At 35.8% G+C, this 72,089-nt stretch overlaps 1 long non-coding RNA gene across 2 annotated transcripts; it reads left to right on the plus strand.

The window, feature by feature from the left end:
* Nucleotides 1–26,379: 26,379 nt before the first annotated feature.
* Nucleotides 26,380–35,748, plus strand: LOC108495969. Of its 2 annotated transcripts, XR_001874275.1 has the most exons (4): nucleotides 26,380–26,450; nucleotides 30,796–30,915; nucleotides 31,001–31,087; nucleotides 35,655–35,748. It is a non-coding gene; the product is annotated as an uncharacterized LOC108495969 (long non-coding RNA). The 2 variants fall into 2 exon arrangements; XR_001874276.1 differs by lacking the exon at nucleotides 31,001–31,087 and having other exon boundaries at nucleotides 35,655–35,719.
* The last annotated feature ends 36,341 nt before the right edge of the window (nucleotides 35,749–72,089 follow it).

Genomic DNA, 72,089 nt, shown 5'->3' on the forward strand with positions numbered 1-72,089 from the left:
TCAGAAATCTGTCTTTAAAATCTCTATAAAATGTACTAATTTTACACTTATCAATCTATAAAACAAAATACTTCTATGCTTTGTGATTATATAGTTTGTACAATCTGTATATGATTAATCATTAAATCTATAAGATACTGTGTGCACTTCTTTTACAAAGTACTACACAATATGGCTTTGAAAATGTGTGCTTAACAAAGGACTTAATATGAAAACTGTCAAAGGCAGTTTGTATAGAAGTACAAAGCTCTTGCATTTATTTTTGTATCAGTTTGTTTTTCCATAAGGATTGAATATCAGTATCATGTGGCTTCTCCATCCAATCTGACATGACAACACAGTAAACTGTATCTCACAGACTTCTCAAAATGTTGGGAATTTGATACTTTTACCATAGGTACCTAAATCGCATTAGACACTGCAGGTCTCTTACCTGACTCTCACCTGTAGAAGTGTAAGGGTATCTCTTAGTCCCATCACATCTGCTGGTCCTGTGTGAATATCTGACACTTCAAAGATTTGAAATTTTACATGCTTAGACAACTTGACTGCTCTTGGAGTGGGGTGAGATGAGCAGGGCAGCCCATTGATTTTACTGAAGTCTGGGTCAAGTGCCTTGGTTAATTAAAGGCTGATTAGTTTTTTAATGAAGCATTCATTAAAAATGAACAGACCCCTGAGGGACATCATTCATCACCAGCATCCACCATAAGGCTGTTAACACAGCCAGGTCCCCCTGGGCTTTGTCTTAGGACCAGTGTTCTTTAATACCTTTATCAATGACATAGACAGTGAGATCAAGTGCACTCTCAGCAGGTTTACAAATGATACCAAGCTGAGGTGCAGTTGAAACACCACAAGGATGGGATGCCATCCAGGGGGAGCTGTACAAGTTCAAGAAGTGGGTCCATGAGAACCTCATGAAGTTCAACAAGTCCAAGTGCAAGATGCTGCACCTGGGTCAGGGCAACCCCCAGTATCAGTACAGGCTAGGGGATGAACAGATCTCTTGTGCCAGTCTGAAAGACAGAATTATTTTGTCTTTGTAAGATGGTTCCTAGCCCTGTTTAAATTTGTCCTCAAAAAGCTGTAGGTCTGATTTTTTTGTGTTACTTTCCTTTCCTGTTAAGGAAGCAAGCAAACAGTTAGATTTTTTTGTTTCTTTGTTTTATCTTGAAGGTATAAGTTAATTTCTAAGAGAACCGTCCTGTCAGAGAGTTAAAAAGTGAGAAAGGTCATAGCAGCTGCTTTCTAACTGAAGATATGCAAGATTTTTTTAAAAAATGTTCTTACTAGCAGTACATTTGCTTAGTTCATTTGAGTATAAAAGTGTAAAATTCAGTATCTTAAGGAATTTCCTACTAGTACAAAAAACCCCCACCCTACAACACTGTAAATTACATCCTCTCCTCTTTCACCAGAATTGATGAAATATGAATCTTTATATAAATATTGGTGTGAAAATTAATAACTTCATAATTTAACATTATTTTTAGGACAGTTTTATTTGTGTGGAACCTCAGCACAGAACCTGTACAGTTATAGATATATTACACTAAAAATGTAATGTAGTCTCAAGAGTTTTCATGGAGGGATTAGTCTAGATTTACTGTAGCCGACAACCCAGTTTGCCACACAGTTTGCAGAATTAATTTTCTTTTTCAGCTATAAAGAATTTTGCTGATCAAGACTGTCTGTGTGGTTTATAGTAAAAACTTATAATAAATGTTTCCATGTTTCAGTATGTGACATGTAATAAAGACCTGAGATCACTCAACTTGTACACATAATTTTAGATCTTTTAATCCTATTCGTCTTTTTACAAGTGTCTCTCTTGAGCAAGAGAGATATTTTGACACTCAAGTCTTCTGACTTTTATTTTACTGAGAATTTAATGGATGTTTTTCCAAACTGAAATAACAAACAGTAAGTTTTTTATATTATTGCTTAAAATTTCTCTGGATTCATAAAATCTAGTGTTATAAAACTAGTGCCCATTTAAAAACAATATTTAAATTAAGTATTCCTCCTCAGTAGATAATCCCAAATGATAGGAAAGCAGTGCAGAAAACTCCTCCTTTTTCAAGATAAAATGGATTAGTGTTCGCTTTGCTGGAACACTGAAAGACACATATCTGCAGAAATATGAGGCTGCGTCTTGACTACAAGGCAACACTTGAGCACTCTGATAATTTGTATCAGATATGATCTCCTATCTAAATGTTATGTTCTATACATAAAATCGGGGCCTCCGGTGGTCTAGTGGTTAGGGTGCAGGACTCACCGCTGCGATCCAGGTTCGATTCCCAGCCCCCCGGGCAGATGGAGCTCGTTAGCCCTGTAAGGCAATCCATCTAAGAGAAGGTCACTCTAAACAAACCTACATCCTGGGGACCTCACTGCCACTGTCCAAGCTTGCTCGGCCCCAGCAGATGAACCTCAGGATTAAAGGGTGGGCTCAGTTCAGCGCACGCTGTGTCTCACCTAAAAAATCCACTGCGCAGGCTCGAAGGGTTAATGACCTTTCCCAAATCTTTGCTCGCGAAGACTGGCCATTATTATTATATACATAAAATGGTCACTTCATAGAAGAGGCAAAACTATGCATCTTTAGGCACTGCTTTTCAAATGCTCTTATTTTCCTCCATTACTAATAATCTTTAAACACAAAAAATGAAGCAGAATATTGCTCAGCCTTCCTGCCACCAAGTAATTTTTTTCTTTCCCTATCCCCAGCCTTCTCACCAAGCATTACCTGGTGAGCATTACCTTAAAAGAATAGATTAATGTTTTCACTCATTCATATGGCTTAAGGGGTTGGTTCAGGCAGCGCAAGAACCTGAATCCTGAGTTACTTCAACATGCTGCATTATTTGTGGGAATTCCTGGGCATCTCTTAGCTCCCTGTATATTGATTTCGTTTATCATCCTCCTCTCCGTGACCAACTACAAGTGTTCATGCCACCTCTATGCAAGCCTCTGAAAACACACTCATATTCTTATCTGTCATCACTTGGCCTTTTTGTCTGAGGAGTTGCAGATGTTTCTCCATGAAGAATTTCTGGAGAGGGTTCCACAGATCTAAAATACTCTTGCAGAAAACACCTCAAGATCTCTTGGTCTTCCTGTTTAAAATTTTAATTGCACTTTTGATTGTCTCAGATTCACTGGCCTTTCCACCCTGGAGAATAATTGGCCTTGTCTGTGACTGTGGGAAGCTGAGCTTGGTAGGGTTTCCCCAGACGTTCTTTAACTTGTGGCTATCAGTAAGCAAGTGTCTACATATCATTTAGTTTGAAGATTTGCAATGACCCTGCTTTGAGTTTAGTCTTAAAGTATACGCTAAGGGAGACTGACAGAGATCTCTTTTGTTCTGAACGAAGATTTTATTTAGCAGTTAATTGTTTTTTGGTCTCATATCTATTGGAGCACTGTAGTTACAAAAAGTATACAGTTTATGTGTATAGCTTATGTGTGCAGATGCCTTGTTTCAACAATCTTATGTTCTTATTGTATATGTTATAACATTACTATAAAAAATCATATAAAGGAAGGCTTTTATTGGTGGAAAGAAGAATAAAAAATTCTGTGGTTTTCATCTTTATGAGAATCCTGTTAATAAAATAAAAATACAGAAAGAGGAAAATGTTTCTGAAAATGTATAATGCAAACAGCTCTGTATTTCAGATTCAGAGCATAATATTTTACCTAAAAAGTTCTATTTCCCACACTTGCAGGATTTCAGCCTTAATGCATGTTTAGACATAATTACAGTGAAATACCCTTTTTTCAACAGTTAAAATTAAGCTTTATAAAATATCACAAGTGATTGAGGAGAATTTCCTTGGAATCTTAGATACAGCAGAGTATTAAAACTGTTTCCTTTTCAGTCTATTCATTTATCCAAGATATTATAAGTGAAATGCTTGACATTTTTCAAGTGAAGTCTGACCTTACTTTGGACAATCGAATTCATTGATTTCTGAAGGCAGAGAATCCATTAGGTAGGCAAATGACTGTTCTTTCTAAATGAAAAAGGATGGCCATTACAAAACACACTGCTTACCATAACATTGCCTTTTTTGTTGCATTGCACTGTTTAGCAAAGTCCAAACTGGGAATCCTCACTTTTAATAAAGACACATTTGAGAAGATGAATTAAGTCTCAGACCGAAGAGGTAGGTGAACTTGTCCTAACTGTGGGTGGTGCAGTAATTAAAAGTCAGGGAAACTGCACTTTCTGACAGTTCATTAGACAAAACAGTATGTGGAAAATGTTTTGTCATGTCTAATTGCTACAGCTGCTTGGATTTCTCTGTTATACTGGGATATCAGCTATTCATAAACCAGCAGGAGGAATTAATCTGCAGAAAAATATAGTTCCTATGTTACATCTGTCCTTCTACGGGATCAATGCCTCCAGTATTTAACTAAAAACTTAACTATGAGACACGGCAAATATAACAGTATAAAATCTGTATCTATTGATAGTGTTAGAATTAGCAAGTTGAGCTGGCAACATTACTTAGGAGTGTAATGTTGTCTGAGTGGGATTATATTGTGTTGTCTATCAAAATAATTTTTACATATACATTGCTAAGCAGTTCCAGATGTGGAATTTTAGCTAGAGCTACTGATGCCGGAGCCTTCTTGTTTCATCTCACAGTTTGTAGAGCGACTAGCTGCAGTATGGAGGTGAATGATCTTACAGTATAGTAGCAGAAATATATGACACTGATTTTATGTACTTTCATTCATATTTTCCATTATACAGACTGTTAGGATGCAATTTAGTTTTTCCATAACAAAATAAGAGGCAATTCACAGTAAGACAGCTTTTGGGCTTAAATTGACTTTAGTTCACACATTTTCAGCACTTCACATTGTGTCCTAGCTGAAAACTTCATGGGTTGTTTCAGACAGCTTTGGGATTTTAACAGAAGTGACTACATTGACATGAGACAAACTGAAATCACAGTCTAATTCATATCTCCTAAACTGATTTTTGCTTTCCAGTAGAGGCTACATAGTTTGATATAACCCTAATCTGTAAACCTTTGTCGCATATTTATCATTATCAGTATTAGTAGATTCACATCTTTTGGTGGAACTTCATATAAACCAGGTAATTATCAAATTCTCATTGAATACTGAATTCTTTACATCGATCAGTAGTTAAGGACTATTGGGAGATCCATACAGTGTCTTATCCGCATCAGTCTTTAGATTTCCTCATATTGTAAGCTTTTACTTCAGAGACTACTTCAGCATCAAGAGGCCTTTCCAGCCAGCGCATACTGTTGCATGCTCTGAGTCATCTACTCCATCAGGGTCGATTTTGTTTGACATTGACACTATCCATGAGAAAGAATTTTTCATAGGGGACTTATAAACATGCTTTTGGACATTTATAGAATATGGTGAAAGACTCCTACATGTTTCATTTTACTGATGGTGTTACACAAAGCCAAAAATAACGATGATTATAAGAATAATAAATAACAATAAACAAGATCCACAAAACTTCACTAATAGTCTTGAAATTGATCCTTTTGTATAAAACACAAATGTAGTAAATGAGATAGTTGACATGGTTGATGGCTTCAGTGTTTACAAATAGTTTTGTACAAAACTGATATAAATTTTCCATGTTTTATACTCAGAGTCAACCAACAGTGTTTTATGTAAACAGAATCTGACTGATCTGTAGAAGGCCTTTGCACTGTGACATATTGGATCAGTTGTGGTCTTGTGCCACTCCATGCCACTACTGCAAGTGGAATGGACTGCCCAGGGAAATGGTAGAGTCACCATCCCTAAGAGTGTTCAAGAAATGACTGGCCATGGCACTCAGTGCCATGGTCTACTTGAGAACATGGTGATCAGTCACAGGTTGGACTTGATGACCTCGGAGGTCTTTTCCAACCTTAATGATTCTATGATTCTGTGGATAAAAATCTTGCAGTACAGCTGCAAAACCAGAGACATTAAGGAAAATAAACAGGATGGGATGTTATTTCAAGAGATCCTGTGAATGCATTCAAAAGAAGTAGCTTGGATACAAAAAGTATAATTTTTAAAAATATTCAGCATTGGTGAAAAAATTCCATTGATTTTAATAGCAGCAATACTAGGGTGGAGCATTAGGAAAGACTGACTTGAAATAGAAGAAATCTAATCTATGGCTATCTAAAAATAGCCTCCACCAAAGGAATGGTTCAGAAGACCAAACTTAGGTACTCTGATTTATTCTCTTGAGAAGTTTTCTCTCTCCTTTGACTTTAGAAGAAAAAGAGAAATATATTCAGAGAATAATATTTATAAAAAAAAGAGTGGTGTGACTCACTTGAATGCTTTCTAAAATAATGCTTAAAAGGCTTTATTCATCATTGTATTGATCAGTATTTATGTTAAAAAACCCCCATCAACTTCAACTAAACTCTACAAACAAAGGACAGAGATATATTTATGAATCACATTGAAATTATTAAAAATATGTAGTCGGTTTTGTTTCTACAAAAGTACACAAAACAAGGATGAAATAAAACCTGACTGACTGTCTTCTTAGTTGTGTGTTAGAAAAAAACCTAAGTGGAAATGAATAGATGTGAATTATTCCATAAATTAGGAGTATGCTGAGTTGAGCATTTTGGGACCAGTGAGTTTAAATGTTGTGTGACTTCTGTCTCATACTGAAGATACTCCCATAAGGTCAACTCCATCTTATTAAGTCCAGTCTAGCTGTGCATGATGAACCTTGGGGCAGAGGAGATGACTTGGTACTCTATAGTAACCTATAAGCAAATTATACTTTAAAGAACTAGTAATCTACACTCAGCACTTGGCACTAATGACAAGGAACTGAAGAGGTGGCCTATACCTTGTCTCCCCCATTATTAGTTACTTGATTTTTAAGGCAGTTCTATGCTACTATTCTACCTTAACTTTGTCTCTAGTACCTCTATTTTGACTATTGCACCCTAACACAGAGAAATCCTCTGTCTCTTCGGATGTCAGAAAATAGTGCACAGGGGTGCAACTTATTAATTTCAGTGATTCTTCATTCTTCTGAGTTTATTTTAAAGTTTTGTCTACATCCTGTCAGCATCCAGAAGTGAAATCACATTTCTGAGTATTATTGATTCTTCATAAAAATCAACAGATTGTGCTAGTTGCTGCCACAAAGCTTAGATGAAGTGTTGCAACTTGTGAATTGCAAGTATGAGTTTAAAATTCTCAACAAGGTGGCAATTTAACCTTATTGTTTGCTCCTAATTTTACTGCAGAGGCACAGCTGGATTGGAAAAATACAGAATGCAAGTGCAAACACATGAATCCCATTTACATCAGCTGGAGTTGCATTTAGTTGTGGGTGTTCTAGGCAGAAAGTGCGCTACGTTTTGTAACTTAAAATACTCAGCCTTATACAGGCAACCTCAATTATGACACTTAGGTACTACTGTAGTAATAAATAGATAGGAATTGCAAAATATAATGCTGAAAATAATATGTGTACATGTTATAATTTCTTACAAACTTCCTTCTCTACTTATGCTTCTTTTATAGAATCAGAGAATCAGAGAATGGTTTGGGTTGGAAGGGACCTTAAAGATCATTTAGTTCCAACCCCCCTGCCATGGGCAGGGACACCTTCCACCAGACCAGGTTGCTCAGAGCTCCATCCAACCTGGCCTTGAGCACTTGCAGGGATGGGGCATCCACAGCTTCTCTGGCCAACCTGTTCCAGTGCCTTACCATCCTCAGAGTAAAGAATTTCTATTGATTAGAAAAAATTTCTTCTAATATTTTAAAGCCATTCTCCCCTGTTTTATCACTACATGACCTTGTAAAAATTTCCTCTCTGGCTCTGTTTTAGGTCCCCTATAGGTACTGAAAGGACCCAATAAGGCCTTGCAGGAGCCTTCTCTTCTCCAGGCTGAACAATCCCAACTTGCTCAACCTGTCTTCACAAGAGGTGCTCCATCCCTTTAACCATCTTCGTGGCCCTCCTTTGGACTGACTCCAACAGGTTGATGTCTTTCTTGTTCTGAGGACCTCAGAGATGGACACAGTTATTAAAATTGTGACATTAATAATTTATTATTAAAATAATTATTAAATTATTATTTTAAAAAAAAATCTACCATGACTGCCAATTTCTTTTCTAGAAAGACCAAAAATGGAGCAAAACTGACTTGCCTAGAACATTTAGCCAGGGCAGGGGGAACCAGTGAAACAATAGAGTATAATCCTGTGAAAATCTGATCTAGGGCATGTCCTTACACTTTAAAAGTAATAAATTATCTCAGATCTATTCAGGTCGAAATAAGCTGCTATCAGAAATGTACATTTTGCATTAGGCTGTAGATAAATTTTATACTTCATGTTAAATGTAAATAGCAGATGAGACTTACCTTAAAAAGATCAAAAGACTCAGAAGGTATCCTGAAATAGTTTCCTCTTTACATTTAGAGGGAGATATGTTCTCCATTTTTTCTTTCTCTTTAAAAGAATGAGATTTTTTTTTAAACCTGTCCATGTAATTATGAAATCTGTAGAAAAAAATACAGTCAATTTAGTGTATGAAATAAATAATCTTAATGGAAGAACACTGAGAAAATTGCTTCTCTTAAATTTTTAAAGTAGTTTAATTTCCTCTTTTATATACTGCATTTTCCTCAGTGTTCAATGTAGATGAGATATTTTATGACATAGTACTTCTAAAATAAGTGTTATTATTTTACTTCCTTTTTAATTTCTTTGGAAAATTTCCTTGGTTGCTCATGATTTTCATCCCTCTACCTTTGTTTGGAAGTCTGAGCTTTTTTTTTCTAACAGCTATTGATTTGAGCATGTCTATCTTAAGAACACTCGTTTTCCTAAGTGGGATGATAAGTGACTTTTCAAAAAGAGAATAAATAGAAGAGTATCGGAATTTCAGGTCATTTGTGAGAATAAAATCTTACAACAGTATTATCATGGCCAGGCTTCGCGAACGAAGATTTGGGAAGGGCTCTACCCACATTTGTTGCAAGCGCATTGGTGGATGAAAAGGCCAATATGAGACAGGCATGTCCGGTTGCAAAAGGCACAACAGAAAGACTCCTTAAATGGTATATTCTGCAAGGCACAATTCTTTCTGCGTTGCCTTTTCTCCTCAAGAGTGATCCTGCGTGCTTTCTCAAAAGCATCAGCAGCGTTATAGATGATGTGCCTCCTGGTCTCCTGATTGGAGACCAGAGTAGACCAGTTATGTTGATCAATATGGCCAAGGCTGAGATGTTGTTTCAGGGAGTCCTTGTATCTTTTCTTCGGGGCTCCTCTCTTGCGGCAACCAGTAGCAAGTTCACCATAAAGCAGGATCTTAGGTAGGCGGTGGTCCTTCATCCTGGAGACGTGCCCTGCCCAACACAGCTCTGTTCTCAGTAGCAACGGTATTAACTTGATAAATTATTTTGTGAACTGATGACTCCGACCAATATCACTTTGATGTGGGAACTGGTGATTTAAAGAAAGACATGTCTTGTCACAGGATCCAAAATTAAAACAGGAACAACTCCTGTGCCAAACGAGTTGAATCAAAACTTGTTCTTCAGAGGGGCTTGTATCAGGTCTGAATATCATTGTTTGGAGCTCTCTCTCTTTCTCTCCCTTTTTTAAATGTCACATTTGCTTAACCCAACAGCTCTCAAAGCAATAGTTTTTGGTGGTGGTTTTTTGTTTGTTTCTTTTGGTTGTGGCTTATTTTTTCCCCATGCCTTGCTTTACCTCTAAATTTATGAAACTGCCGATTCATAGAAACCCATGTTTAGTACAACATATTGACTGCTCAGATGAAGGTAAATCCTAACATATTACTACAAACATACAGATTAATTTAATGGGTTATAAAATAAACATATTCATAATGATATAGAATTTAGCTTTTCTGTAAAAATCTAATTGCAGTTGTTCCAGGGTTTCTAGGTGATAAACAGTCCTACCTACCATTCACACGATAAATTACGATTCATTCTGATAGGATTACAGGTCTAGAGCTCTAACTACCAAAAAAGCAGGTGTCCCTTCTTTTTCTTTCACACTGGAAAAAGTAGTGTTCATTTGTGCTTCAAGCAAGTAAAGAATAAAATAAACATTTCTTTTAAAAATAAATGTATTTGATTTTTCTTTTTATGAAAATATTATATCCTGCTTTAATATATACTTGTTTTTTGACCTGATTAGGTCTGTTTCAAGATGACTGCTTTATTATATTGTCCCATATAATTTTCCAACTAGTCAAGCACTTTGCTTTTCAAATGGGGTAAAATCTAGTTGGTAGACTGCCATACAGATGTCAACCAAAAATTTCAAACTGTGGAAGGAGATGACTGTTAGTGAACAGCATGTCTCAATCATGAAATTGTTTTAGGCAACAATTTTTAAAAACAGATGCCCAAAATTTTGTCTGAAGTCCATCTGCAGGTGCTTAAAGAAATACAAAGCAAAAAGCAACACTAAATGTCATCATCTAGTCCATTTTGGTGTTAGATTGTAACTGTTTTTCCATTATTCTATTGAAGACTCGTTGTAGACTGATCAAATGCCAGGTAGGCTTCAGTTTCCACTAATGAATATGAAAAAAAAATATTTTTTCAATGGTTTTGAATGCCACCATTCTGGGTGGCATCACGTGTAATGTGAATTACATGCAAGTGGAAAACACTGTTAATTGAAGGAAGGATGGAGAGCAGTGTTAAAGAAAAGAGTAGGGAAGTACTGCTGGGTGAGATGTAATTACAGTGAACATAGTAAGAGTTATTTAAGCAACTCAGTGCTTTCAGACTGTCTTTGCCCATTCTTTTTATTCTTGTTGGCTGCGTTGACTGAAAATGTTGGGGAAAGGCAACTTCAACAGTAAGTCAGTTACTTATTGAAAGAATGTAGAGCTGGAGATTTGCTATGCACAATTATGGAATGGCACTGTCTCCTGGAAGGGACTTTTTTTATCCTTGACTTCACGCAGAGCAGAATTAGAAGGAAAAATGGCATTAAAAAATTGTCAAGTTTAGAGACAGGGGTTTAGATATTATTTGACTCATTAGAGAAAATTCAGAAATGTATCAGCAAGGCACCACTAAAGAAACACTTTATTCTGCATTTAGCTGGTTGTAGACAATTTTATTAGTTTCCCAAAGCTTTGACAGAATTGTGTTTTGAATACACAAAAATAGATAAAGTAACTCCTAAGCTGGAAAGAAAAGTCAGGATATGGAGCAGAAAAAGCATGCAAATCAGTAAACAGGGTGAAGAGTTGGCAGAATTCTGTTAATTATATATGCATTATGTGAGCACAACCAAAACCAGCATTAAAATTTAATTGATTATAGAAAAAAAATTGTCAACAAACAACAAGTTCTTCACTATATCTTTCAAGAAGTTTTGTTTTTCTAAAAAACATTACCTTGACCTCTAAAAAATATAATTAATTTTTAGAGAAATATCATTATATTGTTTGTTGGAATAAGAATAAGAGTAAGAATAAGAATAAGAATGAGAATGATAATAAGGATAAATGTTCTCAGGAAATAATGACCTGCTTAATTTTATTCTTAACATTATATAGCACACTGCTTGAATTGGCATGAGTATACAGTAATAATAATGGTAACATAATAGCAATCAAATAATATCCTCTAATTAAAATAACATCCTAGTTAGTCTTTTTGTTATGCATGAGAAAGCAATGCCCTTGTAAACCAGATTGGTTTGGATTTGGAAAAATGATGGGAGATAATTTTGCAGATGCTTATGTAATGTATATTCTTCCTTTTCCCAAAGTTTTGGGATTTATTACCTCCCAATTTTCTTGTATTAGTAATTCTGCAAATTCCTTGTCTCCTGCTGAGCACTGAAACATTATAGTATCTGTGCAGCATTATAATTCACTGCATTTCTGAATCTTTTTTCTAAACTGTCTTTAAACATAAATCAAAATGTGGAAATGAGATTTATATACAAATTATAAGTTTTATTGGAATATGCTGGTTCCGTTTCTAAGCTTCCAAAGAGTCCACACGGACTTGATCAGTGTTTGGTTATTTCTGTATCTATGTCTAGTATTTAGTCTCTAGATACTCTTAAACAGTTTAACATAGTTGGGAAAATATTTTATTTTCCCTTCATAGCTTGGCTGGATAACCAAATTCCTAGCCAAGAACGATACAAAGAACGTCCAACTCTTTCTGTTCAAATTGACACTATTTAATTTGTTGCATTTTAAGAACACTGATTAGCAGCCCTTTGTTTTTCATTAGCCCCCAACCTAGATGGTTTAAACACAAGAATATTGATGCAAAACAGTGACACATCCCTGCAGTAGGAGAGTGGAAAACCAATTTCCTCTCCCGACTCAGCAGGGGTGCTTCAGCAGCCAACACTGTACATGTTGTAATGATGTGCTCTAAAAACAACTCCAGTTTTCAGAGCTCACCCACATACTTGGCTCTTCAGCTGCCTAGTTGGTTCAAGGGAAATCTTTTTTCTCTTGCCTTTGCTCGAACTGATCAGTGTTCTTATTCTCATAAAATGGAGCATAATATAAAAGCACAAGTTGTTTATCTTTCCATGGGGAGCAATCTAGAGCCCCTCTCTTCCTTCCCCTGACATTCTGGTTATTAAAGAAGCAACATGTTAAAGCAACAATTACCACATCAGATTAAAGGTCCATCTAGCTTAGTCTCTGATGATACCTGACATCAAATGCCTGAGCAAGGGTGAATGGGTTCAAGAATTATATAGGAGTATTTTCTCATGTTTCTCTCAGTCTGCAGCAACCTGACAGTCAAGATCTGTTTCTAAGACAGAAAGTGCATCTTTCCATTTAGTGGCCTTGTTAGAGATTTCTTTCTTATTTTCTTCCAATCATTTTTCTGAAGTGATATACAGTTAATATCCACAACACCATGAGGCAGAAAGCTTTAAGGCACAATGACATGTTGTGTGAAAAACTACTTAATTTTCTTTGTTTTAGACTAGGTTTATTTCATACCCTTAAGTGTTGAGAAGTTGTTAAAAATTCAATACCCTTCAGGAAGTCACAGGTGAAGGGCAGATACATATAGGCTACTAAGGTTACAGTGCTAACAGAAAAGAGGACAAGCTGCTGTCCAAAAGTCAAAGGCATAATTAATTTACAACCATAACACTGTGAGTTAGCTTGCTCTGGAGCACACCGTATTAATCCACAGAATTTCTCCTCTGGCTGAGTCTATTTGGTGGTTCTGTGGGCCTAAACATAAATTTCTGGTTTGTGTGGATTTTCATTTCTAAGTACCCCAAGTCATTTCAGGGTTTTACTACAGCCCCCTGGAGTGATGTTTTTATTACATAAAAACAGGGTGTATATACATGGTATGAAAAATGGTCTTTCATCTAGAACTTTTCTGCCACATGAATTAAAGTTCTTTCTAGTGGTTAGAGGTGAACAAAACAATTTTAGTCACAGTTTTTTACAGATGTGTATGAATGCATTGGCGTAACATGAAGTAATGGATACCTTACCCCTTGCTACCTATGAATCCATCAATTTTCTCAAGTAAATTGCTGTTTAGGTAATATTTTAGGGATTTAGAACATGCACTGTGAGTAATCATATTGTTGATAAGCATATTTCATCAAAACTATAAAAACTAACTTCAGTTTTGTTTGCTGTATTAATTGTCAACAAAAATTTTTAGCTAAATTACATCTCTTTCTTACGAAAAATTGGTTATTTCTCAGTCTTTGCTTAGGAATAAATTGAACTTCTATAATTGCCTCAGAGATCTTAGACAATGATTTTAGAATATAAATTAACAGATTTAATTTTATAATTTTCTTTTGATAAAATTCACTCTCATCGTAGCAGTGTATGCAATTTTGTATAAATGATCAAGTGTTGAAATCAATGGGAATAGAGATGCTTACAGTCCTACTGTTTGGCGGATTATCAGTCCAGTATGCATGTACTTTTAGGCTATACTCATTCCCCTTTTCAGTTTTGACATCTATGCACTCAGTGTTACTTTTCCAAGACGAAGAAGTCTGTTGGCTGTTTTTTTTTCATGCTGACCAGACTACTGTTCCTTGAACCTAGGGAAGCTAGGAGACCCTAGGAAGCTTGACCCTAGGAGAACTTATTGTTTGAGGGCTTCTTTTTCACGCTGACAATGTAGTTTCTATTCTATGCACTTTTGTTTTGTCCAATCTGCATTCTAACTTTGTAACATTTTGGAACTGAATTCACCAGGGTTAGGAGAGTCCAAGTTTACAATAATACAGTCACTTGGGAGAGTGGAATACTGCAAACACCTTTGCTCATCCCAGTGGTTTTACAGAGACTATTAATTAAAATTCAGAGCCTACTGCGCAGGTCTTCAAATGTCTTTACTTAATTTACTTTAAAAGGAGTGTAACACAGATACTCAAACTATACCTACAAATTCTAACACATTTTTTGTTTCAGCTACTTATTATTTTCAACATGTCTGTAGTTTTGACAACACTTGTCTGAATATTTACCCAGAAGCTGACTGTGTTCACTGTGCTGGAACAACTCCACTTCTCTATCATGCCAAAATTTTCTGTTGTAAAAACAATGATTACCTGCACATAAAAAAATTACTTGTGATTTTTTCTCAAAGGAATGAGATGGAATATGAAAGGAACATCTTAAACCAGACTATGTCTAGTCTTCGCTTTCTCTGTAGTAGACTTCTGTCAAGAAGTTTAAAAGTTTATCTTTGAGAGGCTGAGAGAATTGGGACTATTGATCCCGGAAAAAGAGGCTTTGGTGTGACCTATCTGGGACCTTTCAATGCTGAAGGGAGCCTACAAGAAAGATGGAGAGAGACTATTTACAAGAGTGACAGGACAAGAGGGAAATGACTTCAGACTGAAAGAGTGTAGGTTTAGATTAGATATTAGAAAGAAATTCTGTACTGTGTAGTTGGTGAGGCACTGGAGCAGGTTGCCCACAGAAGCTGTAAATATCCCATCCCACTCATCCAAGTGCTCAAGGCCAGGTTGGATGGGGCTCTGAGCAACCTAGTCTAGTGAAAGTTGTCCCTGTCTGTGACAGGGGGTTGGAACTAGATGATCTTTAAGGTCCCTTCCATCCCAAACCATTCTATGATTCTGTGATTCTGGGAAAACAAAATTCTTCACTTTGTGTAGAGGAGTAGAAAAAAGGGGGGCAAGAATAAAATTATATGGCAGATGTCAATAATTTTACCTCATTTCCTAGAGGAAGAAAATTAGATGTGATGATTATAAGTAGGCTGTAATTACTTTGCCTAAGATTAGGTATTATCTGATGCAGAATGCCACAAAATTCCATCAACATGGTTTTTGCTTTTCCATACTTTGTCACACATCTGAAAAAACATCTAACTGCAAATTGTCAAACAAAATGAAACCAGATACTCCATGTAGGCCAGATTTCTTCTCTTTTTCTGAAAGAATATATCAGTCTTAGAATTTAGTAATTTAATATTTTAACTTTGAATATTTAACTTTTTTACTTAATAAAAAGGATCTTATGATTTATTTGTAATTCTGATAGCAAATTGCTACTTGTCTTCATTGTTCTTTTAAAATTGATTTTAGTGTCAGTTCTGAGTTTGATTAAAAAAAGAAAAAGACTGGATTTCTAAAAGCAGACCTGTACCTCATTCCTAATCCATTTCAATGCACTCCATCCTATTAGAACAGGCAGTGAATTCTCAGTATTAGTTGAAGATTAAACAGCAGCAACTTCAGAATGTCATGGAATTCCATGCCTATTAAGGACTACATGTTTTCTTTAAACAGTTTGAAGTTACAGTTGCAAACCCATAAATCTTCAGGAAATACCAATAGTGTCAGAGACAACATAGTACACTGACATTTGTACTAATAAGACAGTGACTGGCAGCTGTTTAAAATCTTTGATCAGGTAGTCTGTTCATAAAATTATTTGTGGTCAGGACCTGGTGATGAGTCCCAGAATTCTTGAAAAAAAGACATTTCCTAGAATTTAGGCTTGAGATAAGCCAAGAGAACATTATATTTCAAATAAGGTCAAAAGTTTTTCAGGAGTACAGGCACATTTATTAAAAAAAAAAAAATATTCAAACCCACAATGTGCTGTTGCTCTTAGGGAATAACTATAAGAAAAAAAAGTCTTGGTAAATTTTAATGTTTGATGGAAAAATAAAAACAAAACACCCCACAAAAAAACCCTGTCAGAGGTATAAAGCTGTTGATGAAAATCAAGTACTATATTTTCATCTGATGTTCATCCTCTCCTGGATACAAAAACACATTTTCTATAAGCTAACTTCTATGGTGGTTAATTATATATTTAAAATTATATATTAAAAATTGCAACTTGACATACTTATTTGTGAGCGAAATTTGTACCTACTTTTTTAATTAATAAATAATAACACAGAAAATCTTGCAAATGAATGTTGTAAATTAAGAAAAAAAAATTTTATTTTTTGCTCACTGATGACTCACATTTACTTTTTTTCACTTGGGAATAAGACTTGAAATTTTGAAATGCAAAATAAGCCCCATGATTTTTACAAAGGATTTCACTTTATAAATATCTGCTTCTTTTCTTCTACTGTATGCAGTAAATATCAATTTTCTTCTCTTCAGTATGTCCTGGATATCTTTGGATATTATTATACCATGGATATTTTATAGGTAGTATTTTTGCCTGACATTGATTAGACAGTTTGAAATAGGGGGTAGTTCTGAGCTGACAGTAATTTTATTTCTGTCAGTACAAATTTTTGTTATGTATATGTTGCAAATTGATAAAAAATGTTTCCACTGAGATAATTCTTAATATTTTGGTTGTGATCTTCTTGCTCCTTGTGACCCTTCAGAGCCGCATAGAGATCCAAGAGAAGAGCAGAGAATACATTAATTTTAGCTGACCAAGTGACAGCAAGGAAACAAAAGGAAAAGACAGCCAGCCTGGGGCCACTAAGCCTCCAAAACCCATCTTCTTTAAGATAGCAGGGGAAAACATGTCAATCCATCACATCAGCCCAGCAGGAGAATTTTTCAATGGGGAAGAAGAGAACTATTCCACTAAGTTTTTGAAAATTTCGGTCAGGTACTGATTTTATTGATTGTTTGCCAGGTAACCGAGGATAAATAACAGTGTTGGTCATATACCCATGAAGTAACAGTAGTAGTTAACTAGAACTGTTAAATAACCAGTATTAATAGAATATTCTTAGTATTGGTTAGAAACAGATAATGATTCTTTTCCAGAATTTATGGTGTTGATTTTTTTTCTTCCATTGCCCCCAGGGAAATTTCTGACCTTCCTTTTTTTTTTTGGGTGTGTGGGGGGATTAATAATGGCCTAAAATGTAATTTCAAAACAGAAATCTTTCTCTTAATCTCCCTTGGATTCCTTGCTTGCACATCATGTTCTGAAGAGGCCCTTGCAGTTTGCAGTTGCCTTTTTAAACTCCTTCTCAAGAAATGCTTCCAAGAGGATAAAAAAGTTCAAAAGCTGCTACTGCAATAAGCTGTACTGAAAGCCAAAATGAGAGTACCAAGCAATGTGTTTAGGCCCCTGGAAAGGAAAGTAGAAGAAGCTTTAAAAGAAAATCACCAGTAGGGATTTGTACTGTGAATTATGGTGTCAATAGTGTTCTCAAGATATAAGTTCTAAATGCATTCTTCATTGCTCTCTAGTTCTCTGTTTCTTAACTTCAGAAAAAAGCCTATAAAGCTTAGAGACACCTAAAAAATCCAATTTAATTCAAATACCTAATCACAGGAAGGGAAAACTTTACACTGAAGTTAGCAGAAATCCATGGATTGTCATTTGACAAAATAAGAAAAGAAAGAGGAAATTTCAGAGCAGGAGACCTTGAGACCCTTATGTATTTTTTTACTACAAGAAGGGATAACATTCATCACTACTGTCACATAAATTCCATGATTCCTCGACATTCACAGTATAGATCAGACAAATCATAGTTTTAGCTGATTCTTTGCTTCCATTCACATGATGAACATTCAAGCACTTAAGACTGAATGATTTAACAAGGCACCCTGTAGCAAATCCTCTCCCTGAAACAGGAGTAGAATATCAAAAAATATGTTCTTGACATGGTAGTTATACAGAGAGATGTGAGAGCTAGAATTTCTCTTTTGCATGAGATGTCTAGGGCAATGACAAAAAGAAGTACACACAGTCAAACATTGCTATTTTTCAGAGTTTGTATTGGAAAGACCTGCCAATCACTGAAATGCATCTTATTGTCATCAGTTCAAAAAGAAACAATAACTTGCAACAAAATTCAGTGTGGTATAATTACAAGTCTAAACCTAAAGAAAAAATGATGGGTTTTTCTTTGCCATAAACCAGCCATACTGGTTTTACACTTTCATTTCATATAAGCAAAACAGTCAGAGCTCACAGCTATCGAAGTCCTTACACATAAAATGCACATCTGTCTCAGTCATTTACAGTGCATTTTGTTGCCTGTTTTATAGACCTTTGTTCCATAAATTAAAAAACATAATGTCAGGTTCACATTGAAATAAAACTCACATTCCTTAGTGACTAACAGGTTTAATTGCCTTCCAGAACAAACATGATGAATGTTTAAAAACATTCTTTCATTTTAAATGAAGAAGTGGATTAAGGCTAATTGAAGTCTTATCAACTAAATATTATCTATACATGAGGGACTGACTCTCTCTTCCTTCAACAGTTCTTGCTATAAGTTAGATAATCTCTAAAACTAGTCTTCCTTTCACCAAATCTCAAATCTCCCTGCCCTATTTTTCAGCCATTTCCAAAGACTTTAGCTCAGCTATTCTGAGCCCATACTTGCAAGTTAAAGAACAGCTGGCACCATAAAGTTCTATGAAAGCCATTTGCTAAATACATTTTAAATATGTACTTTCACTACAAAATTTAATTGCTGTTAATTCAAATGTTTGGATCTCAGTTCCAGAAATCAAATACAATTTATTAGAAACAATTATTGTATAATAAATAGATAAAATTCTATAGATAAACAATTTAAAATCTTAAATTACTATTTCTTTATATTAGTTCTCTTTTATTTTTAAATTAAAAATGTTTTCATCTTGGGAGTTCTCATCCTGTATTCTTCATTTTGAAAATTTCCTGATAGTTTTGAATTTATTTTTTTCATATTTGTCTTATTTACATTAAGACATGGGGTAAGTCTAATCCTTTCATACAAACTCTTACAGGTTCATTGATTACCCATTTTACAACTAGAAATGTTTTGTCAAAAGATCTTGTTCAGATACATTAATGGCAATGAACAAATTTTTACCTTCATCTTATAGTCCCAAGGACTTTAAAAATAATTTATATCCTAGTCAGACTTCGAAAATACATTTTTTATTAGCTCCTAACTTTTTTTTCAATGGCAGATGATCTTTTCCTTCTTGGTTTTCTCTCTCATATTTCTTTTTATTTTAAATTTTATTTGAAGCTAATGGTACCAGAAAGAAGCGAAAGTGTACATTTTATCCTAAGGTGTCATCTCGAGTCACAGCATTGTTGCCAAGTCTCACAGAACTCTGCAGATGTTTTAGATACAGATGAAACAATGCATTTAACTTTCTAATCATTTTCCAATGTGTTAGACTCATTCCAAGTCTTTGAGTTCATCGGATAGTTAACACTCTGAAGTATCCTGGAAAAAATAACTTCTGTTGTTAATGCTCTGTGCTTCAGCTACCAGGGTAAAACCCATCCCCAAATTGTTGCAGCAGCTACAGAGAGATGATTATGTATATTTTGCCTGAACAAAAACGCTGCTTAATGTTCCCTGACAAGCAGACATATAGAGTAAATGTAAATTCAGTCAGAAATTCTGTGAATCTTATTAGTTTTCTCTACTTCAGCCCGTGCACCATAATTAAGGAGATATATACAAGTGGAAAAGAACATCATGTTTGCTAAAAACACTCAATTGATCATTTCTTTAGAATTCAAGTTACCACCTTCAAAGATGATTATTTGACCAACAAGAATCATGGTTAAAGGCTCTGAAATAAGCACTCAATCACTGTCAGAAAGAACAGGCAGAACATCTAAATTTTTCAGAAGGAAATATTTGGTGGAAAATTCTTGTCTTCTAGCCTAGTTTGCTAGGCTATGCCCTCCGGTGTCCAGGATGCCCCTAAGAGATCTTCCAGGATTCTCAAAAGTGTTCTTTTAAATGTTTTTGCTTTTCTCACCAGCTGCTTAGGATATAGGTAAAGAAAGGGATAAAAAGAATGGAGTGATCTTAACTCTTCTCTAGACACCTCCAGATGACATAATAGAAGAAAGAAAAATATGGGAACATTAAAGTTGAAAGTGATGAAAGACTGGGAGCCTTTGAGGCTGGTCCAGGGAGCAGTGCTGTGGCCAGAAAGCTGCTTTCCTTGGAACAGTCTTGGCCGAGCATATCTGAAGACAGAGCTTCCTATGAAGTTTTGTTCTCTCTACTTCTGCATTTTGAAAATTACCTTTCGGAACACTCTGTAAATCACTCATGAGCAATCTTAAAGCCAAAACAGAGTTTTATGTGGAAGAAAAGAATAGTTAATCTCAGCCATCACTCATCTACAAACTTATCTCCTCTTATGTTATAAATCCTGCGCTAGAAGTGATCACTATTTGAACTTTTTTTACAGTGTTTTCCATTGAGAAACCCGTAACCTAAGAGAGGAGTTTATGGCGTTTATTTTTACCCCAATTCACAGCTTCTGGGTTTTGCATTCCTCTTCTTACATCTAATTTCTTAAGGAAAAAAAAATGATTTCAAGAAATTTCACTGGAAAATACAGAATCTAGTTTAGTCCCTGTTCTTTTGTTCTACACTTAACATTGGTTTGAGGGTTTTAATAGTATACTAATACCAATGCAGTATTCACTTTTCTGTCCATAAAACCAGAGAAAAAGCTATCTTTGTTCAATGTCTTTCCATACCAAACAGCAGTTTTATTTTTTTTAAATACAAAACCCATAAAAAATATATTTCATTACAAAACAAGTTAAGTGACACTAGAATTCCATACCAGAAAAAAGTTATATGCCATGTGTAATTAATTCAATAGAATTTTCCAAAAGAAATTTTGTTTTTCCCATGGTTATATGACATTTTCACAAATTAAATTAGGCACAAGCTTGTACTAAATTTGTCAGAAAATAGATTTAGGAAAAAGTTGTAAATTAAATTGTTGCTCTTAGCCTATTAGCTCATCTAGAAGTTGACAAAGATGTATTTCGTATTTTTGTGTAAATTAGTATAAATAAGGTGTGAAATTATAGCATTTCCAACAAAGAGAAGATTCTCTTACTTCCCTACAGCTGTTTGGTTTAAAGTTCAAACTATTGTATCTGCAAAAGCCAACATATCTTTATCTCGCACCTGCTATTTGGCATTAATAGGAACTGATTTCATGGTCTGAAGTTTACATTTTTCTGTAGCAATACAAGAACATGGAATTAAATGAGAAACAAAATGAGGGAGACTGTAGTAAGAAATATCTTTTTGCTATGGATGAGATCTAGCCCTAAAGAAGCAAATGCCAGAATTGCAGCTGGCTTCAGTGGTACCTGATTTTTATTCTGGAAGTAGTGTAACCAAAATTGCAACTTTCTAGATGCCTTTAGAAAATCTCCTGAACTGCCCATTACATTTTCCCAAGATCCACAGCTGACAATTCAGTCTTAAGTTGTTAATAATTTTAAATTATTTCTTAAGAAAAAAGTACATGAAGGTGGGAGATTATTTGTTTTACATGACTGGCTTGAGTTTCAAGTGTAGAGCTGCCTTCATCTAGTCTTTTTGAGTTAGTGGTATACTGTTCTCAAATCTTTCTGCTCTGTTGCCCACTCTGTACCGATGCTCCAAAGACAGCAGAAAAAACAACTCAACTAAGTGAAGATCTTCTCTGTGTTTCTTGTCACTCTGTTACTCATTTTAAGTTAGGGTTGATGTAGGTTTGGCTATATGTAATTCCTGTATCATACCTCGGTAAAATGACTCCTGGAGCTCAGCTCATTTCCTAGTAGACATGGTTTATATACAAAATCCACCACCTTAAAAGCCAGTAATTGTTCCTCTAAATGAAATTGGCGTTTAATGTAGAAAAGTCAATTACTAAATTGACTAAGCAATTTTCATTCTCATGTCATCTTTGCAGGTGGTCCTTCCAGGTCTTGCTTGAGGTACAGTGGAAAGGTAGCCAGAAATTTTTGCTCTTCATGTCCCTTTAGATAAATCAAAATTAAATGTCCTTGGCTGCCAGTCTTGACCTTTATCCACTAAACATGAAGGTAAATACTGCAGGAAAGACTCACGCGGGTACTAGCAAATAAATTTTACATTTCAGTATTTTAATTTGCTTTGGCTTGGCTTTTTGTTTGAATGTTTCTTTCTTAAGGACAGCAAATTGAGACACCCTCACTCAGTTAAGAAAAATGAACTAGAAATAATTAAGAGAAAGTAGGACAAGGTAGTAAAATAAGTTTAAAAATAAAGTCTGCACCTGAAGCTTTACCCAGATTTAGAGCTATGTGGGAATAGGAATAAATTTAAAAGGATTGAAACTCTCATTCAATCTGTACTGTGACAGTACAGAAATACTTGTAAAGAAGAGTGGTTTGTTTCTTTGCTTTTTAAGAAACTATTTTCACTAAAACTGGCCAGAGATCTTAGTTTAATATTGAAAAGGGTTTTTTTTCTTATGTTGTAGAGGAATAAAAGCAACCTTTTGGAAGTTTCCCCAGAGAATTTTGTCAGAATGTCCATTCTGAAAGACTCTGCATTTTACTTAACTTTTTTCTTCCTTCCTTAATTGTTTTCATCAAAATTTGTATCTAATGTGAAACATTTCAAAAACCACATTTTGACAGGCAAGAAAACCCCATGCAAATTGTTGAAAGAATTGTCATCCGTTTTGCTTTGGAGTACACTGTAACAAATTACTGTGATTCAGTGCACCAGTGAAGAAAGTATTCAAGTTAATATATTCCAAATGAACTACTTTTATTCCATGAAAGCAATATTTCCCAAATGAAAAAATTCCCATGGAAAATTTTCAAACACTTCCCACTTCAGGATTAGAAAAATGAAAATATAGACAAATGTCACTTTACTATCATAGGAAAATCACACCTAGATAATGGCAAAATGAAACTAAACTAAATTTTTTAATCAAATAAATATTTAATAAAAATAATATCATAGTAATTATAAATTGGTATTGTCTGTATTACTTGCTTATATTTCTTTTATATGACAGAACACAAGGAAGAAAAACTGGCTGTTTGAGAATGGAAGAAGCTCAGGCTATCATTTAAAATCAACAGAGATGCTATGAAGCAGAATTGCTTCTCAGATGTGGTCTGACTTGCCCATTTAAATATAGCAAAAATGCTTTTTTATTAAACCAGTGAAACTGTAACAGTGGACTAACACTGACTTACTAATATTCCCTTAACTAAGGAATTGACAATGAAGTACTTAATATTATATTTTTGATTATTTTTTCCATTAGTAAGAGTAGTTAATTAAAAAAGAAAGAAATTCAGTGAGCTTCTACAAAACTAACATTTATAATACTTTTTTGTTTGTTTCATGCCTCCATTGGTTTTGTGCATACTATTTTCTTGTGTCCTGAGGAGTTGGAGACCTTTTTACTGTTGTGGGTTTTTTTTCAGTAGAGAGCTTTTGCACACCAGACTGCATTTTTCCAGCCTGCTGCATCTGTAATTCATGTTCATTAAAAAAAACCCAAAAACAAAACAAAACACAAAAAAAACCCCAAAAGCCAAACAAAAAACCAAAGAATGAGCAAGAAAATGAGAGAAAAAGAACTTAAAGAAATTACACTTTTACTTCTTTGGAGAGCTTAATACTTTCCTATATAATTACCTTTGTTAATAAAACATTTATTTAGAAAATGAAATCCAGGGCTTAATTTTCCTGAAAACAATTATAAATGAACATGTTATGCAGCAATCACACCAATTATGCATGACCTACAGAAACAAACACACATGAAGGAACAAGCAATAACTAACAAATGCTTAGGAAATACAAAGGTGAGATACATCACGAATACCATTTTTCTACTTCAAGTAAAAAGAAATGGTATCTAATTTCTCTTAGTATCTTATGCAAACTCCCAAAGATGCCAACTGGATTTATTTGCTTATCCTGAACACAGCAAACACATCACTGTTTGGGTTTCATATGCCTTTTTTTTCAAATAAATGTCATGTGTATGAGAGTATAAAATTGTAGAGCTTATGCACTCTTTAACATTCCCTTTTAGTAATAGAAACATTTACTCGATTAAAAACAACAGATGATGCTTACATCTACATATTGACTAGAATTAGGAAAATATTTACACTTCTAGTTTAATAAATCATCTAATGGTAAGGGCCGACATACAGCAGTTCTTATAAAATCTTAATCTTAAATGAGAAAAAAATAGGACACAATCAGTTTATGTGTTGGAAAATTTAAAAATTCAACTGTCCTATTGAAATGGCATTGGTGTGAACTGCATGGAAAATGATCTCTTTTGGTTTTGCATTCTATTCAGAATAAACTTAAGGTCTGGAACACAAGCCTCCTGATGAACCATTTCTGAAATTCAGAAGGGATGAGGTATGAGGTTTCAGACAACAACGAAAGCTCATTTCTTTGAGTTGGGTTCCTCAGCTAATGTCTAGACACATAAAAGGAGACAGCTATTGAAATGCTGAGCACTGCACTGATTAACTTTTAAATGACTTGCTGCCTAGCTTGAGATGGATAAACAGGCTACAGTGAATGGAGAGAATAATGACCAAAACTGGAATCCATGGGAGCCAAATTGTTGTGCAGGGAGTTGTTTAAAAATACCTTGAAGTAAGTGGTGAGGATCAGTAACTGACTAAAGTCCCTTTCAGGGAGTGACATCAGGATCTGCAATTAAGAGTTATGCTTCAAGGATTTCAGCATTAGTATATGTAGGGAGGCAACAGTTGCCTAATAAAGAGGGACCCTCAGAGCTACAGGGGCTATGACTGAACACTTGTAGAGAAGGTGTTTATACAGGTCAGTCTTCTTGAAGTATTAGAGTGGCTAAGGACTACAGAGTACCTTGAGGAGTGTGTATGTCCTTTGACAATTATCCAGTGACACTTGGGTACCTGCAGGTTACCAGAATTACTTTGTGTAGACTCCTGTCTGTGAGAAAAGTGGATATGTCTTTCTCCAGTTTAGTACTCACAGCTCCAGGTTTGATCCCGAATTTGATGCAGCTGCATTAGACTTTGAGAAAATATCCCTACCCCAGTCTTTACTTCATGCTGTTGAAGTACAGGAGACCTGTGTCCTGTTTGTCATTGTCTCTTGAGGTGGCTCTACACTCACAGCTTTCACGTGTCAAAAAATTTCAACCTGGAAATTAGTTAGAATGGGTTTTCCAGAAAATCTCATTCTTGAACTTCTACATTTACAGATGATGAGACCAACATACCTTCTGATCTCACTGGGGCTAAAGTTTGCTTGACACAGCTTTTTGAGAAGTTCATTTTAGCATTTCAAATGCAATTCTTCCTAACCTAGAGGGTAGGGACTCTGCTGAAAAAGTCCAATGAAGCACTAGAGAGATTCTTCTAAATTTATTATCTCACAAACTTTGGTCTTCTATCTCAAGATAATAAATAAGCATGTTACTGAGAAGATTTACAGGCAAAATAATGTCAATGCTTCATAAAGCTTAACTGACAAAATCACTATCTTGTCCTCGTTAGCAGATTAATTTTTGCATCATCCTTGGAGCATGATAAGAATCATTATCTACATTTTTATGATTAAGAATGGTTATAGCTCACATTTTCCAGTATGATCCCTTATTTGCATGCTTCATTTTTTGACACATCAGATCCTGGTCTGTTTTAGAAGAGTTTATTTTCTACAGCTGTTTAAATCTTGAGAAACTTCTTTCTGTGTATCCAAAACTTTTTGCAAATTAAATTAGTTAATATATTTAAGAAATTTATTTAACACATCTTTTGGTATAGTAGTTAAAGAATTAACATAATAAAGATGCTTGAATTCAATATGGTATGAATTTTAGGCCTAGCTGCTACAAAATGACATTATCTTTTAGGTCTTTTGCAATGCAAAACATGAAAAAAAGAAACAGATTAAATTATTAAGGGAGAAAAAAATTTTAGAATTTTCTCATTGAAAAGGAGAAGAGCTGTTGACACTTCATAAGTCTTCTTGAAGTATGTCATAGAGCAGAATCTGCAATCTAAAAATTGCTGATATCATAAAGCAGGATCTACAGTCTTAAAATTGCTGTTATGGCCAGGCTGTCGAAGTGCTTGTATCACATCTTAATGAAGAGGAAAATGGTAACCACCACAGGTATACACACAAATTAAAAAGAACAGTAAAAAGTAATACTTCAGATAGCTTCAGAATTCACATCTTAATTTTTCCTGCATTTTCTGAAGTTTGATAACATCAAGATTTATATTTCTGAGAAGGCACTGTATCAAAAGATGTGACATTCTTTTGCAACAAAGAAAGTTGCTATCCCTTGTTTGTCCTGTGTCTTCACAGCCTCTAAATTTTGAGTAACAAGAAAGTAATTGTTATCATATGACACTGATGAAGCCAAAACATGTACTTTCTAAATTTGGGTTGGCTGGAGGATCCAGCTGGGAGCAATGATACACAATTCTGTTCATGCTGCTCTCACGTCTTCTTAGTGCTTTGATTAAACCCCCTGAGTACAGTACACAAGCCTTTGCACAGAAGCCTGTGCAAATTATTTGGAAGAATTTGCCTTTTTGGTTTTCCCTCACAGTATCTCAATAAAAGTTGCTTTTCTTCTTTTCAACCTCACATTTCTACCTTTGTACACAGGAAAGACTGGTGGCCTAGGAGATTTTGGGGGAGTTTTGGACAATGAGAAAAGGGAATCCTAAGAAAAAAAGAGAAGGGAAAACTCAGTAATAACATTTTTACTTTTCTGCTCCTTCAGATGAACAAAATAAAACTATGAAAATGTTCATTAAAAGGAATATTAAATGTGCAACCATATATACACGTGGGTCCTTGTGAAATCAATATTTTTTATTGCAATTGTAATACTTTATTATAATGGTGGGCTATTCTTCAAAAGTAATCATAGTCGGTTAAAAAATGCCATCCTTGTGAGAGATGTTTTCTCCTGCTCTGAGGGTGAAAGTCATCCTGCACAGTTGCAGAGCATTTTCTCAACACGTCAGCCTGGTGGTATAATTAAATCAACGTATGGGGTGACTGTAAGGGCCATATAGAGAGACAGAGGTCTCAGCTGTGCTCTCTAACTGAGAAGAGGTAAGTGTGGGTGACAGCTGTAGCAGCAGTAGGTTTTAGTAGGTTTCACAAATCCCTTAAGCAATCTGGAGGGAAATAAGGGCTCTTTCATAAACTACTCATTTTTAGTGTTAGGATTAGGGGGATGTTGTCTTTTTTGTCTTTCTTTTTTCTCTCAGGAAAGCTCTGTATAGTGTCTCACGAGCACCCCATGAAGAGACAGCTGCTGTTGCTGTTACAATTACATTTTGTTGTTGTTGTTGGTTCTTCATTTGATTCTTATTGAACAGAACTGACAGTTTGATTTCACTTGCTTTTTAAATGAAAAGCTTGTCCAGTGTATCCCACAGGAGATACAGTTTAATGAATCTGAAGAACAGAAATTCCCCAGTCTTTACTGTCCTGAGTATTTCTACATCTAATCTGCAGAAGTAGGCTGTAAAGAAAGGAGAAGAAACAAAGAGAATGGTTGTGAATTCAGAGACTCATCTGATTAATTTGCACTTTGAGGAAGACTGTGGCTGTGGAGACGTCTCAGCAATCACGTTAATGAAAACAAGCAACAGGGAAATACCATGTTCTTATGGGAACCAATCACGAAATTTTCACTGATTTGAGTTGCAGCATGATCTTCCTTTGGTAGCCAAGAGGAGTTTTTGTGGTCCAGGAATAAACTGAAGAGAGTTTTGAACAGAACAGAAAGAGAAAATTTTCCCATGAAGACAGTGAGGCAGCAGAGCAGGTTGCCCTGAAAGTCAGATATTCATAAGGACACAGAAACCATCTCACTAAAACAGTTTCTCAGCATGAATTGGAAATCTTAGTATTTCTTCTCTTTCACCATTTTTAATAATTAACAGTCATGTTGGTTCTATTAATTTGGAACCTAATGGATTCTTTATAAATCATGCTAGTCCTACCATAGGTCTTCAGACTGATAGCTGGGCAAGGTACATAATGGAGGGCATCCTAGATGTTTCATGTTGGTGGAAACTTGGCAGCCAAGAGAAATTGCATGAAATAGTTAAAAACTGATGAAGGAGAGAATGGTAATGAAATTACTTAGATTAATTTGATAAGATAGACTCAGACTGAAAACAGATTTTGAGATGTAAGTACAGAGTAGTTGAGAGGAAAAGTATTATAATAAAGTGTTTAAAAGTTTTATTGGCTAATATTAATTTATTATTTATACTTTAAACACTCTCAAACTACAACTGATTCCTCCATACCTACTCACATTTTCATGCAGCCTTTTTTTTCCTTGTTTTTACTGTATTTAGGATGACACATATATTGTGCTTTGCAGGTTGGTTACACAGAACACCAACAGAAGAGAGTACCTCTCTTTGCAGGTGATCCTAACTCCTAGCAGAGTCTGTAACTGGCTCTGCCTGTCAACAGTTCTTCATTCCCTCTTAGGAATTATTAGGTCTACTTTCTGTTGTGGGTCTCCCATCTACCACCTGTTGAAGGACATCTTTACCTTCCAAAGTGTAGTAGACACTGCAATCCTCTCTGTGCTCCTCAGGCATTAAGTTTTGTTGTTCCCTGTAAAATGCCTTAGCACATTATCTTTCTGGCTGAACCTTTCACCAATGATTCCACGTGAATCATGAATAGTTCTTACTGAACTTCATCAGAGGACCTATTCAATATGATGTTGGCTTACACTTATCGTTAGGAGCATTGCTTTTCTGAACACTGAGGTAGAAAATAGAGTAATTTTCCTCTGCATCATACTGCTTCGCTGTCTTGGATTGCCAATATGGTAGTTTCAGGCAGAGAGGCAAGGAATAGGAGAAAAAGAGGAAAGCCAAATATACAATTGTATTGTTCAGAAAATCGGTATTTTATGAGATAAAATGTGTTAAAAAAATTACTTCATTATTTCTAGATCAATGACAAGGCCTGCAATAAGAGCAGACGCTAGTTCAGCTCATGACAGAAATTACATACTAGCTTTGTTCCAAGAGATCATTCAGTGACTGATGTTCCTCAGAAGTCAAAAGTAATAAATATGCGGTTTCATGGCATGAAAGTTAGAAACAGATAATGCATTCCAGATCTACATCTTCTAGCCAATTTCATTAGAGTCAGCTGCTCTTGGCTTTTGCTTTGGTCTCAGTTGGAGTCAGATATACCATATCTCCTGATAAACTATAGCTCATTAAAATCTTTTTGTCCTTGATATAGACTCTATGTTGGTCTTGTTCAGTTTTGGTTGGGGGTTTTTGGGGCAGTTGGGGGTGACTGCAGGAGAAGGATTGTGGGTTTTTGTTGGGTTTGGGTTGTTGTTTTTTTTTCCCTGAGGTTACCACAATAGCACGCAGCAAACCAAAAGCTCTATGGAAAACAGCAAGAATATCCACTATTGTCCTTGGCATACCAATCTAGTATATCTTGTGCTCCAACAGATTTGACAGTCAGTTTCTTCAATAAGCACAATTTGTATAGATCTATATTTATGACTCTTGTCATTGATGAACGTTTCTTTCACTGGAGAGATGAAGCTTTGTATGTCAAACTTCTTGGGTCATTTGGCTCCAAAGAACATATTTATTGTGTCATTAGCACTGTGGGAAAAAAAAAAAAAAGAATAACCCCGAAAAAAACCCACGCTAAGTAAAAAAATAGCAACATGCTGAGAAATTCCAGAACACAGACAGGCCTTGAGTCAATGCAGCCGCTGGGTGTCATTGTTTACTCCACCATGTAATAGTCATCTCTCTAAATATGAAATGCAAATGCATATAGACAAGTCTATTCAGTCATTATCTGAAATTGATGATCTATTTATCAACTAACTAAGAGTAAAGACTTTTTTTCTTTAAAAAAATCACGTATATATTAAAAAGTCATCTGTCTTATTTTGTCTTGTCCAGTGTTTCTTAGACATTGAAGTTTGGTTTTATAAACATGTCCATTACTTCTTCTTTTTTTGTGGTTTTTTTTTTTTTTTTAAGAAAAGAGCTCTTTTTACAAATACATTTAAGTTATTGAGGAAAAGAATGACACTAGGTGAATGATACTGCAATTTATAGTTCAGAGATCAGACAGACTAAGATGCTGATGGCGGAAAAATTTATTCTCCTCATGACATTTATCCTATTTTTGGAAAACCCAACCAACAAAGGTTTGTTTCTATTCTGTGGTGTTACAGGTTATTTTGAAACAAGAGGAGTTACCATTGAATAGTCCAACTAGATTTCTAGGTCAGCAAAATGAACTGAATTGTGTTTATTTCCCATCAAGGAATCATGAATAAAATACAAACACAGCTAGACTTTCAATTTGTGGGTTTTGAATGTGATGTCAAGCATGATTTTACTAAATCTATGTAGAACTAAAAGTCCTGATGAGCATCATGTCAATTAAATCAGTTCCTTTCCACTGTGCTCAACAGCTTTAACATCAGATGGATAGGAAGACCAGTACATAAATAAAAAGGATAATTCAGGCTCCAGAGCCATTCCATCTCTGCTCAGACAGCCAGCCTGACTGCCAATAGTTTAATAGATCAAATGTGAGTAGATTGGCGTACCTAGATTCTTCTGCCTGCTGCATGATATATTTGTAGCACTAATTGTGTGCTGTTCTGCATTAAATAGCCAAGAGTTGTCAACATTCAGTACTTCATGACATCTGAAATACACCTCATACTTGCAAAAATACTTGCAAAAACTTCAGCACTTCAGGTAATTTGCTCAGCTTAAGTGGCAACTGTTGATTTTTGTATAGCTGTGAGAATATTTCATAGCTGTTTTATGTTGTTAGAGGATAAATTTTCACAAAAAAAAGCAAAAACGAAGACTTGAAATAGTTATGAGTAAGGAGAGCAAAGAAGAAATTAAAACAGAAAGGAAAAATATGAATTAAATAGAATGGATAATATTATTTCTATCTTTACTTGCTAAATTTATCACTGCTAAAATATTTTCTCATAATAAGTGAATGTCAGTCCTTTACCATACCTAAAGAAAAAAGGATGTCATAGCCTGAGATGTCTCAAGAAATAAAGAAAGGACAAAGTAGAGCCCTCTTCTGCCAGTTTCATGCTCCACCTCCAGGACTGTGGTGTCTCTGTTTGAAGGCCAATGGAAAGTTGGCTCACTTGATAGAAACACTGTGAAAGCCTCAGAAGCCAGAGAGAGATATTAATGAAATGGAGAGAATGTGAAGGGAAAGACCAAGACAAGGAGAAATGCAAGGCAGAAGTTCTGACCAAGGTATTAATTTAGCAAAGGTTTTGTGTCTGAGATGGTATTTTTGTCTACCCATTTTCCCATTAAATTATTGGTCAATCTGCATACATTAACCCAATTTTTAATCCATTTTTAATTATTCCCTCTGCAGAGATTTCCTTTTAATTTGAAAATACTCTTATTATTAAACATTCCATTTTTGTCTTTCTCACTTGAATTGAGAGGGTCCTTTTTTAACCTAATGTATGGTTTATCTTTTTTTTTCCTTTTTAATTTTTAAATTTATTTGCATGTCTAATTAAATATAAAAATTGGGTAGAGACATGGATATATTTTTTCATCTCTTTTAGTGATATACTCCATTAAAACATTTATGGTTTCCTTCACTTTAACTACTTCTTGATACTGTTCTTGCATCTTTGGTCATTCTTCTGGAAACAGTCCTTCAAAAGGATGGAAGCTCCTTAAAGCTTAGGAACATTATGGACCATTTAGTGTTATTATAATTTCATTGTCACTAGATATAAGAAGCCCTTTCATGTTTCCCTGGATCTGTTTTTCTCGACAACAAATTGCTACCAAAAGAGTAGTAGTGACACAAGTTTAAGATATGGAATGGACATGTATGTATGTACTGTGTGTATGTATTTTGGTGAGTCAATCTAGAATTCAAAAGTGCACTCTCAGGTTAAATAGAAGTATTGAATGAGCAGCTATATAGAAGTCAGTACTATGAATTATCTCATCTGAACAGTGCCTTGAATAACTATTTTTTTGCTAAAGGAAGACACTTGGAAAGTCAAAGACAGACATTCACACACACACATACCTCATAAAAATAAAATCAGAAAAATAGCTGTTACTGGAGTAACGCTGAAGATCAATGTAATGGAATAAGTTTGTGGTCACTATTTTCCAGATTACATTAATAAAAAAGAAAAATATTGTTTAGTGCAATTATTGTACTCTTCAGTCAGAAGGATTATCTCAGAGATAAGCAGAATATTTGATCTGTCCTCATTAGATAGACATGTTCAGTCATCTCTGATTTACTGTTTTATCAAATGAAAAGATATCAAGTGCTTTCAACAGCATCTGACCTGGAAACACTAGGCTGACAGTGCTGCACTTCACCTATTAGACAGAGCTTCCAAAGAGTTGTTAAGTTTCAGTATGGGTTAAGGATGCATATAAACATGTCTGTAAATTCCTCTGTGGAATTTTCATTTTACTCCCAGACATTAAAGTAACTGATGGTCAGCAAAGAACAACTGCCATTAATGTTGTGTGCCATCTATGTGCTACCTAACAGATACAGGTACAATATACCCTACAGCTTATGTAGAGCTTTGCACCATCTTCATACTCTGCCTCTGCACCCTGAACATAGCACAGGCAAACACTTAAATGTTGTTTTCTTTAATTTTTCACTCACCCGTTCATTTAAAAGCACACAGAACTCCCTCCCTCCCTCCTTTCCTTCCCCGTAATACACTTCTATTCTTTTTTTTTATACCATCTCTATGCTACTGTCTTCAATGGTAGCAAGATTAGGTATTATACGTTTGTTAGCATGGCAATAATAATTAAACTGCTGCAGATGTTGTAGTCATAACCCTTCTTTTTCTGCAAAAGGGAAGCTCTAGAATGTCCAAGTAAAATTAATTAAATCCTATTTTACCTTTTAAAACAGAAATACGGGACTTTAAAAACTAGCAATTTTAGGCAAGGTCACACTGGCCTACTTCTTTTGCTTTCTGTCCTGCAACAAGTTGAGGTTGCAATAATTGCATTACAGTTTGCTTCACAGAGTGCAAAAGGCATGCAATAAATACTAGAACTGAGAAAACATAAGAATAACTTATAATGACAATTTATGGTGAGGAAAACTGGTTGCACCACTTAAACTAAAGTGATCCAGAGAAAAATAGCTACTGTAAATGATTCTCCCAGTGTACTCTTGGAAAAATATATTTTGTAAATATTTCGGTTCTCTGAGTTTCTTAGTGTAAATAGATACTCTCTAGCACTGAGCAAAGAGAGGACCTGACAGACCTTCAAAACAATCGTCAGTGAGCTATGAAATTAATTTTTTATTAAAAAACAAAAAAGTAAAAATATCACAAAGTTACAGACTGGTGGCATAAGTTATCTGTAAACCCTTAAGCTTAATGGAAATGGTAGGTCTTAAACTTAAAAAAAATTTGCACTGATGACCACCAAAATGCTTGCATAATCTTCTCTAAAAACTCAACATATTTGGCATTTATGTACTTATTCAAGATCAATAAATGTTTATATTACAGATTTCCTGATTATATGCTGATTTCATTCTAAGATCCATAATGTTCTTATAAAATAAATCGCTAAAAGCCAACACTTATCATTCACATTATCTGATCAAAACAGATGCAAATGAAAAGCAAATTCTATTAGACTACTATAAGTGCTTTTCAAACAGCAAAAGTGCTTAGGGGTAGGACAGCAAAGGCATTTGGTGTGCATTAAGGGGTAGCTAGATGGCAAAATGCTGCTTGATCCCCATACAGAATACAATAGTAACTTGTGTTCTTAATTGCATTCTATTTTATTCAAATGCATGTGTTGTATTCATTTTATCTAAGCTTATGTGTTGTATGACTGTCTGTATACTAACAAACTAACAGTGCGATGCTTCTTCCACCAAAGACTTCGAAATGCAGAGCTTTATTTGATAGTGTAGTGGTTGAAGATTACGAAGGATGAAAGGATGATCTTTCATGTCAAGCTTTATGGCAATAAATTACATTGATTTAACCCATATTTTTACTTGTATAGGAACTATAAACTAAAATTAAAAAAGAAGTTGCCTTGTTTCATGTGACAGGAAAAGGAATTAATCACTTTTATTAGCAAGCACTTGACTCACTGGATAGCTAAATTTAAAAAATGTCTATATGATTTTATGACTATGGATAACATTTGCAATAACTAAGCTATGAGAATCCAGTCTTATGCTTTGTTATATACAATTGTCACTTCCTGGGGTCAGGGAAGAAATTTTTCTCTATGCAAAGTAATACACTTGCCATAGCTTGTCTAGAAGCTTGTCTTTTGTGTCACCAGAAACATTTACATCTTTCTAAAACAATAGGTTTGAGGCATTGCCATCAGTGAGTAATGACTCAGACTTGATGTTATGAGATACACTGGACATGATGGAACAGTGAACTGCATAGTACAACTTTTTAAAATTCTTTTTTTAACATTATTTTATAGCTTTTAAAATATGATAATTTTTCTTCTTAGTTATAGAGCACTAATTTTCACTCTTCTAATATGATTCCCACTGGCCACTTTAGTCCTTGGGTGAATGGAAATGAGATGAGTCTATCAGTCTATCAGATAAATGGGGGGTAGGTGGTAGTTAGACAAAGGATTGCCTGCTTCTGGCACATGACTCTTGTTCTCATGGGGATCTACTCCATGTGACAAGCAACCTGAGATAAAAAATTGAGTCCTTTCATATTCTAACATTTCACATAGCAGAGCTTGGAGAAAGTGTGGAACTGGAAACCCGCAGCAGAATTGTGCAGCTCAACTCTGAATTTTGGCACTCTTGCTTCTTTCAGTGTCAGTTGTATTGGGATATGGTACATTGTTTAAAAGCAATTCTACTATCAGAACAGTATGTTCTCTTTTAACTATTCCATGCAGAACATCTTTTATATTGAACTTAGTTTACTGAATTGAGTAACGAGTAATATATAGTTTAGTCACGATACATTTACTATAAGAAATCATTCAATATAAAAGGCTAAAATTAATTTATCTCAAATTAAATACGTGAATAAAACTACTACTGATAACAGACTTCTGATATTGTGTCGACACCCTATTTATTTTTCTGGCCCTATGTTGGCTCTACTCAAAAGAAAAGCAGTTAGTTACACAGGATTGCATCATCCTATGGGTGTGATTTTGGGGTGTCCTTAGTTTACACCACAGCCTTGCAAATCCAGAAAACATAGCAGCTGCTCCTGGGAAATACTGCTTTTTGTCTCTTCTTTCCTCTTGCTAGGAAAAAGAATGCCAGCCTGATTCTCCCAAGCCCTATCTCACCCTTCCTCCTTAGTGCAGACAAATGCAGAGTTGGAAGTGTTAGCAAGCTTTGAATAAGTTTTTCTTCCATTTTGACTATACATATGCTAAAGAAAAATGATCAGCACAGGGTTCATGAACACATAGCGTGCAGACCACAGTGTCAGGGAGATTCCTGCCTTTCCATGAAGTGAGCTTCGTAAAAAATCTGTCCTGTTGATGAAAGGAACCCAGACAATGGACCGATAGTATCCCACCTTTTCACCCAGGACTCAGGAGTCATCTAACCATCATCACCAGGAAATATTTCTCATCACCTGGAGTCTCTGAGACACTGCCAGAGGGAACATGAGATGAAATGACAGATTCTGTTCTGAAGTTGCAGCAGAAGACTACAAGTGATATTCTAAACCTCAATAAAGTCTATCTGGCTGTGTTAAAGCAATTGAATCTCAAACACAAAAAAGGTACCTATTGATTTCATTTGTGGTGTGTCACTGTCACTTGCAACATGTCTAAATAGAACTTAAGCTGACTGAGACAAATGTTTTAACACAGAGAATTTTCTGGGAAGCTTCAGCCCAATAATATAATAATGTTTTAGTACTTCATCTCACGGGAGGCAGTTTGCCTCACTTTAAGAGAGCCATTCATACAGTTTAAAATAAAGTGTTCCTTCTCACATTTTCCTTGTTACCAGGATAGTAGGCAAAAAAAGAGACTGCTCTCCTTGTTTCATGTCAATCTTTGGGTGTGCCTTCATCTTTTCACAGATAAAGTGGAATTCAAAGTAACTCCCACTGTGTTCTAACAGTGTCAAGGCCACTGTAAATTGAGCAGCAGTATGCAACAGAAATAGCAGAGTAAAATATGAGCTTTAAGCAATTTTACGAAGTATGACTTGAATCCAACTTATGTGTACTTTTCAGTAGTGTGATTGCTTGTTGCTATTAATATTGAAAATATTGTGCCAGTCATTTGCAACTGTAAAAGTCTTCTGTCCTTTACTGTTTAATTCTGAAAGGAAACTCAATCAACCAAGATGTTACACTAAAAAACAGGGAATGAGGAAAAGAAACAAGCCCAGAGCTGAACTGAAAACACCTGTTCTGATGCATTGCTTCAACATCACTGATTTCTACAGCAATCTCCTTTATGTTCTTGTACTTTAATTGTGCAGCTTATCTTTCAACATATGTTTAGTTTAGAAGGCGCTCAAGCGCTTTATAGAATTGTAAAATTACGTGATTTTCTTTGCTCTATTTTGTCCAAAGAAGAAAGAAGTTTTCTTCCTAAGTCGGTTAAAGAGAGTCATATTTGTTTCAGTTCCAGTTAAGAAACTGATGTATGAGTAAATCCAAATCATAAATCCTTTAGATAGAGTTAACTCTAACCTATGTACTTAACTGATGTCAGAGAGACTGCTGATATGAATAAAGAATACTGGAACAAAATGAATGTCAGAACTGTTTAGAAATAATTAAGAAATCACTTATGGAGGATGTTAAGTTTTATTTATATAAAATGAAATTTATAAATCTTCATATAAATGCAATTAATTATCATATAAATATTTGTTATACCATGTATATACACATAAAATACAGTATTTTTAAATTTTATATCTTGTCAATAAAAAGTTATACATGCACTTTCTTATCTCCGTGGCAACTATTGTACACCTCTGAAACAGGTAGATTTCTATGTAATATTACATTCTATTGGCTTACTATTATTTTTTTTTGTCTTTCTCTTCCTCCCTCTGGATGTCTAGCTAGAATAACTTTCATATTTCTTTTACTTTAGTATCTAAAAGCTTTACTTTGCTAGTTAACTTGAATCTTCCTTACCACAGTTTGTATATGGATATAAATATCACCAAAAAATTAGGAACTAAGATTTCAGATACCTAAATGTCATGGTGAGATACATAATCTAAATAATTTAGACTGAGGAAGTGAGATTATTTTAGTTTGAAGCTTTTTTTATCAGCTTTTGTGTTATGAAATTGTTATGTTCAGGGAGAAAGTAAAGGGTTACAATCCATTATTTGCAAATCATGCTCTACTCTTGGCAATTATATCCTGAGCTCTTACTTCAATCTTTCTATTTTTCAAATCCATAGGGGCAGCAGACAGGCCTATCTAAGAGAAAAAGACTTGGAGGAAGCGTTCAATCCTGTGAAAGAGACTAGGGAAAATCAGATCAGAGAAAAGGAGATCTCATTGACTGATGTATAAAGGATTTTTATTTTTAACATTGTCATATATAATAAATACGTATCTGTAAAGTGTATGGTTAATTTTAGCAGGTCTTAGTATGGCAAATTCCAAATTTATTTGTTGTTGACAGGATATTTTCACTGGGTAATTGATCGAAACCCATGAATTTCAGATTTAATAAAAAAGCAGTTTTATATTAGGGACACTGTTTGTTCAAGTGGAAAATATAATGGTATACACATCATATACCCAAAATGGCTATAAACCAGAAAACAAAGAGGCTAAAAGAACAATATTTCTGAAAGCCTTGGGGCAGAACTTAAAAACCTCGATATCAGTAATGCGTAACAGGGTCTTGCAGAGTCTGGCATGCTGGCCTAAATTTGTTTTGTATTCATTTAACAGGTATCAATGACAGTAACTGTTATATAAGTTAGTTTGTTTAATCAAAATCATACTCAATTATAAAATTAATTTAAAATAAATCAGTATTTTCCACCTTTTGTTAGATGTAACTTTGTTTTTCTAAAAAAACTCATGAAAGTTCTATTCTGCTACTACTAACTGTTTCATCTCAGTCTCTTATGAACAAAAAACCCAAAGAAAATGAAATATTTCGGCATCTTGCAGTGTCTCACCTCCTTTTAATTCCTAAGGGTCTTTATTTGATATAAAGTCAGATATCCAGGTAAACAAAAAGTTATTTGAGTCTCATGGTATAGCCTAGTAACCAAAGTATAGGTCCATCCCCAGGACATGGATACCTAAGAAAAGAAGGAAGAAAAACTGGTTCCTTAATAAACTATCTCATCCTTCAACACTTTAAACCATTTCCAAGAGTCAGTTTGACATAACCTGGGATGGTTTGATAATCCTACACTTGGTCAGATGTAGTTTGTATAACTTCTACATGTAGTCTGTATAACTTTTAGATGTAGTATGTATAAGTTCTCTGCTTAATAGCAAATTCCATTGAATCAAATGGTTTCACACACCTAAGAACCATTGTTTCTTCACATGACTTGGGAAAACTTGTAACTTGTGCTTATGTTTGTTTGGGATTAAAGCAGACACTGTGCAAAGGCACTGTGCAAAGCAGACATTTAAAGTTTATCCACTTTCAACTGAAACCTTCATTTTCAAGTACTTCTTTTATATCTGTATATTAGTACATTAGTATTTTGTGCCACTAAGATCTTTTAGATGTATCTCACCATTGTGTCAGCAAATCTTGTAGTTTATTTGTATAAACTATACCATAAAGACCTATGACACATTTAATTCTATCCAAACTGGAAAACATGACTGGTAGTGTAGTTGAGCAGTCTCTCTACATGTCTCTGAAGCCAATAACAAAAGGCTTCTCTGTTGTGACCAATGCTTGACTTTCCTTTTTTTTTGTGAAATTCTACCCAAAATAATATTTATTACATTGAAAATTTGTATTAATTTGTTGCCATATACGCTCATTGTACAGTCTTCAAAAACGTTGATCTTGGATTAATCTTGCAGTTTACAAGCTACTAAGAACAGTTCTGTAAGTGAGAACATACAAACACAGAAAATTAAGCCAGCGAAGTTGATTCATACATGGCTGGAGCACCTAAAAGCTAACTAATGAACCAGAGTGAAAACTTTTAGTTTCCTGAAGTATTTTTAGTCTTAAAACAGTTATCTTAAGCAGTTATCTATAGCAGAATTATATAGTGAGTCAGAGTATTCTTTTGAAATATACAAGAAAAATATTGGGTAGATTAAGCTAGACCAGATTGCTCAAAACCCCATTCAGCCTGACCTTGAACACTTGTAATGATGAAACATCCACAAAAATTCTATGCGACCTGTTCCAGCGTCTCATTACTCTCATCATGAACAAATTCTTCCTAATGTGCAAACTAAATCTCTTATTTTTAAATTTAAATGGGCACCCCTTATTCCAGCACTACAAGGTCTGGTAATATGTCTCTCTCTGGCTTTCCTACAAGCTCCCTTTATATACTGAGAGGCTGCTATAAGGTGTCCTTGAAGCCTTCTGTTCCCCAGACTGGACAACCCGAATTCTCTCAGCCTGTCTTCATAGGAGAGGTGGTCCATCCCTCTAATCATCTTCTTAGCCTCATCTGGACTTGCTCCAATAAGTCCAAGACTTTCCTGTTCTGGGGACCTCAGAGCTGGACACAGCACTCCAAGTGGAGTGTCATGACAGAAGAGCAGAGGGGCAGAATCACCTCCCTCAGCCTGCTGGCCACGCCTCATTTTATCGAGCCCAGGATATAAGCTAATTTCTGGATTATGTCACCTAGTGTTTTATTAACTTTAATAGATGAGCAATACTATAGCAGGCATTAGAAAACAGATTATGCATTTCCACAGTCAAACTTTGGTTTCATCTGGCCTGTAAGATACAGTTTTTATGATAGGGAATATATCACAAAATGTTTTATTTTAAGGAAATAAATAAGTAAAAGTAATGATACTAAATTCCTAAGAGCTTTCCAAATGTTAAACGTCCTCATGTTATAGCATAAAAACTAGTGGTAAAAAACAATACAATGACAGCTTGCAGGGAATTCAATGAAGAAAAATATACAGGTAGACCATTATAAGAACAGGTTTTCCTTGATTATATTATCACTTTGCTCAGCCCAACAGGACAAGAATGAATATCACAGTCTTTTGGAATCTGGGATGTAATTTTTGCGCTCAGTATAGGTGCTTGAAAGAGCAATCTGTGCTACTGTGAACATGGAACATTACTCATTCTATCAGTTCTGAAAGTATTTTGCTGGGGTCTTTAGCATGGTGTACCACAGCAATAAGAAAACTTTGACTTATGAAAATAGCACAGACTAATCAAGCAATGACATGGTTAGTGTCACCCAGAAGGTAAGCATGAATTGGTCTATATTGGAAGGAAAAAAATTTTTATTTGCTACAGGTGGACCACAGTTCTTATGCCATATGTCAGTACTCCTCCAAAGTATGAAAACTGACTGGGGATAATGAATATGTAGTTTATTTTTACTAAATAAGTAGTACCACATACGGAAATTTCTCATAAAGGATGTGTGTTTTACGCAACATATTTAAGTAGAGTGTAGATTATTAACCTCTCATGTCCCAAATAATTTTTAAGTAAGGGCTGAGGACTAATTCCTACTTCAGCTCTGCTACATTGTAGAACAGAACTGACTAAATACTCTGCGAAAAACTGAAATCAGTCATTAAAGTAAAATGAAGAGCTCAGTGCAATTTATGAAACCAGAAATTATGGAACCATTCTATAACAAAAATTATACCAGACACATCCACATTAGTTGAGACCATTAGGTTTGCCTGGAACTTTGATGTGGTTACATGAGGTTTTTCTTCTCAGTTAAGCAGATGAATTGACAAGAACTTCTGCAAACCTCAGAACTAGTCTCCATTTCAGAGAGAGAGTAAAAAAGCAACCTGAGACAGTTCAGTACCAGAGCAATGCAAGGGTTTAGTCTGAAAAAAATGAATGAGTTAAAAAAATCACAAGACCTGTTAAGACCTTTATTGTTTTCCTCTTCATTGTTTTCCTCTTTAGAATTGAGACAAAGTCAGCATGATTTTGTCCTTGACGGCAGGTGTTTTAAGATACTGTTTGAATCCTTGTTATACGTTCCTGAGCATGAAATCAAGACAGAATTTTAATTATTTAATTCCCCCCCCATATATATATTGACTTCTGACAAAATAATTTCATTCAGGTTAAAACAAAGGACAATATGAAAACTATCACTCAGGAAGACAGCTCTTGCTACAGATTGCATAAGGTAATAAGAAAGAGAAGTTCAGGGTTTTATGGAAGCTGACGAATGACTGAATATCCTCTACTTCTATGTTTTCTACAAAATTGTTTCACTTCTGCAAGTGAAACAACCCTAAACTACAACAGTTAACACGGCAAGTCACTAGGCATAATATCTGACAGACACTTCAAGATTTTTTTTTCCTGTCAAGGTTATGTTGTCAATTATTTGAAAAAATTGCACAACTGCATAAAAAAGTACTATATGTATGGTATGCTATGCAATTTATACATGAAATTGTACTGAATTGTTCCAAATTAGGCAATCATATCATTGTAATTATACATCCTTGATGTTCTTTATGTTAATATGTTTTATGATTAATATGTATATAACAAATATAAATGAAAATGCTGTGTATCTTGCTACTTTAAAGGATTTTAATAACAACCTAGGCCTATGGCAAATCCACAGCTGCCCCTAATTCATCTGAAAAACAGAAAATAAAAGAATATTAAAAATGTCACAAAACATAACATAGAGCAAATTAGAAAAAATAAATAAATGGAATTTGTCCTTCACACTTTTGAAAATACAGTATATAATAGATGGCCACAAGAAAAACAATAGGAAGTATTACCACAAGTTTACTTATACCATGGGACTAGCACCAACACGCAAACGTATTTATCTTGTATTTTGTGGATATGTAGGTGTCATTAAAGATTTATGCCAAAAATAGAAGAAAACTTTTTTAGAATTATCCAAAGGATTACTGAATAGTTAGAAAATACTAGTCTATACTTCTGAAAAATAAAATTCCTTCAACTGAGTTTGTCAATGAGCTGTGATTAATAAGCATCTGCAAATTAGCCAAATAGTAGAATTTCCATGTTGTTTAGTCTTTTAATCCTTAGATTTTTTTTTATTTCATAGAAATTTAGATCACTTTCTCACCCTGTATAATTATAGATGTCTGACAGTACACTAGAATGAAGACTTTTATGTACCTTATGAGATAATTCAAGGTCAGGTACATATTTGATCAGCACTTCATTGCCTGTCATACAGACAACAAAAATTAAACCAATGTGACATGAAAGAGAAAGTAAAAATGCCTTAGACATAACAATGAGGGAGAAGAATGAACCCTAGTCAAATTGGTATCAAAAATATACTGGCTTTATTACTGTCAGAATTTTTTTTTTAAATAGATATAGTCACATATTCTAAACTAATGCAAATTGGCATGAATGTCAATATATATATATATGGCACCTCTAATTAAGTAGATTGCAAAATTAGTGATCTAAAATTCACAAAGTACCCCATGTTGAGAAACTTTAGTCCAGTTCATATTATTAACACAAACTTTCAGGAGTTAAGAAAACAGTCAAAAAATGTTTTTTCATCGCTTCCAGCTAAATTGAATCTCCTGCATGATTAACTTTGATTCTTTCAGGACCTTGATTCAGCTGAGAATTTGATCGTGGTATTTTTGACTAGTAAACCTATTCATGGACAGTTGGAGATTGAATTTTTGTCAATAACAATGTATTACATTTTCCAATGAAATTAAAACAAATTTAAAAAAATGTCTGAGGCAAATATATGGTCCCATAATGTTACAATTTCTTTTTTGTAGTCTCTGTGCAGGTTATTATGTAGTTGCACCTTAGAGGTGAGCATGTAATTTATATAATATGTATCATAAGAAAACTCTTCTGAAAAGGTGCTATAACACATTCAAACCCCTCTCCCTCCTCTTTAATATTACTGAGTTACCAATAGAAACAAAGTACTTATTTTCCCACTTTTTATGTGATTAGAATTGAATTGAAGAAGACTACTTCAGAAATGCTTACTATGGACTTCTTGTACCTATTGTACTTTGGAGCAGTACATATAAAATCCTGTCCATCTGTTTGCTTAGTAAAAGTTGTTAGGTGATAATTTTCTGAAGATAAAATTACATAATTTTCATTTGCCTTATGCAGGGAACTGAAAAGCAAAATGTTAAGTGAGAAAACAGGGAACTTCTTGATAATAGAAGCAAGATAAACACATTACACATTCAGTAAATCTGAACATACAGATAAATTAGAATCTGGTTCTGGAGAAAGAGGAGAAGAGTGATAGAAAGAAAAAAGGGGAAGAATATATTGAGAAACCACAATTATCTCTGCCTGATATGATATGCCATTGGATGTTTACGAGATACAACCAGAATAAAACCTACAGAACTGAACCCTACAGTGAAATACTTCGTGTGAAATACAGCACCTTGGACAGTGCTGAGACATGCTGACCCCATGGGCTCATCAGCAATATTTGCTACTTATCACAGGTTGCTAATCATGTTTCAGAAAAAGAAATAATTTACTAGAGTCAAGAAATGTGAAAGTTAGCTAATAGAAAATTTTCTGTTTTCCCCTTCATATATCCATCCAAGACATGAGTTCACAGTGGATTTGTTGTTCTGCTGCTCTGGTTTTGAAATGAAATAACACAGTTGGCTCAAAATCAGAAAAACTGAGTTCTCATGAACTTCCTTCAAATGTAGAAACCAATGACTCATTGCTTATTACTGCTTAGAATTTTGAACTCAGTTATGACAGGTCTGTATCTATCTTAAAAGTTGTTTTACACTGCTGTAGTTCAAAGATAAGATTTTAAAAATAAATCCTTCTTGGAATAATTACTCTCTCATTGAAACCAATATTAAATTTTCCATGATTTAAAAAGAAAGGAAACTAGACTGATAATAAATGAGCATTTGACGATAATATTTCAGTTGATTTGCTCTCAGTTTGCACAGATTTAACTGCCAGGAGAACGAGACACTGTATTTATCTTTGATCACTTCTAGAAAAGAAAAATATTTTGTTAAGAGGATATAGTCAACATTCTTTGACATCAATGTGGATTTTAACTGAATAAAGATTGGAAGTCTAGACCTTAAAGCAGAGGAAGCAGCAATTTAAGGTTGAGGATTAAAAAACAGATAAGAAAAATATGGGAGTTTTCCAACTTCTATTTAATCCTTCATTCTATATTATACCCTTTGCATTCTCACTAGGTCTCCTGATGTCACTATGATCTGTAATGAAACCATACCTTACAATCTATTTTTACCTCTTATATTTTTGGTTTTTGTTTTTCCATTTCATGTACTTTGGGACACGTACTAAAGGGCACATTTGTTCATTCTTTACTTGAGTCCATGGAATTCTAACTATGTATTGAAACACTAAAAATATGTTAAATCCTGGAACTAAAGAGATCTTAACCTACTGGTGGAAATACCTTCATTTTGCACACACTCAGTTGTGTTATTTTCCTTTCCATGTCCTGTCCTTTCCATGACCTGATAAGGAGCTATACCTACTCCACCTGAAAACATTTTCATAATCTCTTTGAGCTAGAAAGCTTATTCAAATGTCGAGTTCTCATTAATTCATATACATATTAGTATGTAGTAGTAGCTTTTGTTCCAGCCTTCCTTATATCTTAAGTTGTTTTTATCTGTTTGGTTCTTTTCCTTCTCTAATCCTTCATTCATTAAGAAATTACAAATGTTACTCATACATGTCTTGGCTGTCATTTATGTAGGCTGAAGAAACAATGTACTTTTAATTCCCTGCTCTAAATTAGAGTTTTCATCCCATTTATCACTCAAGTAGTCCCTCCTTTTGTATTCTCACATTCCATCCATTTGGTTTTTTTAGATATTAATTGAAAAATATGTGTGTTATTTTCAGTACTATGTGTGCTTCTTTTTTATTAGAGGAAGTCCCTGTCACTTCTTCAGAAATGCCTTTTTTCAGACTTGTATTATCATGGGAACACATAGTCCTTTATTGATCAACTACTACAACTGCTTAGTTTTTCAGTCAATTGATCTCAAGAAGAAAGAAAATTCTGTGTGCAACTTTTCATTACATGTTACTGATTTTCAGCTTGTATATTTCAGTCTGGTTCTAGAATCATATTATAAATGGTTTTCATTGAAAGGGACGTTAAAGATCATCTAGTTCCAATCCCCCTGGCAGGACACCTTCCCCTAGACCAGGGTGCTTAAAGCTCCATCTGATCTAACCTTGAACACTGTCAGAGATGGAGAATTCTCAGCTTCTCTGGACAGCCTGCTCCAGTGCCTCACCATCCCCTGAGAATTTCCTCCTCATGTCTAATCTAAACCTGCCCTCCTTCAGTTTAAAACCTTTCCCCCTTGTCCTATTGCTACACGCCTTTTTAAAAAGGCCCTCTCCAACTCTCTTGCAGGTTTCATTTAGGTACTGGGAGGCTGTTACAAGTTCCTCCAGGAGCTTTCTGTTCTCCAGACTGAACAATCCCAATCTCTTCATAGGAGAATGCAAGGTGCTGCCCAGTAGAATTCTTAGTGTCTTTTTAAACGGCTTCCAACAAAATATATTACTAGTCAAATGATCCTGTATTAATTTATACATTTAATTAACTTTAGTGAATGCAAGACCATTGCATATGTAACTACATGCATGGTTACACTTTACATACACTTTATGGTTTGTGTGTTTGGCAGTGCATAATCTTCTTGGTGCCAATCTCAGTTAATGACTGAAGTATATATATTAATAATTTACTATAAATTCGACTTAGGGGTTTGTTCAGGATTTTCTGCATTTGATTTTCAGTTATACAATGTATTTGTTGAGGTGATGTAGTGTAAGGCAGAAATTTTAAGGTAATAACCCTTAAAAATACAAATTTATCTAACTGAAAAAAATAATATTGATCTGCTGATCAGAATTTTGGTTTAGCTGTACCCATTAAATCTGGAATTTCTTGGAAGTATACTCCAAGGACTTTGTCATTTTAACATTCTTACCTAACAGTTAATATTGCACAGTGAATGGTTTGTTAGAACACATGCTTTTTCTTTTCAGCAGTTTTTCAGTCTCTGTTCTAGCTTTGCCTTCATTTCTGAAGTATTATTTGTCCCCCATTATAATGCAGTGATGCATAATAAACCTAAATTCTTAGCACTTTGTAGGGTGAATATTATTTTCAGGATATTGTTATACATACTCCTTATAGCTGGGGGCCTTCATTCCAATTTTCACTCCACTCAAGAGATCTCATTTGGATCTAATTTTGACTTAGATTGGGAATATTTTCAGCAAAGCCCAATGAATATTTTTATAATGAAAGCACACACTGTGCTGGGTGGGAAATGACATAATGCAAACAAATCTGTTGTCTTCAAAATAGATGTAATATCTGTAAATCAACCTCAAAGTCACTGTGTTTTATATCTTCTTGCTGTTGATGTTAAGGGAGTTTTATTTTCTGAAGCTTAGTGAATATAATAAATGCTGCCAGAAAAGATTTCAGCAAATGGTTTTCATTACAAAAGTTTGAATGACAAGCAAGTAATTACAGTGAATAATGCAAAAAAGATTATGCTCTCTGGTAGCCAAAATACTTACTTCTCGTCTTTTTCATTGAAGGAAAATGACTTGCCCTATATTTTGAAATTTGAAAAATGTGTAAATCCTATATGAGGTATATAAGCATGTAAGCAGGGTAAAATATATCCCCTTCTCTTGTATATTTTGCTATATTTAACATTATCATATCACAGGATAATTCAGACTGCGAGGGACTTCAGGAGGTTACCAGGCCAACCCTCTGCCCAAAACAGGGCTAGCTCCAGGTTCCTCACCTCTTGGTCCTGCCAGGCCTTGAAACCCACCAAGGACAGAGACGATGCAGGCTTTCAGGTTAACCTGTTCTGCTGCCTTATTATCCCTATGTGAGAACAGAATCTTCTTATACTTAGCCTGAACCTCTCCCATACCCACTGTCTTTCACGATTCTCCTGTGCACCAGTGTGTCGAGACCACCTCAATCTCCTCGATGACCTCTTGCAATTGCTGTGAGTTTGTTTGATGCATCGGAAGCCATCCCTTCTCCAGCCTAACCCAGCCCTGCACTGCCAGTACCTCCTCATGGAGTAAGTGCTCCAGCCCTCACCACCTTGGGGGCCCTCCACTGAGCTTCCCACCATTTACATATATCTTTGCTTTGCTGGGGCACAAAACTTGATGCAGTCTCAGAATATGGTCTGACAAATACCACATAAAGGGTTGACAATCCTGTCCTTCCGTCTATGGAATGTGCTCCTAGTCATATAGGTCAGGAGCTGGTCACCACCTTTGCTATTAGGGCACACCATGTTTGGCTTACTGACCATTCATGACCTTCCACTAGATCAGATTGCTCAAAACCCCATCCAACCTGACCTTGAACACTTACAGGGAGGGGGCAACTTACTGAAGGGAGCACTGCATAAATTGGGTCTCCAGATTTCAAATTACTAATGGCGTTTTTAATTCGTAGTGATTAGTAGAGAGATGTATACACGTGGTAAATATTCTGGTATTGACAGAACAAGAGGCAATAGGCTCAAGCTGAAATTACAGAAATTTCTGTTTCTTTAGTCCAGACTTGGTGACCCTCACCCTCTCACACCTGCTATTTGCTGAGACCTACTTTGTTTGTATCTATTATAAGGTGCTGCAACTGATCCTGGGGTCCAGATTAGATCAGGAGGACAGAGAAATAGAATAGAATAGAATAGAATAGAATAGAATAGAATAGAATAGAATAGAATAGAATAGAATAGAATAGAATAGAATAGAATAGAATAATTTCAGTTGAAAACCATCTACAATGATCACCTAGTCCAATTGCCTGACCAATTCAGGACTAACCAAGATAAAGCCTGTTATGAAGGACATTTTCCAAGTGCCTCTTAAACACTGACAGGCTCAGGGCACTTACTACCGCTCTAGGAAGCCTGTTCAAGTGTTTAGTTGCTTTCTTGATAAAGAAATGCTTCCTGATGTCCAGTCTAAACCTTCACTGAAGCAAGTTTGAACCATTCCTGTACGTTCTGTCACTGGATACCAGGGAGAAGAGATCAACACCTCCCTCTGCTCTTTCCCTCCTCAGGAAGCTGTAGAACGACGAGGATCTACAGATCTACAGATCTTCCCCTCAGTCTCCCCACTGAGGGGAAGCCTAAAGTCCTCAATTAGTCCTCTCAGGACATTCCTTCCAGCCCTCTTGCCAGTTTTGTTTTCCTCCTCTGGATGCATTCAAGGACCTTCACATCCTTCTTAAATTGTGGGGCCCAGAACTGCACACAGCAGGAATACACTGAATACAGCAGGATAATCACCTCTTCTGAGCATCTGCTGGTGCTGTGTTTGATGCAATCCAGGATGTGATTGGCCCTCTTGGCTGCCTGGGCACCCTGCTGACTCCTACGGAACCTGCTGCTGACCAGGACCCTAGATCCCTTTCTGCAGGGCTGATCTAAAGCCACTCCCCTCCTAATTTATAGTTGTCCTCAGCCTTATTCTGTCCTAGATGCAGAATCTGGCATTTTGATTTGTTAAATTTCATCCCATTAATTATTACCCAATTCTCCAAGCTATCTAGAGCCCTCTGCAAGGCCTCTTGTCTCTTCAGAGAGTCAACAGCACCTCCCAGTTTGGTATCATCAACAAACTTGCTAATGGTGCATTCAACTGCTGCATCCAAATTGATGATAAATGTATTGAACAGAGCTAGCCCTAGAATTACCCTGGGAAATGTTGTTGGGGACTTGTCACAAGCTAGATGTAGACCCATTCACTTCAACTCTTTGAGCCCTGCCTGTCAGCCAGTTCTTCACCCAGCAGACCATGAAACCACTCATCCCACAGTTGGACAGACTGTCCAGAAGGATACTGTGAGGGACAGTATCAAAAGCCTTCCTAATTTCAGAAAAACTACATCCACTGCCTTCCCTTCGTCCAGTAGGTGAGTGAACTTACCACAGAAGGATATCAAATTAGCTAATCAGGACTTTCCCTTTGGAACCCACGTTGACTCTACCTGATGATTGCATCATTCTTTAATTGCCTTTTGATAGTACCCAGTAGAGTCTTCTGCATAATTTTTCCAGGAACTGACATTAGACTAACAAGTCCATAGTTCCCTGAGTCTTCCTTCACATCATTTTTGTAGATTGAAATAATATTGGTTATATTCCAGTCAGCTCAGGGAACAGGTTTTACATCCAGAGTCAGTGTCTCGACACTGATGCATAGTTATTCCACCTCAGACCTTTGCCTCTCCTTACATGGTGTTGTGCATCCATTTAAGGATGTGCCCCATAATAACTTGCCTAACTCTATACGGCTGAGGTTTTTTTAGCCAGCTTTTGACATAAGTTGCCAATCAGATCAGTCCACAACACTATGATAGACTTTTTCCACAGTTTCAGGCACTGTTTTCCTGGTAGCTGCTGATCTAAGATCTGTGTCAAGATTCACTCATTGTCAAGTCTTGCTTTTGTTGTTCTTTTCATCATGGCTCATCACAGTCAGCTTCTCTTTTCATTTGACTCAGCTGCTGGCCATGACAAACTCATATTTCTTCATCTCCTTAGATGGCTAAAGGTGAACTCACCAGATGAGCAGTAGCTGTCTGAACAGTGAAAGAGAATGACAAGTGGTCTTTCCTAGAAAAGATCCTTAAGGGTGAGAATAGAGACAGACTGTTAGACAAAGACAAAAGTGTTTGTTTAGTCTTCAGTCTCCGATAATGTAAACTAAACCATTTTTTAAAGACATAATTCAAAATAATTTTTGAAATAAAAAAACTTAAACTTGTTCTTTTGTGCATAATGATTGCTTCATTTTCACTGCCCCCTTTGCACTTTGCAAAATCTTTTTAGAAAACTAAAGAACAAATAAATGATCCAAGGGTTATACTGCATAAAAATTTAGTGGGCTGGTTATGTGCAAACTGCCTCCCATACTGGATGGCTTAGCAGAACTAACAAGGTTTCAATTGTCAATCTGACAGATGCAATAAATTAAAACCAAAAGAAACAATCATGCCATGTATCAAGCATTTGTATCAAATATGCAAAAGGAAAACTTATTACAGTGGTTCTTCACAAAGAAATATGAACACATTAGGAAAAATATGAGAAAATCATTTGTGTTTCCTCCAATCCAGAGGTAGTCCTTTTTATTCAGTAGATAAGTCTTTTATCCATCTGGATCTTCTATCTGTCTGGATGTATTATCTACACTTGTATCTATTTGGAAATATTCCAAAATTTCAACCTTTCTTACCTACTCCATAAAAATGAAAGATTATAACATTTTATTAAGTAATAAGTTTGATAACAGATAATCTAATCATACCCTCAATATAGGGAATGAATTTCATCTGTAGGAAGATATATACATTTGTAAGCCTATACAAACTTTTTATTAAGATAAGCTTTTGAAAAAGTCATAATAATTTCAGTGTTGTGTCAAAGGCTGTTCTTAGGTTTCATTAAAAGAATAATTTTCCACCCAGTGTGTATAAAGCTTTTGAACTGACTTAGAATGTTTTGCAGGTATTCTTTTGTCTGATTGTAGAAGATAAAGAAAACCTAGGTATGTTACTGTAACTGCTTTGTTGGTGACTTGACAATATATACCATATTACAGACATCCTTAAACACTTTTAGTGCATAAATATATACTATAAAAGGACAGCACATGAAGGATTCCATTTATTTTCTTCTATTACTTTCTGTCCTCTGTTTTAAAAAAAAAATCTGTGCAAGCGAGCCTTAAATACTCTCTTGTTATATAAAAACAAAATCCCATCAGCTTCTACATCCCTTAAATTTGAAGGACTAATGCTTGCACAGTTTGGTTTTTCTTCCTGGCAGAATATGAATAGGTAGATTATCACTTCACTCCATTGTTCAGGCTACATTAAAAAAGACAACTGTGTGAAATTATTGGATTGAGATATGTATATGTTCTCCTGAGCTTCTAGTTGTCCATAATATCAGGTTAATAATAGCTGCCGGTATTTTCATACTGGGTAATGTCAACCAATTAGAATTCAAATTCTGTAGGTAACCTTGTTTAAGCATCCCTTGCTTATTCTGCTGAATATGCCTAACAAGACAGAAAAGTAACTATAATTGCAAATTTTGGTGGGTAGACCCCAGACATCTACCAACCACCCACAAGGTCCCTCACTTACTCCCCTCTCCCACAGAATGGGAAAAAATTGAAGTGAAAAGACTTGTGAATTTAAATTATAGCACTTTTATAGGAAAACAAAAGCTGCCCACACAAACAATGCAAAAAGAGGAATTCATTCACTGCGTCCCATCAACAGGCAATGAACATCCAGTAACCCAGGCCTCATCACACGTAACTGTTGCTTGAGAAGAAAAATGCCATAACCAAAGATGTCCCTTCTTCTTCCTCCTTTCCCTGAGCTTCTATTGATGAACATGACCTCATAAAACTTTGAATATCCCTTTAGTCAGTTTGGGTCAGCTGGCTCAGCTGTGTCCATGCCCAATCACAACCTGTTTTGGGCAGGGAGGAATAGTCTAAAGCTTTCTTACTGTACTCCATTCATCAACAGCCAAAACATGGGTGTGTTATACACATGTATTCAAGGGACAAAAAGTCTCAAGTTTGGGGGGAAAATGTGGGCACAGACGGTTTTGTTCACCTTTTCTTCTTTGGCTCGGGAGTCACATGGTGCCATCTGGGGTAGCATCAGGTCAGTCAGGATGTGTGAGCATTTTGCATGCAATCACCCTCTTTTTATACATTGTTGTCTATTAGTATTGTTGATGTTACTGTTTGTTTTCTTATCTCATTGCTGTTTTCCTGTAAATTGTGATCTCAACTCATAATCTCTGCCTTTTGTCTTTCTCTCACCAAAGCGGGTGGGGGGAGGTGAGCAGCTGCATAGTGCTGAATTTCCAGTTGGATTTAAACCACAACAGTCTTTTCACTTTATGTTTCACCGTAAAATGTCTATCCTTAGGAAAAAAAAAATTGGTGATCTAGAACTTAAAAAAAAAAAAAAAAAAAATTATGCCAGTCATAACTTCCAGTATAGATAATACATTACTAGAGTTACAGACTTTAAGGCAAGAAAGAGCTTCTAGCCATGATATCTGGCCAACTTGGCTTGTATGTCAATACATTTTCATTTATTAATGAGTGGGAAAGCTAGGCAGAAAATTGCCGTAGAAAGATCAGATTCTAATTGAAGTTTCATTTAGGTGGACAGCTACAACCAAAAGATAAATATTTAGAAGGAAAAGCTGCACACACTGTATCTATCTATCTGTTACTTGATTTAGAGCATGGAACCAAGAGTCTATGAGCATGCTTGACTCTAGAATTTCTTGTCCAGAATTGGGTGGGTTGCTTCTGGCACTGACTGCTATTTGTCACAACCCTAATGTCCTAATTTTTTTGTTAAATACCTGATGTACTTCCAGGAATCATGGAAATAATAATTTTATTCTTGAATAAAATAATAATAATTCCTGAATAATAATTCTGTAAGAATTCCTAAATAATAACTCAGGAAATTATGTTTATGTGGCAATTAAGCTAGGAATCTGCTATAATGCCAGAATCTTCTGACCAAAAAAACCCCCAAATCTAAAACCCAAAATGATAATTTTCATTTTATCTTTCTGTTGCATGTTGCTTTAAATGCTTTGCAATTCTTGTCTCAAAGATAATTGGCAATGCTCCACCCCTACAGCATCAAACCTTTCCAAGGAGTCTTATGCTGTAATTAGAGATACTGCAGAATGGTCTGTCTGTCAGATCTCTAGAAAATCACATCGAATTCATAATTAAACTTTTCAAGACATTTTGAAGACAAACTAACCTCTTTATTACTATCCTATCTCATTATCTGTTTCAGAATCAAAGGAAAACTGTTCCTAGCAAGTGCAGATACAGCGCTTGACACTTTATCATGCAGTACAATATGATTGCAGGGAAACTATGGAAATGACCTTTTCAACATTCTTCTTGAGATATTCCTTGAAGAGCTAAAATGATAGAGCACTGGCAGTCAACCCTAAAATCAAATGAAAGCCATTGAGCATAGGAACTGAAATAAGACCAGAGGGCCAGGGAAAATTATTCAATAGACCGTTTTAGTCCTAAGCTTGTAGACAATAACTTGAGATGGCAGATGAGCTGGTGTGAAAAAAACACAGACTCATCCTTAAACTTTCTTCCAAAGTTTAAACCAAAACATTATTAAAAATCCTAACCACTACTTTGGGAAATCCCTAAAAGACAACACCTTTTAACTCAACAGTTTAACATTGGATTTGTGTGTGTGTAAATGCATATACACACACAGAGCTTTTATTTTCAAAAGAGCAATGCAGATTTATTTGCATTTTACTAATGCAGTTCTGGTTTTAGTCTCCAAGAGTTGTAATGTACATTACCAACATTATTGAAAAGTGATTTATTCTAACATGTGCAAATATTTGTATATTATATGAATAATTACACTGACATGACTGGAAGTATTTTTCTTTCAAACTCTTAAAATTATTGTCTCTCTAGGAAAAACCATACTCACTGTCACATTTATTTTTGTGCTGATGACATAGTACTTACTATAAAAAAAAATATGGAAAAAAGTGAAATAATATAAAATACAATATGGTGTAAATCACATGAGTGTATGTGATGTAGGCAGGGCTGCAGGCATGTCCTCTGTGAGAGGAGACCGGGAACTGCTGAATGCTGGACCCAGTTGGTTCCAGATGGCTCAAAACCAGACCCACTTCAGGACACAGAGGAGTACTCTGTGTCAGCTGCACCAGCTCTTGCTGCTCCTCTGAGTCTGGGTAGATATGTCTGAAGTGAAGGAGTGAGTTGGAGTCTGACTAGGGAGAAGGAAAGCTGATATTTTAATGTTTGTCTTTGTTTCTCACTAGCTGAATCTAGTTCACCAAGAGAAATATGCTTTGACCTTGATAATAACCAGTAAACAATGTCCCTGTCTTTATCTCAACCCACTAGCCTTCTCACCCTTGTTATATTTTTCCCATTTCTCTTCCCCCCTCCTACTGAGGAGAGGGAATAAGTGAGCAGCTGTGTGGGCATTTACCAGTTAGCCAAGGTTACCATAATAAGAGATATGTTACCATGATATGAAAATTTTTGACAACCTTGACGAGAATTCATAAGAAGCAGTTGACTGGTTTTTAGATCTTTGAGCAACATGAACAGTAGGCTTATTTCCAATCATTCCCAATCTCCTGGCAAACATCCATCTTTTGGGGGTAGCTGAAAGAGATACATGGTGGGAGCTTAAGGGGTTTTTTTTGCTGTGTCTGCTCCGTCAATTGTCTACTTGATTTTTCCTATTCAGTCAGCCTATTGCCAACCTCTACAAGCTCCAGAGGATTTTTGCTTAGAACATTCTAACTCAATAAAATGTAGCAATACTTTACAGAGTTTTGCTGTGGTTGACAATGGAAAGATTTGTTCCATTTAACCACACGAAGATTTCATGGAAATTATCTTCCTTGAAGTACACGATCAACAGAAACAGATGGATACCAATAGGAAAGGCACAGTGTTGTAATCAAACTTTTACAGAACTTTTAACAATCTTCTCAAGGGTAATGTCTGAGCTCAACTGATTCTCAGGACCTCCAACAAGATGAAAGTATATTTTAATTGTTTAGGAAGCTAAAATGTAATGGTACTTTCTTTGATTTTTTGGGAGAAAGTGGGTGCTTTCTGCTGTTATGTTGAGACCTCTTTTGGAATAGCATTTGTTTTTCTAAAAATTTGCAATATTTGGTATATTGCAAATATATTTCCACAAAATTATAACTTTTAATACTACATTTTGTCACAGAGTGTTGAATTCAGTTTGAGTGTTCCACTCAGAGGGAGGTGCTGGTGCAGCCTGTCCAGAGAGGTCAAAGGGCCTCACTTGGGAATGCTGTCAATACAGTCACATGATAATTGACTTTGATCATCAATGATTTTCCGTCCTCACCATAAACCAAACTCGTAACTACAGACCTTTTTTCCCAAAGTCCAGTAACAATTGTACCATTCCACTAAGGCCACAATTCACAATGTTACTGCTCCACTCAGACTGTGGTTCAGGTAAATGGTTTACTAAGGCTATAAAGGATAGTTGCTCATTCTTTTTTTCCCGTCTTGTTTGGGCAGATGATGTTTCTGGTTGTTGGTTGTTCCCACCTCTACTGTCCAAGAGCTCCTGGTATGATCACGGACTGTCTCACAGCTCAGCTGGTACAGTCAAGGGATACTTCACTCCTCAGGTGGTTCTGTCAAGGCTTATCAGAAGCTTCTTAGATCATAGAGCGGGCTTGAGGATGTGACCTGGGGGGATGGACCACCACAGTGATATGAACTGGAGAATTTTGTTTCATGTACTTGATATACATTACCAGACTGAAAATACCCTACAGGTCATTCAGTAGAAATATGTAAAAGGCTTTGACAAAGCAGTACAGTGTTTGCTTGAAGCCAGAAATGGTCATCTTAAAGGAAAAAGGGTCGCTCAATTAGTGGAATAAGATCAGATATGGGAATCACAGCTCTGCAGAAGATGGATTTATTCACTAGATCAACAGGGTACTAAACTATGACTACTAGCAGATGACTCATAAAGAAAATATTTCAGATAATTCATTCTCTTACAAATAGCAGCCATTAAACACATTTTTTTCGTCAACTGGACATATAGCTAATATACAATGGTCCTTGTTTCAGAAAAATAACATGTCCTTTAGATGTAAAGCTCTGAAACTATTTTTCTCACAAATACTGACCACACCAAAAAAAGCCTGAAGGAGTAATGTATTTTTTAACTAGAAAAAGGGAGGAAAAATGTTCTTGAGTATAAACAATTATTTTATCTTTTTATCAATATTTAGGTCTGATACTTCATGCACTTCTTGTCATCAGGCAGTACTAATAGATTTAAGTGATGCCATATGAAACTGTCATCAAAGCATGTAATTACTTAAATAATCAGACACTGGGTACCTACTAAGGTTTTGTGTTTCTCAAGGACTATAGGTAGCTTGGTAAAATCTTGAAAAATTAGATATGCATCTCTAAATGCCTGAAAAACTTCAAAAATCTTGTCCACATGTAATCTTGAGATCTTTTTAAACAGGTGTTAATGGTCCTATAACTTGTTCAATACAGTCACTTCTGTGAAAAATAGTTCAATTTTCAAGGAAAAAAATGAAACAACAAACCCCCCAAAAAAAGACGCAAAAAAAAATATATTAATCTCAAAACCAAACCAAATAAACAAAATCCAAAAAAACTTATTAGGTCAGTCCTTAGCATTCCTTTCTGTACATTGTGCTGAACTAGGAACAGATTTAGCCCTCAGCACACTGGAGACTGTGCTTTTCCCGTCTACAGAACAGACACACGGACTCGGGCTTTGAGAAACCAGCTCTTGTTAATGACACACAGCTGCCAGTTGTAAGTTGTCAGTTGCAAGAAAACTAGAAAAACTGACCCAGAATATTTATTATTGGCTCATTCAAATGTCTCCTCTGAAATGGTTCTCTGGGTTATGGCTGTCATTCCAGAAAAGCACAGCTTTGCTAATTCCATTTTGCTTCACTGAGACCAAGAACAAAGACAGCAGTCATTTGAAACAGCAGGCTGAAACGATGTAAGGGGAGAAGTTGCATGATGTAGAAGGGGAAGCTGGGAGAAGTCTGGAGGAGGCAAGGAGACAATCCAATTGCTGTCTTCAAAAACCTAGTGGGTAGTTATAGGGAAAAGAGAGCAAGATGCATTTTGGAGGTACACAAGCAAAAGTACAGGAGGCAATGGATACAAGCTGTAGTAAGGTGAACTGGGATTCTATATGAGAAAAGAGGGCTCAAAAAGTGAGGTTGGTCAGACCCTGCAACAGATTTCCATACAGGTTGTGGGATCTTGTATCCTTAGAAACTTTAAAAGCTTGACCTCATAATGCAACCTGGTTTGTCTGCTAAGAGAGTAGCATTTGACCCAGATAACATTCAAAGAAACCTAAATTATTTTATGATTCTTTATTATATGCACTGATAATACACATTAAAGTCCCCAATATGAAAATAGAACTGCAGTTTTTAAGTTTATCTAAGTGATTCTTTGTTTATTGTACACTTCCATGGACCTACAACAGTTCTGATTAAGGAAGAAAATTTTAATCTAAATAATGGTTTTCAAAATTACTAACTTTTAAACATACATGAAACTAGATGATCTTTAAGATCCCTTCCAACCCAAACCATTCTATGATTCTATGAATATCAATTTTTTTGTTCTCTGGAGAAAAAGGGAAATTACATTTATTTCCCCTTGTGTAAAGGAACTTCTAAAAAAGAGATATTTTTCTGTGGTTTTTGCAATTTAGTATTGTAGGATAGCTAACAAAGTCCCAGTTTTAAAATCTCTGAAAATAATACATGTCATTAAAAGTAATAATGTTATTTAAAATAATAAATAAAAACAATAACTAAAAATAATAAATGTTATTAAAAATATCAGAGATAGTTTAGTTGATAGCCTAGTGAAACCAGATTCCTAGTAGCAGCTTTTTGATGGTTTGAGTGGAACAAAAGGAAAAGCTGAACCCATCAGGTCTAGTCTATCACAGTACAAGAAGCCTTGTGGATAGAGAAAAAACATGTTCAGAGGACATGTTTTCAGTGGCATATAGAAGGGCATACAAACTTGGTTTCTGCAGGATTTGTCCCAGTCCAGCTCTAATTAATAAATTTATTAATATCTGGTTGATGCAGAATGCTATTATTAAATCTGGAGATCATACCAAGATTGGGAGGACTGCCAGGAATATGTATACAGAGTTTAACATGATCTTGGAAATCAGTGTGAAAAAAATGTAATTCAGTACAGGGAATATATTGCTCTGCAGTCAAACATGTTACACTAGATAAAAAAAAAATCAGGTCTAAAAATTGACCTGTACTGATGTCAGTCCTTTAGAAAAAAGACCTACAGGTTACAGTGGATCATAAGAACAACATGAGTCATCAATGTCATGCTGCCGTGAAAAGTGCAGATATTGTACAGACAAATGATCTTTCTGCTCTGGTCTGCACTGACAAGACCTCAGCTGAGTATTTCTCTGGGTTTTGGCAGTCCTTCAAGAAACTTCTGAAACTACTGGAGAGACTCCAGAGAGGATTATAAAAAATTACCTACAGGAAAGATTGAACAAAATGGGAATGTTTAAATTAATGATGAAAAGACCAATGTGTTATGTGACAGCAGTGTTCAGGTACAAGATGTGCTGAACAATTGGGTAGTTTTTGTCTATATCAGTGTGGATAGGACAAAAAGCAGTGGACTACAAAAATACTTGAAAAACACAACTAAAATATTAGAATAGATTTCCTGGGACACATTGTGAAGCCTCATTTATGAGGAGTTTTCAAGAAAGATTTAGCAACCATAGGTTCTGCCTGACAGGGCAAAGTGAGATAGTTGAAAATTTGGGTTTGACCTGTTTCATCTCAGGAAGGTCCAAATCAGCCAGTCTTTCACTGTGGGTAGTGGCTTCTGGGGAGAAGGTGAAGGTTATTCCAGAGGACGGGATCCCTCAAAATAACAACAGAAATGGTTTTAGAATTCGCACACGTTCTCATCCCCAGCTCTTACAGTTATTCTCTGGGAAAACAATATGTTTACTCCTAATGTGAATAACAGATCTAATTTTTTACTGGTTTTCAACATCAACTCGCCTATAATATTTATGGAGGCTAAAATATTATGTTATCTCAGATTAGAGAAGATCTTAGTGGAAAGAGAATAGCAGAAATATTTCCTGCCCTCCTTCCCACTTTAATCCCGGGTACAGCAGAGAGTCTAAAATAGCAGATTTAGGTTGGCTAAACAGTCAAACCTCAATGCTCAGAATAAAACACTGAACTGGCAAAGGAGCTGATTTGTTCATGCTTTTGCATAGCCATGGGGAATGTCAGAAGTGTAATGAATAATATTCTGGCCCATACCAGAGGGATGTCATATGTTCCTGAAGAAGAACTATATTGTCTTGGGACAGGACAAAAAAGTTATGTGTAGTACTGCCTGTTATTGCAAATAATCCTCTTGATTATCAGTTTTAGAGCATTGTGTTAAAACCCATGAAGAGATACATCTTCAATAAATACAGGACACAGCAGGTGCCATGGATACATTTTTTATAAGAGATCACCATTGAATGAAGATTATTGTTTGATTAAATTGACTGCCTGATGGTGAGGCCTCCAACAGATAAACACAGCCAAGAATTTAATCAACAAACTGCATCATATTTGCATCTATTTCACATTCTGTCTACTTAGAGAAGGAACAGATGCAGACTCAGTAGGAGTCAGAAGGCAAGGAATCAATAGGGAAATACTCTATTAAGAAGTTTCTGAATTTATAATCCAACCTTGACCTAAATATGTTTAGATTCTCAGTCTGATAGTTCTCTCAAACTGATGGTCTACAAAATCCGTATTCTCTCTATTTAATGATATCCCTTTGCTGGCATTATTAGTCTAAATGAAATGCTGAAATAAATTTTTTTAAGCCCTTCTGACATATGCTAGTGCAGATGTTACCCTAAACAGCTACCTCTGCCTGTGGTTTATCTTAGTATTTAGCCTACAGCTGCTTTATAAGGATTTGTTCCCCAAAGCAAATAAATAAACAAACAGGTCTGTTTCAATCCATCTAGGGCACAGAATTATTACTGCCAGACTCATTTGTGAGGGAGTCACCAGACCACAGGATCTTTGGATACATGTGGGGATCAGCATTATCCTTTATTTTGTTGTTCAAGGTTGTGCATAGACATGGGCTGGATATGGCTCGTCCCATGTTCACGGAAGCAACTGTGCAAGAGACAGCTGAAACAATCAAAAAGAGCTGTGTCGACATGCCTCCAGCAGCCTCCACAATCTTGCCACAGCCTGCTTTCTTGGAAGCTGCATCACAAATACATGGTACAGCAAACATCTCCTCCTCTCTGTACTGGTGTAGATGGGCTCCATCCTTGGTCTTCAACTTCCCCTCCCCTTTTATACAGCCCAAACTGTCTAGTCTTAGTTTGGCAGCTTATTCCTGAGTAGTTGCAAATAAAAGTAATGGGGCTGAACAAAGGTTGGTAGTTACAGTATGGTCCTCCCACTCAGTTCTTTCCAGTAAAAAGAGTATCGACAAAGAAAAAAACATCACTTTATGTATTGCTTTCCTCTTTTACAATTTCTTAGCATTTTTATTCCATAAAAGCAAGAATTATTCAAGAGGAAGGTCTTTACAGACAACTACAAGGAAAAGGAAATTATTTCTTACTTAAAATTTAGACAGAATAAGAAAGAATTGTCTCAGATATTCTTTTACTCATGGGAAAGAAGGATCTGCACAGAGTATTATTACATGAGTATTTTCAAAGCACAGGAATTTATGTAGGAAAAGACATATAAAATACGCACCTGTAAATACACCACATTGTAGATATCCGTGTGTGTATATATCTGTAAAAGCGTATATATATATATATATGTATGTATATATGCAGCTATATATGGATATGTAAATGAACATACTTTAATTCAGAAAATACTTCTATTTATATGTACAGATGGTTTCATTTTGAGACTTGAAGTATAAGAGCTGTATTTGGAATAATCAAACACGTAGCTGCAGACTTCACGAATTAAAGCGTAATAGATAATGAAGCCATAGCAGCCTAAGTATATTTTATATCACATGGTTTTGACCCTAAATAACACTGTAGGACCTTGCTGAATATCTTGCATTACTCACAGAAGTTTTTTTTCTGGGGGTGTGGAATTTATACTCTCACCATTAATTACATGGCTTCTTTATTTTTCCAGTGAGAGGACAGGGAAAATTTAAACCTTTGCAGTCTGACAAGAGGGTCTAGGCTGTTTAAAGAGGGTCTAGGCTGTTGATTAATTGGATTGGAATTTAATTTAGGCGAGTGTCTTATGTAAGGAAGGTTCATCTTTCTTAAGGAAGGTTCATCTTTCTTAAGAAAGGTTCGGCTACTATAGGGGCATGTTATTCACATGGAATTTGTAGATGTTGTAAGTAGGATCCCACAGTAGTTAATTGGGATGCACCCAGGCATTTTCATAGATGGGATCAACGAGAGTCAACCCATCTTAAAACAGGTAAAAAGAACCATCTTCAAGAAGATTACTCTCTCCTTGCCTGGCTTCTAGCAGAACAAACTGATAATGGACCTGTATATTATAAATGGAAGACGTTTAGATATCTAAAGCTGTCTGAGATGAATTCTTCCTTCAGTTACCTACACTGCCCTATATCCTCAATGCCTGAGTTTTCAGATAAGGGGAAACCCACTGAGTTCTCATACTTTTGTGAAGGTGAGCTACAGTACACGGGGATGCTTGTCTCCAGTCCTCCCACAGAGAAAAAATATAACATAAAGTATGCAAGTTATTGTTCCTGAGTGAGATATGCAGTCTGTATATTTATTTAATTGCATCCGCTGTCTGCTGGTTTTAACATGAGCCAGAAATTAAACTCCAAATAAACCACTCCGCTTCCCCCACCCCTTCCGATAAGGAAGGGACAAAAGCAGAAGCCATGGGTAGAGATAACAATTTACAATGGAATAAGACATGTACAATAACAACAACTGTGTTAATAGCAAAAGCATACAATAAGAGAAGGTGTTTTACCCACAAAAAGATGTTCATCACTGGAAAAAACCAAAATGACAGCTGCTCCCCGTAGGTCACGTCCACATTGCTTCCCCAGACAAAGGCAATATGGTGACTGCTCCCACACACCACTCACATGACTGTCGGGAACAAAGGCAAGACGACAGAGGAGCTCTCATGTCTAGCATTTCCTGCCCTCCAGCCTGAAACAACGAAAACCAATGATAATCAAATCAGCTGAAAGCTAGGTCATCTAAGTCGGGATGTGCCACCACTGCGCTGGGCTCAGTTCCACGCAGGTGCCTGCAGTGCCATTTCTATTGCTCCACTGCCCTGGAGGTTGGTCCCCTGGGCCACTGCTGCTTTCCAACCATCCCAGTGCTCTCCTTTCAGCTCGGTTCACCTGGGCTTGGCTGGGTTCCCTTCTCCTCAGCTCAACAGCATTGGTTGGGCTGGAGTGGCCCCCACTGGTCCTTTCCCCGCAACAGTCTCCATGTCAGCACTGTTGGTTCAGCACTGCTGTCGATTTGTGTTTTTACTGCTTTCCTTTTCAGCACCATATCCCAAAGTGGCACTCCAGAGAAAACCAGAGGGGGACCAGCAGACCGGCAAAGGGGTTGATCCCAACAGTGCCTCCACTAGAGAGAGAGGGAACAAGGTAAAATGGTGCCCACTTCTGGGGGCACATTCATTTTCTTCTCGAAACCACATGCCCCAGCAATAACAGGGCTGATATAGAATAACAATTCCGCCCCCCTCTCTCCGATCAGGACACTCTGTTTTGTACTTTTTCCTTTATATCCGGCATAAAAAAAATTAGCAACTTTGCTACAAGTGAAAATTGTTTCTTATAAAGATAGTTTTATAATATTTTATACACATGTGTAGGATTTTCTTCTCCTAATACATATTTTCCAGTTTAATTGGATTAATTATTGAACTTCCATATTACGTAATCTGTAAAATAGGTCTTGGCTGCAGCTAGAAACGATGTAATATGTACACATAACTTAGGCAAATTAACTCCTTGTATTTTGTCATTATGCTTAATAAAACCAGAAACAGAAGTTTTTCATGTTTTTGATGACCACTTTTTGTTGCTAAGTGACTCCATCAGGTATGTAAAGATTTAGAAATGCTGACTTTCTTAACTTTCCTAAAGACTGTATTGCAGTTGCTTTTGGAAATCTGGTGAAATACATATAAAGGATTTTACTGTTGGTGGGGAAATAAAGGAAATGCGTTCTTTTTTGGTTGTTTATAAGAAAATATATGGCATAAAAACTGCACAACTCTGTTATCAATTATCATAAAAAAATAGAAAGATTTGGTTTGGAAGGGAGCTTAAAGGTCATCTAGTTCCAACCCCCCTGTCATTGGCAGGGACACGTTCCACTAGTCCAGGTAGCTCAAATATGCAAAAGTATACAAACGCATATTATATAAAAAAATATACAAATGCATAATGAAAAAGTAGAGTAAATCATACACATTAAAATGTTTTATCTAACCAAACATCTGATATTCCTATTAATAATATCATAAACAAAGAATACAACAAATCCATGACATGCATTATGAATCATGCAATATTTTCCAAAATTAACTCAGTAGGTACAGTGTTTAGAAAAAAAATTGGCCACAGAAAAGTTTTTCTCCTTTCACAAAAAAATATTCTAAGTGTATTATTCAGATAGCTGATTCAGGGACCTGAGAGTCCAATTTTAATCTTTTTTTTCAGGTAAAGTTCTCTTGACAGAAGTGACAGCACTTTTAGATAAATCTCATTTTAATTTGCTTTCTCCCTTTTTTGTTTTAACCTCTCTCTCTCTGTTCCAGAGGAGAGATGGTGTAGCTGAACATAACCTCAGTCTGTCATTCTGTACTTACACTAAACCTCCTTTCTCTTTAAAAATAACCTCAGGAACAAATAATTTGAAGTATTCAGGGGTATATTAACTTGCTGACTCAAGATTCGAATATTATCAGTTTGCTCTCATAAGCTACCTGACCTATTGATGAACCAGAGTACATGTTCAGACTAAAGTAAATGTCTGAATCTAATCAATAGTTTGAAATTTTCTGCTACATCAGGTTTGATGATGACTTTTCAGGCTGTACTATATCCTTTTGACAGATTAAATAAGTATATTCATACATCTTGTAGCTTTGACAAACTAATCACTGGAAGGTGAGATATATATCTTATGCACCCAGAAGATCTTTGTCACATTGATTAGTTACCTCCAGGCACTGCAGTAAGAAAGCTTCACATTTAATGCTCGACTACTTCTGTCATAGGTGCCAAAAATATTGTGATAAAATGGTTTAGTGTGTAATTCTCCAACTTGTAATAAATAATTCTGATCAGTGGTGCCAAAAAGGAAATAGTTTGAGGATCTTGGTCATTTTTAATAGTATTTTTTAATTTGACTGTTAATAAATTTGATTGATGTATTGTTTGCAGAAGTATGTAACCATAAGAAAGAGTTGGGCCCATTGCTTTCAACATCTAGTCAATGTGAAACAGTTTTTGGTGGGGTATTACACTGTCCACCTCATGGAGCCTGTCCCTGCTTCAGTAAAGATGTGGAGGAATATATGAGGTTGACAAAGGACAGCAAACAGAAGATGGTAAGACCAAGTGTGCAGACTATATATTGCTAAATATTGCAAAGTGAGTTGCAATTCTCTAAGTGAAAGGTTACATTATTTGTTCTATCTATCTATTTATTTATTTTATTTGGGGAAAAAAGATAATTTCACAAATCTAAGCAAATTTAAAATCCTTAATGAATACCGAAGTCTTTATAATAGGCTACAGTAGTAAATAGCTGAATGGAAATTGATTTCCTCTTGTAATTAAAATATTCTTTGATCTTGTCTCTTGGTGATATAGAAAGAGACTTCTCAAGTTATAGTAAGCAGTTTAGGCCTTCCAAGATTTTCACTGCTCACTGAGTCCAAAAGAAGTATTGAGCACGCTAGCCAGCCTTCAGCAATTCAATTAAATTTTCAAAATTGCAAGCTTATTGGGATTTGATGGCCTCATAAGAGGAATTCTACTGTTTGCCTTCTACAGGTGAGGATTAGTGATAAACTGAAAAGAATTTCATCTCTGTGATTCCCTGTTTTGGACAGGATTCAAGAGTCTAAAGTAGTAAGTGGTAGCTGGCAGTGCTAACATCAGTATTAGAAACAAGAGTTATGGGGTTAAACTCTGGACTTTTCTGTAAAGAAATGCTGTAATCTTTCTATATTGCACCTCTCACATTTTCAGACTAAGTACAAAAGAACACTTTTATGCCAGTGAGAGTGCACTGACAGCAACTTTTCAGAAAAATTTTTAGCTGTAAGTAGATCAATTTTTTGCTCCTACAACCATTTCTGGATTAATATAATCTTGGGGAAAATTAAGAGTATGTGTCAACCAAAGCTTGCAAAAAGACAGATTTAATTTATGACAATTTCAGGGTTCCTTTTCCTTGAATACGTGATTTCACTGATATCAATGAAAAAGTAATTCCTAGTATTTTAAATAGCTTTACCAGGATTATGAAGGTAGACTGGACCCTGGATAGACTCAAACTCTCCACCAGCTCAGATATACCTATAGTTCTTGCGCTTGCTACCTTGCTGTGGAAATAACAAGGATTGGATGCTGTAACGAATGCATAAACTCTGGTACAGCCAGAGGTACTACTAAATTCTTGTTCGAGTGAAGCAGCACATTGAAATGAAGAATGAAGGTCTTTCAGTGCCCTGAATGCTCGTTGCAAATGCTGTCATCAATGAAGGTCCATTCAGAATGTGTCTAATGTGTCATGCACAGTGCATGGACACCATGTTTTATATATACACATATATACTCATATATATATGTACATAATATTTTATATACTCATATATATATGTATATAATGTTTTATACTATCTCCTAGAAGACTGAAAAGAAAGGTATGACTACCCTAGGAAATGCTTCAAGGTCAGTCTTGACAGAATACAGTTTACTAGCTAATAACAGGTAAAATAGGTGTTTCTTGGAAAGAAACTATATACTTTTGCACAGGAAATACCTCTGAATCTCTAAGGTGGAGGATGCAGGTGCAACATTAGAACAGATCATACAGTAAGCAACACCATCTGCAGCATAATAAACTGTGAAAGGTACCATACTGCATGCACTGCATCTGTCTACTCAGCAAGTGTAAGTCACTCTCACTTAAACACAATCTTAAGTACCAAGAACTCAGGACAATGAGTATGTAACAACCTTTGTAATTTAAGGAACATGAAAATTATGAAATAAATTCTAGGCTCATCATATGTACTAGTAATCCTATTTCTGCATTTCAATAAGACATTGAGGAATATGATTATTTTATATTTTTGACAAACTGTTGCGTATTTCAGCTGAAGTCAGGATTTAAACGTAGAGGACCTAGTCTGTTGAAACCATGGAGACTGCTCATTTGGAGAAAAGACTGACAGCATGAGTAGATGATTTTGTGGATAGTCTTGGTAATCAAACATCAAAACTATTTTGTATTGGAAATGCAAAATTGTGTAACCCTGGAATTTTCCTTGAATCTTTCAAATTTTACATTATGTTTGGTAAACCATTCATAGGAATGTAACTTTCTTAACCAACCTTTAAGATCATTCTTCCTCAACTACAAGCTTTTTTAGGCATATGAATTTTTAAATTTTTTTCATTGCTATTTGTGAGAAAAATACAAATGAACAGTCTCACGTGTCTACAACACAATGAGCAAATCCTAGTCAGCAGCATGAGTATGTTCCATTGTATTATCTCTGCAGCCCGTTGAGACACAAAAGTCCAGTTACAAAGAAGGTCTTCTATGAAAATCTAAGTCTGAAGGCTAGATATAGTAGGCAGCTATCTGACACAAAGAGTTAACTGTTCTCTATCTGCCTACCTGAACACAAAAATATACAACGGGTCAGGTCATAGATTAAATCTTCGGCTGTGCAGTCAGTGCTTTGCTAGTTCCAGAACAGTTCCACACAGTCATCTCAGTTTGCATTTGAACCTCCACTTTAGGAACTTAAAGCAGAAACTGACTATGAGGAATAAGTCCATAGTGTCATAAATCCCTCCACAGCATAAAATGATTATCTCTGGATCAAATCTTGTGCCTATTTCTGTTTGCCTTAAAAGGAACCAACAACATCTGTATGATCAGGCTAATGTATTATATAGCAGTACCTGTGCTTCTATGACTTTTCATAAGTGGACGCAAGGATGTAGAGTACTGAAAAATATACTATCAAAACATACATAATTTCTAGTTTGTGCACTGAAGCACAGTAAGTAAGAATGAGGAGACAGCCTTATAGTGAATATTAGCAGGGCTGATCAGAGCTAATCTACTAAAGCAGAAAGCTGTGCCTTCCTAGTCTTCCAAATATATGGTTTACAGATAAGATTAAAAAAAACTGGTACCATAAATTATGACCTAACAATTTACTAGACATGACAAGAGCAACCACAATAATATATTTATAATAAAGAGAAAATAATAACAGGAAAGCAATCCTTGTTATATACAGGTGAGAAAAGACATATTTAAATCCTTGTTTTTCTCTCTGTGTAATAGAGGTTTCCACTCCAGGTTCAAACTGAGTATAATTATAATCTAAGTTATTATCTAGTTGGTTTCTTTCAGTATTTTTTCATGTGTTTTTTGATTTCTTGTTTACTCTGAAAACTAGATCCTAATTGTATCTTTTCAATTGAAAATAACATTTCATTTGAGAATTGTTGAGAGTTGTCTGTCACTTTACTGTGTGTGGCTGCATCCAGAAATAGGACACTTAATTCTGATAAAGATAAAATGTTGATGTCAAAAAAGTCAAGACACGTTTAAAACTTTATTCCAAAAGAAAAGTTATATATTTGTAACAACAAAGACTCATACTATCTGTTGGGATTAATCAATAACACAGATCTGACCTGCAACTCGTGACACCATGGCAAGACAATTTGCCTTGTTCATGGAATAAATCTCTGTCTAGAAAAAAATATGAACTGTTTGGAACATAACATTTCGACAAACCAACTCTTTAAGGAGAAGCCTTTGATTTTCCCCCTCTGCACTTCTAGACTATGATATCCAAAGTTACCACCACAGAGAAATCTGCTTGTAGCAAATAAGGCTTCTAGAGTGGGCAAACCTCTTCTTGGAGCCTTGAAATTGTCCAGAAACTCAGATCACATTATAAAAATGGAAAGTGAAAAAACTCCTGCCAGATTGTATCAAGAATGTACTGTTAGGGGGTTAATTCTTATCTAGTGAGCTTAGTGAAAAATACTGTTATATGTATAGTTTTCCAGCTTTATTGAGTATCAAGGTTCTTAACTTCACGCTATTTGTTGAGCAGTAGGTTTGCTTTCAATTATGTGGTAATTTACTTTACAAGCTCTTTCTAGGTGGTCTTGGAAGACCAGTTGTTTTATTAAATAGCAACACTCTGAAAAGACCAGGCTTGAAAATAATTTAAAAATAGCAATTTAAAAAGACAGTCTATGATTTTACAAGCTACAAGCACTTTTTATTGAGAAAATTACCACCCTTTACAGGTGATTTAGTTGAACTTGTCCATGAATGTAATGATGCATCATCACTATATATTGCCAGCATATGGGAATTCATTCCTGCTTTTCACTTTTCCCATTCTTTGAGTTGAAAAAGAACCATGTAGCACTGCAGCATTGTACTGAGCTGCAGTATTGAGCTAATTAATTTAGCTGGAATTGAGATTTAGTAGTGGGAACCCAGTGCAAACTCCATACACTGGTTCAGAATACCGTAAGGAGGACCCTCGATATACCACCAACTTTGAATATAAATGTATTCCACTGATGTAAGATGAAGATTCATAAAAGGCTGGTAATTTGAGGTGTCTATTGGACTATGATTGAGATCCATAATTAGTTTGCCCGTCACCCCTTTCCGAGACCACAGCATGTCTCCTGGTTGAGAGGTGGTTATCAGCTGGTACACACACAACGTAACTGCTGCTCTGCAGGGTTGACTCTGCCATACTTGGGTTTCACTGTGTAAGGATACAGTTGGTTCATTGTTAATCTGGGCTGAAGTGCAATGTAGCGCCTCTGTCATGAACAGTTTCGAGGGTAAAGCTTATGGTAAACCAGGAAACAAAGTGATTCCTCAATAATGACATGAAAAAATAATTTCTTCGTGATTTAGAATCCTTAGCATCAGCTATTGTCACCTGAAAAGCCAACAAAGTCCCGCTCTGAATCATGCCAAAGGCAAAAATTTCACTGACCACCTCCATCCTTAACTGCAATTATGATTAATGTCAATGTGGTTTGGAGGACTGCTTTTCTTCCATTTTCTGTTGGAAAGAACACACTAATTGTAATGTTCATAATTCTTTCTATACAAGGCAAAATATCTCAGAGATCAAAATAACCTACACCTATTTTATGTAGTAGAATTGAAGAAAAGAAGAATATCTTCCATTCAAACACCTTTTAGGTCTCTGTTTTGCTTCACTCCATGTATTTTTGGAGAAGGCAGTTCATCTTTCTCTGCATCATTTTCCTTCCTGGAAAGTGAACATAAAAAGTTTTTCTTTTTTTTCTTACATTCCAAAGTACTAACATTTTAAAATATTAACTTAACATAGCATTACTAAAAGTAAATTTGCCACTCTGTAGTTAGATAGACAGCAACATACCATTTTGTTTTACAGAAAAAAAACACCATGTTCTTTAAGTTTTTATAACAACTGATTTCAAATTTTGTAGCTATTTTTAGCTGCAAAATTATGCATAAAGCAAAACTTGATTTTAATACACATTCTTGCACTGTCTAGATATTTTATTTAATTTTCTTACTCTTTTATAAAATGATAGTATTTATAGTCATAGATAAAAGAGTCTGTAAGCATACATATAAGGGTAGTTCTGAGCAGGAAGCCAAAGTAACATGTCATTGGTGTTCCCAGAAGAATTGGAAAAAACGTACAACTTTTTTTCCTTATGATATATATTTGTACTATTGCCTTTATTATATCAGTTGCATATTTCATAACTTTAACAAATAATTTGCCTCATTCAGGATGCTTTTTTGATTTCAATGTTTATCTTAGAAATATTTCATATATTTATTTAATCTTCCTCTGAAAGAACTGGAAACTGTCTGCAGTTAGAGGTATCCTTGTTCTTCTGAGGTGGCAGCATTNTATCCTTGTTCTTCTGAGGTGGCAGCATTAGAGTCTCGATTTTTTCGCCTTTTTTTCCCTGAAGTATAGTCCTGTCATGGTTTGAGATTCTCCAAAATTCTAATTCCCTAGTCTAAGCCCCCTTCCCCATCTCAACCTAATGTGGGATGGGCTTTCCAGACAAAACACGCCGGACTCAGAATGGGGAAAGGGAATATATATTACAATGACTGTACAAATAAATAATATAATACATTATACACACGATCACAACTATCTCTACCATGACATATAGTATTTACAATGATCAGATCTCTTCTCCCCTCCAAATAAAAGTCCAGGAGGGAAAAAAGGACAGATCCCTTTGCAGTCTCTAAGCAGCAGTATCTTCTAAGGTAGCAGGTTCTCCTCATCTCATGCATGCAGCAGCTGTGGCTGGATTTCTGCCAGCACTCACGAGGGGGGTATCCAAGCTCCCTCGGCCCCTTGACGCAGGCAAAGGGATCTTCCGTGGACTACGTCACCCCAGACAAAGGTCATTCCACCATGGTCATATCACGAGCACAGGGGGCTTCGTGACAGTCTGGTATCTCCAGGAGATTCAAGCTCCTTGCAGGGCCTCTGTGCCCTGCCTCAGGCTGCAAGCTTCTTTGTAACTTGCAGCAAGGGAGGGCCCTCAAGGCCAACCTCCCACACCATCCTGGCTCAGCTCTCAGGACGACTGAGCTTCTCAGCTCCTTTCTCTCTCCGGTACTGCTGTACTCCAAGGCTTCTCTCAAATAGGAGTCCATCTACTCCTCCTTTCTCTAGGAGGGGTCTCCAAGGGAGTTTGGGGGGGGTCTGGTACAGTTCTTACCCCAAAACTCTGTCTCTCAGCTGCTGACTCTCCTTCTCGGCTCTCCGAGACAACTCAGTGTCTTTCTTACTCAGTTGCATGTTGTTTCTGCTGCTCCTCCAGTTCAGTTCTTATCTGTCCTGGCTCTTAGCCAGAGTCTCTGGACGCTGCTTCTGCTGCTGCTGTCTCTGCTCACTCACATTTATGCTGTTCCAGGTCCCCGCAGGGCCCCGCTGGGGGCTGGGGGCCAAAGCCCCCCTGTGGGGCTCTGAGCCCCTTCCTCGTGGCTCTACAACATGGCCACCTCTCCTTCAACAACCCAAACCACAACTCTTCTCTTCCGGTCTGGTTGTGGTATGTTAACATTTTGCAGGAGCGCCCACTGGACAAGACTTCAAAACTTCCAGGGGTTTCCACCCCTTGGGGTTTTACCATTCTCTTAGCCTCTGGGGGAACACAAGGTCCAAACCAGTACAAGTCCACATCTTCCTATCATCTAGAATTTTCACTTAAATCCTTTGTTAATATTGGAACATCTCTGTTCTTGCCCTTCCTCTTCATCTAGCATACTACAACAACTTTTTTAGTTTGTGGTGTTTCCTGTAGTCAGCAGGAGTCAGTGGAGCAGCAGTAGCACATAGACTAAAGGCTCTGAGGACATTTACAGCTTAAATTCTTCAAGCAATGATGATAGAAAAAGGAACCATATAAAACCAATTTTGTGGTTTTATATGGT

The sequence above is a fragment of the Lepidothrix coronata genome, unplaced genomic scaffold, assembly GCF_001604755.1.
Source record: "Lepidothrix coronata isolate B3197 unplaced genomic scaffold, Lepidothrix_coronata-1.0 Scaffold35, whole genome shotgun sequence".
In the NCBI taxonomy this organism is placed as follows: Eukaryota; Metazoa; Chordata; class Aves; order Passeriformes; family Pipridae; genus Lepidothrix; species Lepidothrix coronata.